Source organism: Henckelia pumila, chromosome 3 (assembly GCF_033568475.1).
Source record: "Henckelia pumila isolate YLH828 chromosome 3, ASM3356847v2, whole genome shotgun sequence".
NCBI classification, from domain to species: Eukaryota; Viridiplantae; Streptophyta; class Magnoliopsida; order Lamiales; family Gesneriaceae; genus Henckelia; species Henckelia pumila.
The window spans coordinates 20,303,892-20,375,980 of NC_133122.1; the positions used below are offsets into that span (position 1 = coordinate 20,303,892).

Genomic DNA, 72,089 nt, shown 5'->3' on the forward strand with positions numbered 1-72,089 from the left:
TATTGTGGAGATGCATCGTCCTGACCGGGTCTTGAGGCAGTTCAAAATGCGACAATCTATTCCTAGGCCTGCAGTTGACAACGATAACCTACACAATGTTAATAGAACAGGTCATCGCAACACTGATTGGAAAGAGTATCATAAAGATGCAATTATTCTTTGGAATGGAAAATTGAGTAATGTTGCCCGAGGCGAACGCCACGAAAGATCTAGGCAAGTCTATGATGATTACTTTCCATGGTTTGATCGCATTACTGTACGATTTATATCTCCTGCAGTAACTGGGCTTGGTTTTAGGCCATATCAATCGAATTTAGATATTGGCGGACACAATAATATTCCACAAAATTTTGGTGTGCCATCCCCTGATTCGCATCAGTCATCATCGGGGTTTGTTCCTCCTCGGCCATCTGGTGAGTTTTACAACGCGGGTCCATCTGGTGGGTTCTACAATGCGGGTCCATCTGGTGGGTTCTACAACGCAGGGCCATCTAGTGGGTTGTACAATACCGGACCATTCGGTGGATTTTACAGTGCAGGACCATCTGGTTCATATGTTGATGCCGATTATCATACTCCATTTTGTGAAAATATCCAAAGTTTTACAGATCTTCTTAATGCTGGTCAACACAATACTCTGGCTCCTGAAAGAAACGTTTCGTCACCTGTAATATTCCCTAGTTATTCAGATGAGCAACAAGAGAGGAGTGAAGAAATTGTTGATGCTCCTGCTGTGCGTAGAGGACAACGTAGACGTAGACCACCTGCTTGTGGTACCGGTGGTCATTTGTATAACTGCAATTGTCATGAACAATCATGATATATATTTTTTGTTTTATAGTAATTGATAATTAGTTATGCATGTGATTTTTGTTTTTTTTCTTTTCGTATGAGTTTTGTTTAATTACACCACAATTATTTTAAATACTTTATTAAGTTGATTCAAGCCAATATGAAGAAAAATGCTAGTAGTGTAATAGATAAATGCATTTAAACCAATATCAAATATGCTACAATTTTTCTTCACGCAATCTATTGTCCACGTTCATCTGATGCTCCTGAAATACAAAAAATAAACATATACAATTTAAAATATATTACACAATATATTTTTAGCAACAAATTAGATTTCCAAAGATTATACCTGTTCGTTCTTCGTTGTTGTCTCTCTCTTGCTACCGGCCTGTCCATCTCGTTTCTTAGTCGAGTCGTTGTATCCCTACCTGCTCTTCTTCTTTCACGTCTAACTGGGTTGTGTTGCAATTCAAAGGTAGAACGATCCCAATATCTTTCATATGCAAGAGGTTCAAATCTTCCTTCATACGTTGCGAGGTACTCCGATATATTGTACCATGGTTGCACAAGTGTCGTGGGATCTAACGAGTGCCATTTAGCGGTGCAAATAGCATGAGAACACGGGATGCCGAAAATTGTCCATTTACCACATGAACAATCTGTTGTTGATATTCTCACCACTTGCATGTGTTGGCCGCGACTTGGCCTTCCTCCGGTCGCAACCTGAGCAGTTTGTGATCGTACATCATATTTAACAACACGATGTTCACTAGATTTCTTCGCCCATTCCTCATACTTTCGCCGTGCATAATCCGACCACAGTTGATTTTCTTAAACCATACGTTGACCTTTCGTCACACGTTCAATGAAGTATTGAACACATCTCAGAAGGGTCAAGTGTACTATTGCAGATATAGGCAGTCTACGAGCTCCCTTCAACACACTGTTTAAGCACTCGGACATGTTGGTCGTCATCACTCCACGACGCCAACCTCCGTCATGGGCCATACTCCATTTTTCCTTTGATATTCCATCCAAATATCTGTGTGCCAAAATATTTTTGTTCTTAATTGCCTCCATTGTTGTATCAAATTTACAAATTTGATGTTGGCTCCCTGCTTCCCAGCATAAATCTTTCAAATGCACATCTTTGAACCTGGAATTAAAATTTGAGCACACGTGCCGCAAACAAAAACGATGCACACCTTGTGGAGGTTTGAAATAGGGTATATCTTCAACGGCTCGCACGATTCCCTTGTGCCTATCAGATATTAGACACACACCATTTTTGCCACATACAACATGCCGACCAACATTTTCCAAAAACCATTTTCAGGAATCAGACGTTTCTTCATCCACAATTGCAAAAGCCAATGGTAGAACTTGATTGTTAGCATCCAGAGTGACAGCGATCAACATTTTGTGTTTGTACTTTATGTACAAATGTGTACCGTCGACACTAATAATTTTTCGACAGTGTCGAAATCCATTAGTACACGGCTTGAACGCCCAAAAACAATAGTTCAATGTTTTTATTTCTTCATTGTTTCTGAGATGATTTCAGTCGACAATTGTTCCCAGATTGAATTTGCAAAGAGCACACATATATTTCGGTAGTAATTGAACAGAGCTCTCCCAAGTTCCATAAACAATTTCCACTGCACGTTTCAGACTCCGCCACGCTTTCGTATACGAGATTTGATATCCATATTTATCTTTCACACTCTCTATTATATATTTAATCTCGTTCGAAGGATCACATCGTACAATGCCCAATAGTGTATGTGCAACCATATCGCTATTTAAGTTGTGATGATCTATGCCGACGTTGGTTGATATACATGTATGAGACCCACCATATCTGGTTATTTTTCAATAACCTGTTTTCTCCTTGAAAGATGCGCGAAGACCCCAACGACATCTGACATTGGAAGAATCATTTTTGCATTGAATTTTCCACAAAATGCGTGTGCTCTCAACGACAAGATATTCACGCCTAAAAACTCTGACCGAATAATCCTTCACAGATGCAATCAGATCTTTTTTATCCTTGAAAACCATGTTTACACATAGTTCTCCTCTCTCCTCATTATAGTATCTTGTCCGCATGTCATGAGGTACGCCAATAGAATCAGGAATCTCTTCTCCAAAATATGTATTGAAGAAAGATGGCATATCAGAAGTGGTAGAAAAGAATGGAACATCTTGCCTCTGTAATTTCTGACGAGGTGGTGGACGAGATGATGTTCCCTCATCAGTATTTGCATGAATATTCACATGTACATCATCATTCACATCTTCAACATCGTCATCATCTTCTTCCTCAGACTCCCCGTATGACATCTCTGGCTCTGTATCGCTTCTCTGGATATCTTCGTTTTCACTCCTAGGATCATCAACACGTGGCACAAAATTTTGAATTTCTAAATTCCAATTTGCTTCACCAGAATTTTGTTCCCAAACACATGTACTTTTCGGCCAACTTGCAGGATCAGGTTCGCATGTGTCGGCGATATATTGATCCCACGATCCACTTTCAGGATAAAGATACATGTTGTCCATTCCTTCGGTGACGTGTAAAATATCTGATTCTTGGTCGACATGACCAACGTGATGGTTAATTTCGTTTGCCTCCACGTACAAATGTAATATACGTATATTGGGAGATTGCATCATAAACTCTAAAGCGTTGTCATCGACAAGATTGACTTGAATTTCATGCCAAGATGAATTTTCCATGAAAGAATATTTCGTTGACAATTTGAGAGTAAAAGTAGTTGGATCAATCATCGATATTTGATGCACAACTTCAACCAACTCGGACAAAGTAATGGAATGTAGAACTCGCATCGGTCTAGTATAAGGAATACTATACACAATCGATCCATTATCCACAATAATATGACCACCAAAATATAAAAATATATCGATGTTTTCCATTCTCGACATGATTTGTTGAAATAAAAATGAAAAACGAATAAAAGAAACGAGAGAATTTTAAAGAGATTGATATTTTTATGAGTGATATTCGAATAACATTTGTGAACATATATATAGTAATACAATAACGCGTAGAATTAATTGTTTACGCGTTAGACGATATATTTAATTTTATTTAATTGTTTACGCGTTAAATTATTTTACGCGCAAATACTATCCGTCAACACGTTTTTTTTAATTATTTACGGATTAAATAATTTAAAATAATATATTTGGCAGCGCCTCGTGGGAAAAGGACGCTGCGTCCTCTGCCACGAGGCGCGGACGCTGCCTACTGGGCAGCGTCCGCTCCTCGTGGCGGAGGACGCTGCCTACTGGGCAGCGTCCGCTCCTCATGGCAGAGGACACTGCTTACGTGTACACAGCGTCCGCTGTCAGATTTGGAGTATTACAGTATTTTTGAAATTTTTTTGATTTTACGGTATTTTTGAAATTTATTTTTTAATTTACATTAGAAATAAAAAAAACCCCAACATCAATGCAAAATTTGACCAACATTGAGACTGAATTGTTACAGCCCACTCATGCTTCAATTCTGAGTTGTAACATTCATTCATGGGGTATTATGGCATTGAAAAAGGGTTGTTACAACCTTAAAAACGTGGGTATTCAGATGTTCCTCAACCTTCCTATAAATATTGCTAGATGTTGAAGAGGAAGAGCTAGCACACCAAACATTACACAAATTCGAGTAGGCTAAGAGCAACAAGGGCTGAGTATTTCAAGTTTCAGCTGTTGAGTAGTAGTGTAATTCTGCTCCAGTTTTGATCCAAGGATGTATCATTCTAGCTAATAGCCGATCAGCTGAACGCTACCGAAGTGTTGCTCAAATTTGAGCAAGGTTCGGCCAAAACATCGCTGTACCAGTCCCCTGTTTTGTTTGATTCCAAGTAAGTGGGCTTATATATATGTGTTTTAAATGATCGTGTCCTGGTTTTCGAAAGTTCAATCGTACATTTTCTGGTTCATGTTCCCTTGATTTCGTACATGCTTACTCTACACGATCCTTTGTTAGTCACTGTTAGAATTCAACTTAAAAAATGGTAAGAAAATTCCGAAAACATGATATGATATAAGACCCTGATGCGGTGGGTTATAATAACCGTTTAAGGCCTCGTCCCCTTAGAGAAATAACAATTAGTGACTGATCAGTAGTCATGATTAACGAGATGAATAACATTGTTATATCTAAGTTTATGCTTCAGTTATGATATGTCTTAATGCTCAGTTTCGAGTTTGCCTCTTGTATTGATTTATGTTGCGACATGTGTTTGAACATGGTCCCTTTTGAACTCCTATCATGTATGTATATTCGATATTTGTTAGTACGATTGGGCCCCATTTGCTGAGTGTTTTCCAAAACACTCACCTCCTTACTTCCCTCCCGAGATACCGAAGAACAGTTGGAGGATGATGAACAACACGCATTCTGGGGTTGGTGATCAAGTCCAAGTTGTGGAAATGCTAGTAGTCTTTTTAGCATTATTATCTGTTATGTTTTCGCTTCCGCTATTTTCATTTTCTGTTATTGTAAAAAACTGGTTGAAGGCTATTTTTACACTATGTGGCTTGTTTTTTTACGATTTTAAATTGTTAAACAATGCCGATGACGTGTCTCGGTTCCGGGGGCATGACAAAAACAGGTCAAGAACCAGTTATACCGGTCAATAACCAGGAAATTGTTCAATCGATTGAACCAGTTTTTCGAATTTTTTTATTTTTTATTTTGCAAATTTAATTTTTTTTATTTTTAAAACTTTAAATTTAAGATTTTTTTATATATATACATGATTATTTAGAATTTGTACTTCATTAAAAAAATATTTTAATAATTATTGTTTTTTTTAAAATTAAATAATTCATCAGAAAATTATTTGATTATTTACTTCGGTCCATTGGGACAATTGGTTAACATTTACATATACTAGGAAACATTTTGAACAAGTTTATGTTGGGACCGAAGTGAAATTTCTTAAAACCGAGTGAGAAACAAGTAACACCTCGGATTAAGTTTTTAAATAAATTTTTCAGAAAATTGTTCATTGTTTGATCAATTTGAAAAACTTGGTTGATGAACTTGATATACCTCCAAACACTGGTACTTTTTTGGGTAAGACAAGAGCGTTATGTAAAAATTTGAGATTTTTTTGTCAAAATCTAATAATTTTTAAAATTGTTTTTATTTTTGCTCTGTTGTCTATTATTTTTGTTCTCAATTCTACTCTCTGTAACTAACAAATTTCACATATTTTATCTGATAAATAAATTTGTTTGTTGTGGTCCTTTTATAAGCAAAAATTCGGTTGAATCACGAATGAGTGATCTATGTCATAACAATTGTTTCAGCCCAAACTTGACAGGTATCATGCTGAAAAATTATTGTTGTTATTATTATTTTTGTAGTTGTAGTATTAGTGGTTGTTATTGCCATTATTATTGTTATTTAAAGCCGTTAATTAATTTTGACTAAATATCTCAAAATTTTGTGGTGTTATGAAAAAAATTTCTTGCAATTGCATTTTTTTTTAAAAAAATCAAACATTTTCTATTGCATCAAATGAGGGTACAAATCAATATCAATTCAATAGTAAAGTGTGAGTTATATTATAAAAATTATAACATGATAATTAAAGATCTTAGGAGAAATGATTTCTCCCCCCCCCCCCCCCCCCCCCCCCCCGAAAAATCAAGGTTGATAATGAATTATATGTATTGTTATTATTATTATTTATTAAAATTAAAATGTGCGGAGAACAATTTTGAAATTAGGAAAAAAAGTTTCCAAAAAAACTAGTAATTACTATCCGTAGCTCTTGCTTTATTAATCACTAGTCGTCATGAAAATGACGAAAATTTGATATTTAAAAATATTTATAAATTTAATTCAGAAATAATACAAAATGGAAATAAAAAAATTCAAAAATATATATTGTAAATAGTGGATAGGAAATTCGGAGGATGGAGGTTGTTGGAAGTAGTGAGAAGTGGGAAGAAAGTTGAGAGAGAGAGAGTGATAAGGGGTATAAAAGAAATAAATTGGTAAAAATTTACCATGACACAAAAATCAATTGGTATAGGGTGCTTAGACTTAATAATATAGTAAGAGATAATCATGTGATGAATGAGTGTAATTTTATATAATTAATTATTATAATTTATTAGACTTTGAATTTAAAGTTATTCATAAGAGATATTGAATATAATTAAATTTTTGTTATAACCTAACAGGGGAGAATTATGTTTATGGCCTCTTTATCAATTTTAAAATGAATTTGCAATTTGTGAAAAAACGCAAGGCGAAAGACTTGTCTTTAGGGGTGAACTTACTGCAATTGTTCTTGGTTGTCTCTTTTGTAAAGATTGTGAAATATCTAATATATATGGCGTTTTTCGACTCGTTGGAGCATGTCCGAGCATCGAAGTAATCTAGCGAGTTCTATGGTTCTGAATGTTCTCTGATTTTACAAATTCAACATTTGTTGGTGGAAGATGGTAGACTCGGTTTTTTTTGTATGCGTCGACATGCTAACCTAATCGCTCATTGTTTTGCGAAGTTTGTTTTTTCATCATCGTCTATAGTTATTTGGAAGTATGTTGGATTCTTTTATTAGTTACAAGGAAGTTGTATTATTCGATCTTTGGTGTTAATGAATTGACTTACTTAAAAAAACCTAATGATTGATTTGATACCATTTATAAATTTAAGAGAAGATATCTAGCCCCAAACTTTAACAATTTCAAATCGAACTATACAATTTACAAAAAATTGCTTTTTATATGAAACTATAACTAAATCGTAAAAATAAAATTGTGGTTTATAATTGATAAGCACCTCAAATTTATTATTTGTATTTTTTTTGAACCATATTATTTGTATTTTTAATGTACCCGCTGCGACTTTTTATTTATTTATTTATAAATATAAAAAAACTTAAAAGTAAAAGGAAAATAGAAACTTTGGGATTGTTCCACAAACACCTTGCCTATAAAAAGCAATAGTATTATAAGGATGTTTTTTTATTTTTTAGGAAAATATTATTTTAGGAAAACATAATTAATTTTTTCTTAAAGATATTTTCTAAGGAAACAATATCTTTTTTTAGTATAACCAATGGAGTATATAATACAAGAAAAATCAAAAGAATCATCCACCATTGAATACTTTTCCCCTGTCCATCTAACGGCTACGACTGTTACATGAGGCTTTTCGAACATTCTGGAACGCGATAATCAAAGCCAAAACGACATTGCATCTCCTCTATAAATATTCTCACACCACGCTGAGCAATTCATTGAAGTAACCCTAGATCTACGAACGGCGATTTTTGTCTAGTTTTTTTCTCAGTTTGTGAAATCGTTTTTTTGGTGAATTTAGATCTAGATCTAGAAAGGCTGCAATGGCAGGGAAAGGAGAGGGTCCGGCTATCGGAATCGATCTCGGAACGACGTATTCATGCGTCGGCGTTTGGCAACACGACCGCGTTGAAATCATCGCGAACGATCAGGGGAACCGGACGACGCCTTCTTATGTTGGATTCACCGACAGTGAGAGGCTCATCGGTGATGCTGCCAAGAACCAGGTTGCAATGAATCCGATCAATACTGTTTTCGGTAAGTTTTATTTTCAAAGCTGGTGATTCTTTTCTTGAAATTGTTCCGTGTTGGATATGCTTGTAGATCTGATTTCTCATGTTGTTAATTCTCGATATTAGTGTTTCTTTGTTGAATTTGCTAAGTCTCTTACTACGTGAGCCGTATTGGTTTTGTTTTAGCTTAGATTTGTATATGAAACTAGATTATGTGATCGGCTGCTTCTTTATATATATAGTTTTATTTGAGTTAAATTTTCATCGCTGAATTCAAATAGTTATGCTTAGCCTTCAGGATTTGTTGTAAGTTATATTTTGAGTAAAGTTCTTTCAGTAGTTCTTGGTATTCAAGAACCAACCTTGATGAAGTCCTTGTTTAACCTTGCTGAAACTGGATCCATAGTGTTCTAGGTTTGATCTAGCTCGTGCTGTATTAATTTGCCGATTTCATCTGAGTAATTTATGATTGAACCGATATGTTAAGAGCCATAATTGGGGGATTTTGAATGAGTTGTGCACATACGGTGATAATAGATGCATTATAAAATTTAGGTTTTAAGTGGTCGTTTTTATAACATTATCCTCATCAATCATTTACATCTGCCGATCAGGCTATGTTGTTTTTCGCACCAAACTCTTTGGCCTTCTCTGTTTTATTCCATTACTCCGTGGTTTGTATTTCCTGTGTCAATGTTGGTGCCATGAGCCTGCAAGATTTAGAAGAATGACTTTTTTTTATGTTTGTTTAAATGGGATGTTGTCATCGGTCTTTGTTGCTCTGGGTTGTGTCTAATTGCTCTACTATTTTCTATTGGTTAAGATATATCATATGCAGTTTCGTTTTGATGAAAGAAATGATTTTGCTTCTCTTTTACAGATGCAAAGAGGTTGATTGGCAGGAGATTTTCTGATGCTCCAGTGCAGAGTGACATCAAGTTGTGGCCCTTCAAGGTTGTTGCTGGACCAGGTGACAAGCCCATGATTGTTGTCAATTACAAGGGTGAAGAGAAACAATTTGCTGCTGAAGAGATCTCTTCCATGGTTTTGATTAAGATGAGGGAAATTGCTGAGGCATTCCTCGGTTCCACTGTTAAGAACGCTGTGGTAACTGTTCCAGCATACTTCAATGACTCTCAGCGTCAGGCAACAAAAGATGCTGGTGTAATTGCTGGTATCAATGTGTTGCGTATCATTAATGAGCCCACAGCTGCAGCCATTGCATATGGTCTTGACAAAAAGGCTACCAGTGTTGGCGAGAAGAATGTCTTGATTTTTGATCTTGGTGGTGGAACTTTTGATGTTTCTCTTCTTACCATTGAGGAGGGTATATTTGAGGTGAAAGCTACTGCTGGTGACACTCACCTTGGAGGTGAAGATTTTGACAACAGAATGGTGAATCACTTTGTCCAGGAATTCAAGAGGAAGAACAAGAAAGACATCAGCGGTAACCCACGAGCATTGAGAAGATTGAGAACTGCCTGTGAGAGAGCGAAGCGAACTCTCTCGTCCACTGCACAAACCACAATTGAGATAGATTCTCTCTATGAGGGTATTGATTTCTACACCACCATTACGCGAGCCAGATTTGAGGAGCTCAACATGGATTTGTTCAGGAAATGTATGGAACCGGTTGAAAAGTGTCTGAGGGATGCGAAGATGGACAAGAGCTCTATTCATGATGTTGTCCTCGTTGGTGGGTCAACTAGGATTCCTAAGGTTCAGCAGCTGCTACAAGACTTCTTCAACGGCAAAGAACTTTGCAAGAGTATTAACCCTGATGAGGCTGTTGCCTATGGTGCTGCCGTGCAAGCTGCCATCTTGAGCGGTGAGGGTAATGAAAAGGTGCAGGATCTTCTGCTTCTCGATGTCACCCCTCTCTCCCTCGGCCTGGAAACTGCTGGAGGTGTCATGACTGTGTTGATCCCTAGGAATACCACCATCCCCACTAAGAAGGAACAGGTCTTTTCCACCTACTCAGACAACCAGCCTGGAGTTCTGATCCAAGTTTTTGAAGGTGAGAGAACAAGAACGAGGGACAATAATTTACTTGGTAAATTTGAGCTCTCCGGAATCCCCCCTGCACCCAGAGGAGTCCCACAGATCACCGTGTGCTTCGACATTGATGCCAATGGGATCTTAAATGTATCAGCTGAGGACAAAACAACAGGTCAAAAGAATAAGATTACCATTACCAACGACAAGGGTAGACTTTCCAAGGAAGAAATTGAAAAGATGGTTCAAGAAGCTGAGAAGTACAAGTCTGAAGATGAGGAACACAAAAAGAAGGTAGAAGCAAAGAATGCTCTTGAGAACTATTCGTACAACATGAGGAACACCATTAAGGATGAGAAAATCGCCTCCAAGCTCCCTGCTGCTGATAAGAAGAAAATCGAAGATGCAATTGATTCAGCGATTCAGTGGCTGGAAAACAACCAACTTGCCGAAGCAGACGAGTTCGAGGACAAGATGAAGGAGCTGGAGAGCATCTGCAACCCTATAATTGCCAAGATGTACCAAGGTGCAGGTGGAGAGGCGCCCATGGATGATGATGAAGGTCCAGCACCTTCCGGCAGCAGCGGTCCAGGCCCTAAGATTGAGGAGGTCGACTAAATGTTCTTATTGATGGGCGAGCTTACATTATTAGAGCCCGGAGTTCTTAGACCGAGATGGTCAACATAACATTTTTATTCATGTGAAATTTTTATCCAGCATTATCGCGAGTAATTTTTGGTGGACTAATGTTATCTTTTTCATTTTTAATCTTTGTGCTTCGAGGGAGAGCATCTATCCATGGTGCTTTGTATCTGCCTCGATCTTTTGCTTATCAGTACCTTTGGGTTTGTCTCAAATTTTCAGCAAATGTGTAATTTTCTTCTTAGTTTTGGCACAATTCAAGTTGGAGATAATTTTTCGTACCTGAAACATACAAGTCTTTTTTAAGATTTGACGAATGGCACCACAAGTGTCTTAATTGGAGATTTTCCAATGTCAAAAGTTAAGATGCAAGTGGTAAACGCAGAGAATCTACCTGATCTAAATTTTCAAAAAGCAGAGTTGATTCAAAAGTTCAATAAAACGTGAAGCTACAAATTAAGATGCTTTTTGAGCAATTTCTTTGTACGAACTTCTCTATGACGACGACATAAGTAAGTATTTATAAAAAACAAAGTATTTATCAAAAACAATCTTTTTGTAACATTCCCCCCTTTTTTTTGGTTGGTGCAGGTGCTTTTCCTTGGACGATAAAGCTATTGACCGTATATGTTAAATACGAGTCGCTGTTGCGTTCCGGACCAGACAAGCCAACACAAGTGATGTTGATAAAAAATATATCTTCTAATAACCACACAATATTTATATAATCTAATCCACTAGAAGAATCAATACAACTTCACAAAGTTGTGACACGAAACACAGATGATAAAGATATTGAACCATGTTCTATGACGGTATGTTATATTTTGATTGAGACATAAAAAAAATATTCATGACTAGAAGAACTCTTATCAATTGTAGTTCCGTATATCATTTATTCATTTTGATGCTTTAAGTTTAAGGAGTTGCTCCTACAACTAGTTATCAATGTTTTCATCGGAATTATCTTCGATACTGTTCTCTCACCGTCCGGAGCTATAAATCTATCGATAATAGTAATACAACTTTATTTTTTACTCGTCAACTAATTGTCGTGCTCTTAAGTATAATAATGCGTCAAATCACAAAGCGTTGAATGAAGCACAAAAGTTGCAACTGACAAAGGCCGAAAAATCCACAAAAGAACAAGAACATTCGAGTCATCCTCCACAATTATTTGCATCAAAATTTGAAAGCTATTACAAATTTTGTTGCCCAGCCTATTGTTACAGTTGCTTCAACCAACTTCAATTATTAACCAAGTGTCGTGGAAACACTGGCCCTAAAAATATGGGCGTGATAAGTAGACCCCATTCCCCCCAAAGAAACAAAGGCCAACGTCTCCTCAACCATATGAACCAGCCCCATTTCATTTTTTTATTGCAAATTCTCAACCCTATATGTACAGATCATCAAAATTTTATGTTATTACACCTTATAAATGTCAAATATTATCAAATAGTAGTGGGGTTTCGTATGAAAAAAATCTCTTCTATTTACTTATCACCAAATGAGAAGAAATTTCATAAATACACGCAATCTTTGCTCTCTTTTGTGTGTGTGTGTGTGTGTGTGTTTTTTTTTTTTTTTAATATGGTGAACACATATCATGTGTACTTATGTGAGCACCGTTAATTGTTATGTTCTGTAAATCCAATAGGTGATATAGCATATCAGTCGGTGCTAATAAATGCACGGTGAATGAATGAGTTAGACATGAATTTTGATTGGTTAGCATCGACCATGTACATCTTTGTGATCATTAACTGAAGTGATCAGCCGATACTTATAAAAATGTCCATACTATATGTTCACCACATTAAACTCTTTCTATATATATAATTTATTTGCTTTTATTTTGGAGAACAAAAAATTAGTTGGAAGAAACTATAATCATATCCGGAAACTTGAATTTTCTAATTGCCGACAATTTATCATCAATAATTTGATAAAATATTATATGACCCGTTCTTGGTGAAAGGGGTGAGTGATAGATAAAGTTTCCCCAGTTGTAACTTCCTTGGTAATTATCATCAATAATTTGATAAAATACGTTATAATCCATCCATCCACCTACTTATCCGAGATGTGATTTTTTTTAATAATTGAAAATATAATCGTAAAACTTCACCACATGCCCTATACACAATTGGCCCCCCATATGCCAATTATGAAAATCAATAATTTATGATTAAAATAAAAGATCCAAAGTGACTACTATGACTAACAATATAACTTTATAATATTCAGGAACCCGAAAATATGAAATATATACCAAAAAAATTCGATAAAACATGAGACCCTTTGTGGAATTATTAATTGGAATTCACATGATCCAATAATATCATATGCGAAATAAATCACAAGTTCTTCTTCGTCAAAGATGATTTCATTGATAAATTATTCATAATTTCAATAGCAAAAGCAATTACATCAATATCTTATTACAGACATATCACCAACATAACATACATTACTTGAAAACGAAACACATAACATCAAATACATAATCTAGTGAACAAAGAAAAGCTATCCACCTTGAACTTCAAGAGGGAGAGAACTTTAGTTCAACATAAGACCATTAACCCCGTGGTGCGGACGGACACATACCCGGACTTCATGTTCCTCTGGTCCTTCTCGTGGTTTAGGTACCAGTATTTCAAGAATTGTGCCCGGACCATCATAATATGCTTCTATATTAGCATCTTCAGGGATTCGAGTCGAGAGTGGAATTTCTCGAACAAATTCTCCTTGAGGGCAATGGTCTGGCGATACATCCGTAAGCTTGAAAGTCCGGTTTTGTCTCTTGATAAATGGTGTGAGAGACGTACTCGTACAAGATAACTTGATGATCCCATGCGTGAGAGTGTTCCTCCAAGAAACTTTCACCCTTTGAAGGTCTACAAATGGCAAGCTTATTACAATCAAATAACCTTCTTCGTCTTCGTAAATTGTTTTCGCAGCTGTAACAGGTCCATTTGCGCTTCTCAAAACCCCACTAAATTCGTTTAGCCACCGCGGTTCATTTTGGTGAACCTCTAAATGAGGAACTCGACCGAGAGCATTCACTGGTAAATAGCAATCATCATTGTTCCCATTAGAGAAGAAATCTTTCTTCCTTTTGTTGCTAACAGGTGATAGATCCATCCCGTCCGCGCTGTTGTGGTTGGAGGGATGAGTCGACAGATTTAGCAAAGATCCATTCAGCAACTTCTTCGCCTGAGAATGGGTATCAAGCTCAGTACTTGGAAGATTTCTCCACGCGCTATAATCGCTAGCCTCGGATGGGATTTTTAAGTTGAGGCCCCTTCCAGTTAGTTCCATCCATCTTTTCCGATCATCTTCATCAAGACTTGACAGATTTGGGGATGGAACAACCTCGATGCCATGAATACACTGAGGATTAGAAAGCCCCCTATAATGCTTCCGTTGCATTTTGTGAGACCGAACGAAACCTTTGTCGACGCTGAATGGAAAGAGACGCTCTCCTTGGCGAGAGTGCCCATTCATATAACTCCGGAGCTGCATCTTCCCTAGAGCATTCTCAGGCCGTTCCTTGAAAACCCACATGTACATATTCTCCATATCATGTTGAACCATGAATACATCGAGCTGGATATCAGATTTATTGAAGCCAGAAACTCCATTACCATCAATTTTGATTTTCGATTTTGATTTCTCAATCAACACTGGCTTAAAGTAAAAGCTAAAGAAGAACCAAGCGCCCCAGATGCTATCGACCCTTTTTGCATATTTCTTACCAAGAACTTTGGGAACACTATCAGTCTCATAAACTTGAGTTCCGAGTCCAACATCAAGAATATCACAATGTTCAGGGCTTATCTCAGCTGAAAAGGGTATATTTATATCAGGTGGAAGGGTTGAGGCAACTTGGCGATTCATCTCGAGGTCTAGCTCTTCGTGTGAGGATGAGGCACTTGAATCCATGGACAAGAGGGTTGAAGGGTGATGATTCTCCATTGACAAAGCTGTCAAAAGAGTGTCTCCTAGCTCACAAACTATTCTTTTCTCAGCGGGCATCCTTTATTTAGGGGATTTGTATTTACCCCAACAACAACAATTTGGAAATCAAATCTTCATAAACACCTTAACCATTTCAATCCCAGTTACAAACTCCCACCCTCATCAAGATCCTAATTTTATTCATCCCAAGTTACAGAAACAGAATACTAATAATAATCCAAGAGCAAGAACTAAAAAAGAAAAACCACGAAAAAAACCAACAAAATCAAGATCTTAGTCTTCAAAATAAACTATGAAAAAACAAGAGAAATCTAGATAGAGACCACATCCAACCCTAAGCCAATAACCTTCTCGAACCCTCCACACGACGGTAGAAGACATTTCATCAAACAAATCATATCCATTACTCTAACCCTGAAAATCCCAGAAAGAAAAGATACGAAATCTGTTCCTCCCCCTTCCTACTTAAACTTATGCGTAAAATACTTGATTAATGCCGATCCTATATACTCACAGACTGTAATAAAATTACCAATCAATGAAGCCGAGCCCCAAGAAGAGCACCAAATCCGAGGGGATCTTGGACGAACACCTTTTGGGGTAAGCCTCCACAACCAAGAACCCACGCACACTCGGGCACTGCGAAGAATTCACGGAGCTCAAGATCCTCATCTTCAAATCAATTTCACTCTACGCTAATATAGATCACCCCTACAACACACCAAAAAGACTCGATTTTTTTAGCAACCCCTTGGAGAATTTTTGTCGTCAGAGACGTGGAAAGAGAGTGAAACAGATATCCTAAAGGCAAAATGCTGTATGTTGAGGAGTTTCGAAAACATAGCAATGTGGGACGCAAGAAGGGGTCTCTGATTTATAGGCGTGGTGACGATTCAGTGGAAAAAACAGCGGAAATTCTGTGTTTATGCTGTAATAATTCCTTCCCTTGCATTTCGTACTATTTAGGAGTCACTGATCCATTTTATCATTAAAATCAACGGTAAAGACTGATTTTATAACATGTATCTAGGTTGTCACCTACATGTAACAAGAGTAGACTCGATGTGCTTGGTTAGAGGTCAGATGTCATAGTTCGATTTCATAAATCAACATTATTTTGAATTGAATTGTTGTAGAGTTGTTTAGTTCAAGACGGTGTTTATTCATGAAATCAAACTCGCAGAGTTGTGTAGCATGATTTACTTGATTATCATGATTTACGAATGAACTATTGCATTAGTTCGATGATTTATTCAGTGTACATCGAAAGATAGTGACTATGAATTATCACGTCATAAAAAAGAAAAAAAGTAGACTCGATTCATATTATTTTTTCTCACATCAAAAATAATTATTTTTTATGTATCGAATAAAATAAGAAATTCATCTCACAAAATTACATCGTAATACCATTGCATGAGAGTTTTTGTGTTTTATAATATAGACATTTATGAATTAAAAAATTATATTTATTTCAGTATATTATAATATCTTACTTATACTTGTTATGTACACGAAAATTTGTAGTAAATTTTTTAAAGTTTTAATATGATCATCACACTCATAATGGAGAACATGAATTATATGAGAATCTAAATCTAGATTTAGGCTCTAAAATATTGATTTGATGAAATCAAACCTTTGTTATTTAATTCTTTTTTTTTTTTGGAATGACTTTTAGTTTGATGGTGTAGTAGTTCAAACTTCAATTAAAAATTTTTCTTGACTTAATTAAAAATTTTACTAGATAATTCAAATTTAAAATCAATGTTATTAAAACCGGACCGGACCGGCCGGTTCGACCGGGAACCGGTCGTCGGTCCGGTCCGGAACTTCACCGGCAACCGGAAAACCGGTCCAACCGGTCAGAACCGGTCAAAACCGGTCAAGAACCGGTTGGACCGGTCAATAACCGGAAAACCGATTGAACCGGTTGAACCGGTTTTTCAATTTTTTTTATTTTTTTTTGAAAATTTGAATTTTTTATTTTAAAAACTTTAAATTTAATATATTTTTATATATAAATGATTATTTGGAATTTGTACTTCATTAAAAAATTATTTTAATAATTATTGATTTTTTAAAAATTAAATAATTAATTATTTAAATAATTTAGAAGTATAATTGACATTTTGAATATATTTACATATTTATTTAGCTTTCAAACTATGACAAATATATATATATATAATTTTCTATTTATATATATTTTTGAGTTTTTAAAATTCAAAATATATTATTTATTAGATTATATTATATAAACGATTTTTCGGTTCGACCGTCCGGTTAAAACGGTCCGACCGGTTGGATCGTTTTTTTTAAATAGGCCGGTTCGATTACCAGTCCGGTTATAAAAACACTGTTTAAAATGTCTCTACTGCGTGTGTGCATATATATATAAAAGTGCACAAAATAATATAAAAACGGTAGGGGCATTTTGCTAGGAGACTTTCATAAATAAATACAATAATTCATTGAGTCCTATGAAAGAGAATTATTGGGGTTGGAGTTTAGTAAAAGTCGGGTACTTGTGTGAGTTGGCGTGTTGATTACAAACTATGCAAAACAAATTGGACAAATTTAATTATCTTAGAGATTATTCAAGAAATCTTGGAAGCTAACTTGACTCGATTCATTTCCTGTCACGTGACACCGAATAAACTGACATAAAAGTTATCATGAGATATATGATATGTCAATTTTGTGAGACGAATCTTTTATTTAATTCGATACATGAAAACATATTTTTTTAATGTCAAAATATTACTTTTAATAAGGACTGAGTCGATCCATAAATCCGTCTCACGAATCTCACGAAAAACCTACTCATAATTCCATGTTATCAATAACGTGGTCTCGAATATACCGTTTTTGGATACCAAACATGCCCTTGATGAAATCAAAAGTGGATTTTTTTATTGTGAATTTTAAACTAATAGGATGATTGATATTTGATGACAAGAGGAGCATCGTTTGATGGTATTACTTAGAAGTTCATGGGGCTTGGCCCACCAACAAAAGAAAAGAAAGCATAACAAAGTGAATTATTGATTGAGCAACATTAATTATAATATTTAAATCAATTAAAAATTGGGTGAAAGCAAAAAAGGGATCAAAAGAAATATCACACGGTTATTAGGAGGATCCTTTTAAGTTTGAAGTACATTTTGACATCAGTAGGATTTTCAAATCTTTCCAGTTTCCAACAACAATGAAATAATAGATGTTTAGGGTTTTTTTCCCCTTCTATTCTATGTGCTGATAAATTTCAGCCTATATAATATATATGGTAAAATAATAATTAGTGGATGTGGATCCTCCAAGTAAGGAGTGAGCCCCTCATAGAATATGAGGATTGATTATTGAACACGATCCAAATATTTAATTTTGACTAGAATAGAGGATCAAAAACTTTATAATTAGATGCAATATTGTATAATCCATAGTTAAATGTCTGACATTGTAATGCTCTTGTTTCACATGAAAGGCATCGAACGTTTAAATGAATTATAATGAATTATAATAAAATTGTACAGTAATTTGTGCGATCATTTTTATAAAGTGAAAACAAATGCAAAATAGTTATTGCAGTGGATTATTGAGCCTAGGCAATATTTCAATCAACATCTCGTAGATATAGACATATATATTATATCCCATTTTAGTATTAATCTGTAACATTAATTGCATATTTTATGATTCTAACGATATTAGACTCCTAGAGTATTGAAGGAAAAATTTATTTTATATTTTATAGAAAAATACTCACAAATAATGTCATTTTTCTTTAATTGAAAAGTGAAATGGCTTTTTATAGTGCTTATCGATTGGTGGATAGCCCCTTGGTGCTCTTGCGAAAAAATATATATCGTAGATTCATCTTTTCTTGACTTATTCGAGCACGAATTTAGAAAGGATATATAAACTTTAACACTTGTCAAAAAATAGTGTTTGCTTCAATTATCATTATATTTTATTTCCTAATATATAATTCATTCTTGTTCTCTATTCGATTAACCTCTTCCTCTAGTCAATGTGCAAACTCCCAAATTAATAAATGGAATTTATCACCTTTTTGTAATTCTCGCTTGTGCAATAACACAATATAATAAATAATTATTTTATATCGTTTGAGGACAAAAAGCTTTGTGCTTTTTGAAATGAGAATCCATTATATCTCTTGCATGAGTCCAACCGTTATTTCATACCCAATTATCATTAATTCATAGTATTAATCTAATACGAGGTTATTTGGTATAGCTTTAAAACATCTCCGTACAAAGTTTAGTACATAGTGTACTATTGTGGATCTATAGATTAATTCCGATATATATACTTTGAATTATATGTGATAAATTCAGCTAACACCATATACAGAATGTTAATTTGCCTTTCATGTATTAATTTCAAATTGATATTCTTGTCCCATTTTCTTCGAATAATTGCTTTTATATATCATGTCTCACGCGCTTCCAAATATTTTTGCTTATCGTCAATAATTAAATTATATTATCTCATCAATCATGTCAAACACAATTCCTTTTCTAGTTTATAATTTATAATTCCATAAATTAATTATTTTTTTAAAGGTCCATAAATTAATTTGCTAGTTGATATGAATAATTTTATGATTACCAAGTACGCAACATAAAAAAGAGAATAATCTTGGTCAAAATCCAATTTTTTTTTTTATTTTAAAAAATAACACTCTCAATTGTATTTGGGTGTATTCAAATTCACATATATACAAGGATCATATTTTTAAAAAATAGTTCACCAAAATTATTTTGCTAGTTGTTTTTATCACATAATCCAAAAGAATGTAGGGAAGGGAGAATATTGCAGGTCATAGATAATAATATATTTTTGAGTTTTGACACTCTTTTTGTAAATCCTAGAAAATAAATAAGTTAAAATAATTAATTAGTATGACGTTGACAAGTACACATGTGACAAAAAATGATAATTATTAAGGATGCAGTATTTCAAATGATTTTAAATAGTTCAATAATCCAAATATCGATCTTCTAAGATAGAGCCATAGAGGTACAATTAAGTATCACTTGGATTAATGATAATATCGTGGATATGATGATGAATTATATATTTAATAATAAGATAATGAATTAATGATGCATGACATTAATTTTTATAAAACTTGAGTCAAAATAAATATGATAATCAATCGATATCCGATCCTCAGTACTAAGCGGTGCCTTACTATATATTCACACACACACGTGTCGGCCAATAATGTGACAACAACTCAATGCTAGCTCATCAACATTATATTGATGTAAATGAATAACTAAATTTTTCGTGAGTTGAATGTTTCAGATAGTGTTGCTGTTGCACAAAATCCAAAACAAGAGTGAATTATAGCTCCAAATTTACGTTCCGCCCATAATATCCTTTTCATGCAAGTGAGTCCAAATATGCGTTCACAAAAAGAATTTTCCTTCATCGCTACAGGGACGTTCCCGTAACGCCACGCACACCATAATATCACACGCATTATAAATAATTATATCCTCATATATAACAAATGAACTGAAAAATACTAGCTACAATATTCCACAGCCATCTTTGAACTAATGAACCCATTGCTCGTGGGGCTTTTAGGGATCATGGCGGGTTCCGTAGCCGTGGCGATTTGCCATTGCTTTCTCGTGCTAAGCAATGGGACCCAAACTCTACGTTCGACTATTTCCACGAACCAAGGGGAAGATGATGATCTCGAGAATGGTCGAGAAAACGCGCAGGCCGCTAAAAATATGGACGAACTGACATTACAAGTGATTGTCACGTCCGAGTTCTCGGAAGAGTGCAAGGAGGATATGTGCGTGGTGTGTTTGGGCGAGTTCATGGAAGGCCAAGGGGTGCGAGTGTTGCCCGAATGCTCTCACGCGTTTCATTCGAGTTGTATCGATAGGTGGGTCGATAGCAACCCGAGTTGCCCTATCTGTCGCGCCGATTTGATCCCTTCACCATACATTCATGCATGCCCGAGTCAATGAATCTGGCGTTGTTTAGGTTATTTGGTTGAGGTTCTTGATTATTGATTGGTGAAACTTGTTTATGTTTTGGTGGATATATACAATATGATGTGAAAGCTTCATCTATTTTTTTTTTAACAAGTGGTATAAGTTCATTTTACTAGCTAGTTGTTAAGCCTAGAAGTAGCTAGTAGTGGATATATGTAGCTCTTCTTAAAAATTAAATTATATATAAAAAAATTTCTCAGAAATTTCGCAACCTAAAATACATTTAAAGTTGCATTTGGATTGATCCGATTTGGAACTAATTATGATTTCAAATATGTAACAAAAAATTCATCCCGCTTGTTTAGTTACGCTTAAATTCCTTGAATTTGAAATTCATCATTTTACGTTTTTACTTGTTTTTTAACTAATGCGATGGATTTCAAATTCCCCGTATAATAGATTCGTTTGAAATGCTTCCGATTCAATTATTAAAACTAGTATGACCGCACACAGCGCGCTGTGTGTGTATAAAATTATATATATTGTTTTTAGTATTATATGTTCTATATAAATATTTTTATTTTTTCAATAATTTTTAAAAGTATTTTTACATTTCTAAAATAATATAAAACAAAAATTAAAATTTATTTATCATTTTATCTTATATATAATGGTTAGTTGAGAAAAATATGTAAATATTTAAATAAAATCAATTTTACTTATTTATCTAGTGTAAAGGACAATTTTGGACAAAAAAAGTTGGTGTTCTCACTCTAAGATGCTCAACTTTTATATATATATATAGTATAGATATAACTGTATTTATCATGAGTTTGTGTGGAGTAATTAAGTTGACTCATTTTATTGAGCTGACTTAATTGAAGGGCTGAGATTATTTCCTGAGAGTAGACTACATCCATTAGACTACATCCAACGGCCTACGCTTAAATCTGATTAGTTTATGGTTATATATATTCTAATGGTAGTTAAGGGGGTTAACAACTTCTTCAAGTGTAGATAAAAGCAGCTCGATCTTCTCTGCTGAGTTCTTCATTCTTTCATATGAAATTCCAAGAAATCGAATGCTCTGTAAATTAGGGCTAAATCAGAGAATCTCTGATCTTGAAGATCTCGACGTATACAAACTCAAGGAATTACTGAAGTGAAGCTGTTCTTGCTTGCTCTTCTTATCTTTTCTGTTTATGAGTTGTGTGCATTGATTTGAAGTCTTGAGGAGGATTGTAACGATTGTAAATATCTTGGTGATTAGTAGATTCCATTGGAGAAATCCAAGAACCTTGGATGTAGGGTAATTCAAAACCCGAACCAAGTAAAATTCTTGTGTTCTTGATTATTCTTGTTTATTACTGCGATTGGTTTTAATTCTCAACAATTGGTACCAGAGCTTCGGTAATTATCTGGGCTTGAGAATCTGTGGTGCTGCTAGATTTGGAGTTGTATCAATCTCTTCCGCTGATTTCTATTAAATCTTCGTGTTGACTTCTTGAGAAAATGTCTACTGGCCAGAGACACTCTTTGACGATGCCTACATCAAGATTTGAAGTTGAAAAATTTGATGGTAAAAACGACTTCAATCTATGGCGAGAAAAGATGATTGCACATCTTGGAAATCTGGGATTGGATGAAGTACTACAAGGTGAATCCAAGATCTCTGACAAAGTGGAGAATAAATCCGAAATTCTAAAGAAAGCCAGAAATACCATTGTTCTAAGTTTGAGTGATCAAATCTTGAGAAAGGTAGTCAGGGAAAAGACTGCTGCCGAAATGTGGATAAAATTAGAACAATTGTATATGACTAAGGCTTTGCCAAATAGGATTTATCTGAAACAGAGATTCTATAGCTTCAAGAGGGATGAGAATAAGTCTATAGATGAGAATATTGATGAGTTTACCAAGTTGTTGTCTGATCTGGAAAATATGGAAGTAAAAATCGATGAGGAGGATCAAGAAATTTTCTTGTTAAACTATCTGCCAAAGGCCTATGATCAGCTAAGAGATACTCTGAAATATGGAAGAGAGACCTTGACTCTTGAAGAAGTGACAGGAGCTGCATACTCAAAAGAATTGGATCTAAAGGCCAATGGCAAGAACATTAAATTTGTTGGAGAGGGATTACATATTAGAGGTAGATCCATCGAAAGGAAGGAATGGAATAATAAAGGCAGGAGAGATTCCAGATCGAAATCAAGGCCAAAATTTACTTGCTGGACTTGTAAGAAAGAAGGCCACTTGAGAAGGAACTGTCCTCAAAGGAAGGTGAATAAAAAACAAGATTCAACTCTTACAGGTGATACAGCTAACATTCATGATGGATATGAAGCTGCAGAAGTATTGACCATATCCACAGATGATCCCAAGGAAGAATGGATATTGGATTCTGGTTGTACATACCATATGTCACCTAGAAAAGAATGGTTTCTGGATTATAAAGAAGTAGATCCAGGACAGGTTCTTTTAGGGAACAATGAATCCTGCAAAATTCATGGTGTTGGGACAGTGAAGTTGAAAATGTGGGATGGATCTGTCAAATTGCTTACTAAAGTAAGACATATACCTGATCTAAAGAGAAATCTAATCTCTTTAGGTACTCTTGATGAAAGAGGACTTTCATACAAAGTTCAAAATTGAATATTGAAAGTAGTGAAGGGATCCTTGGTTGTCATGAAAGGAACTTTGAAGTATGGCTTATATGTCCTGCTAGGAACAACCATAACCACTGATGTGAATATAGCCACTTCAGAGACTGATCAGACCCAGCTTTGGCACAAACGACTTGGGCATATGAGTTTTAAAGGACTACAAGAACTATGCAAACAAGGGCTGCTGGATTTTAAGCATATAAACAAGCTGGATTTATGTGAAAGTTGTGTCTTAGGAAAGACACACAGGCTGAGTTTCAAAACAGCAACACATATTACAAAATCAGCACTTGATTATATACACTCTGATCTATGGGGGTCATCTAAGGTACCATTCTCACTCTCTAAAGCTCAATACTTTGTTACATTCATTGATGATTACTCTAGAAAGGTATGAGTTTATTTCCTTAAAACAAAAGATGAAGCCTTCTGTAAATTTGTTGAATGGAAGACGTTAGTTGAAAACCAAATGGGGAATAAAATCAAGAAGTTAAGAACTGATAATGGTTTAGAATTCTGCAACCATGAGTTTGATAGCTACTGTGCCAAAAATGGACTAGCTAGGCATAGAACTTGCACATACACACCACAACAAAATGGTGTAGCAGAACAAATGAATAGAACCATTATGAATAAAGTAAGATGCATGTTAAGTGAAAGTGGATTACCAAGTAAGTTTTGGGCTGAAGCTGCATCTACTGCTTGTTATCTTATAAATCTGTCACCATCTTCTGCCATTGATTTCATGACACCTGAACACAAATGGTCAAATGTAAAACCAGCCTTTAAACATCTTAGAACTTTCGGGTGTATGGTGTATGTTCATGCAAATCAAGGAAAAATTAATCCAAGAGCTAAGAAAGGCATATTTCTTGGTTATCCTAATGGTGTAAAAGACTATAAAGTGTGGCTTCTTGATGATTTAAAATGTATAATCAGCAGGGATGTGATCTTTAATGAGAATGTTTTTTTATAAAACTAACATGCTCTCTTTAGATTTAGCCAGCTCTAAACAAGTTGAGCAGATGTTTCCATATTGTGGCAGGGAACAATTCACCAAAGAGAACACTGGTGGAGATTTAAATGCAGGTGGAGTTATTCCCATTCAATCTGAAGTTTTTTATGATGATGGTCAATTTTATCATGTTACTGATGGAAATAAGGATTCAAATCAAGATGGAAGTTCAGAAGATGTTGATAACAGTGAGCATTTGACTGACTATCTTCTTGCCAGAGACAGAGTTAGGAGACAAATAAAACCTCCATCAAGATTTGCATCCTCAGAGTTCATAGCTTTTGATCTTAATGTTGCTGATTTCCTAGATCTTCATGAACCTACAAGTTATTCTGAAGCACAACAGAGCAAAGATTGGCCTTACTGGAAAAAGGCTATGCAAGATGAATTTGATTCATTAGCCAAGAATAACACCTGGACTTTAATTGACAGACCTAAGAATAGAAAAATCATTGGATGTAAATGGGCATTCAAGAAGAAACCAGGTATACCAGGTATTGAGCCGCCTAGATTCAAAGCTAGACTTGTGGCAAAGGGCTTCTCTCAAGTTGAGGGTATTGACTATCATGAGGTGTTTTCTTATGTAGTTAAACACACATCAATACGAATTCTTCTTGCCATTACAGCAATGTATGACATGGAACTTGAGCAGTTAGATGTCAAGACTGCCTTCTTGCATGGAAACCTTGATGAAAAAATTCTGATGTCTCAACCAGAAGGTTTTATAAGGAAGTCACAAGCTGGAAAAGTTTGTCTTTTAAAAAAGTCTCTATATGGCTTAAAGCAGGCTCCTAGACAATGGTATAGGCGCTTTGATGACTTCATGGTGCAGCAAGGTTTTAAGAGATCAAAATTTGATAGTTGTGTGTATTTCAATGTACTCTCAAATGGTTCTTACATATATCTACTAATTTATGTTGATGATATGTTGATAGCCTGTAAAGATAAAAATGAAATACAGAGATTGAAACATCTATTGAGTATTGAATTTGAAATGAAGGATCTCGGGTCAGCAAAGCAAATTCTTGGAGTTGAAATCATAAGGGACAGAAAGGCAGGTACTTTAGCTTTATCTCAAGAAAGATATATACAACGTCTGATAAACATTTTTGATATGAAAGATGCTAAGACTGTAAATACACCTATTGGAGCTCATTTCAAGTTAGTGGCTGTCAAGGAAGAAGATGAAGAACTGGAGCTTACACACATGAAATCTGTTCCATACTCCAATGTAGTAGGTAGTATCATGTACTTGATGGTGTCTACTAGACCTGATATTTCATATGCATTAGGATTGCTTAGTCGATTTATGAGCAAACCAAGCAGAGATCATTGGCAAGCAGTTAAATGGCTATTCAGATATCTTAAAGGGACAGCACAACTGAAGTTAGTATACTCTAGAGCTGGAAATTCAATAAGCACAATAACTGGGTATTGTGATTCTGACTATGCGGCAGATCTTGATAGAAGAAGATCTATTTCAGGATATGTGTTTACATTTGGTGGTAATGTTGTAAGCTGGAAATCAAGCCTACAACATGTTGTAGCTCTATCTACAACTGAATCTGAATACATCTCACTTACAAAAGCGGTTAAGGAAGGAATGTGGCTTAGGGGCTTCATTGAAGAGATAAGATTTACTCAGAAGTTTGCAATTATCTTTTGTGATTCTCAAAGTGCCATTCATCTGTCTAAGAATGCTATGTTCCATGAGAGAACAAAGCACATAGATGTTCGGCTGCACTTTGTGAGAGATGTTATTTCTGGAGGTCAAATCAGTGTACAAAAGATTGATACAACTATTAATCCTGCAGATATGTTAACTAAGGTCATTTCTGTGGGCAAACTCAAAGATGCTTTGGGTGTGCTCAACATCATGGAGTAGATAGCTCTACTGTCATATTGTATATTCATTGGAATCTTTTATGTTATGATAAAATGAGTAAAAGGTGGAGATTTGTGGAGTAATTAAGTTGACTCATTTTATTGAGCTGACTTAATTGAAGGGCTGAGATTATTTCCTGAGAGAAGACTACATCCAACGGCCTACGCTTAAATCTGATTAGTTTATGGTTATATATATTCTAATGGCAGTTAAGGGGGTTAACAACTTCTTCAAGTGTAGATAAAAGCAGCTCGATCTTCTCTGCTGAGTTCTTCATTCTTTCATATGAAATTCTAAGAAATCGAATGCTCTGTAAATTAGGGCTAAATCAGAGAATCTCTGATCTTGAAGATCTCGACGTATACAAACTCAAGGAATTACTGAAGTGAAGATGTTCTTGCTTGCTCTTCTTATCTTTTTTGTTTATGAGTTGTGTGCATTAATTTGAAGTCTTGAGGAGGATTGTAACGATTGTAAATATCTTGGTGATTAGTAGATTCCATTGGAGAAATCCAAGAACCTTGGATGTAGGGTAATTCAAAACCCGAACCAAGTAAAATTCTTGTGTTCTTGATTATGCTTGTTTATTGCTGCGATTGGTTTTAATTCTCAATAGTTTGAAATATTCCTTGGTTCTAAATTCATCGATCCAAATCAGTCTTAGTTATTTTATCAATAAATAATTCCCATCTAAAACCTCTGAATTTGGTGAGATTGCATTGATATAAACCAATTAGCATTTGGGCCAAAGAAGGCCCGATTGTGGCCGGCAGAATTATATAGGCATTTTTGGGCCATTAATATGATATCCATTGGTATCACAAACGCGATTCACACAATCTAAAAAACGAGATTTCAAAAAATAAAATAAAATAAAAAATTCTTAAAAACAAAAAAAAATAATGACAAACAAAAATCAGAAGAGGAATTGGAAAAAAAATGATATTTATCTATCTAACAATTGTTTGATTACTAAATACTCAACTCGAACACTTAAAAGTTGTAAATGTATCATATTTCACATATGACAGAACCTAATGTATCCACATAAAAGTATATGTACGTAAACGTATATGTGGAAATATTGGTGGGTGGAATGCAGAGCACAAAAAAGAGCCCAAAAAAGTTTCATTCGGTTGGAAGTCAGGCACATATTTTTTAAAAAATTTAAATTCTAGTGAAGTTTTTTGGTGAATTATATATATATATATATATTTATATATTACACACAAAGATAGAATATAGACATGATCTATTGCTATATTTATATGTATAAACAAAAAAATGATAGAAGACCGCAACTTTTTCCATGCAATACTGCTAGCAGAACAGAAGCTTAAAGACTAAGTAATAAAGCTAAAAAAAAAAACATCACAGTACTCTCGAAACCCTAAAAAGCAATAAAACGAAAACTAGCTAGCAAGACATAGTGAAAACAATTTAGTGCTTCATGTTTGTGTGTGTGTGTGTGTACATATTATATGTATATATATATATACATGCATAAAGCTAGTTAGCCCTCTACTTTATTTTGGCTCCTATTATATTCTCATTGATCTTCTTTTTATATTCTTTCTCCTTTTTTATTTTGATTTTTTTAAAATTTTTCTCTCTGGCCTGGCCTCTAGTTGATGTGATTCTCCACTACCTCTCCCAAAAACCAAATAACCTTTACAAAAGAGAAAGAATTAAAGCTCAAGAACAATGGTTTTTTCTTCCATTCCTGCTTATCTTGATCCTTCCAACTGGCATCAGGTAGCTTATTAATTAGAGGGGTTTTTTTTTTCCCTTCTTTTTTAGCTTTATTTTTTCTGTGTGTATTATTTATTTTTATCATATATGCTTTTAATTTTGCAAAAGTAAAGGATTTTAAAGATAAATATTCCGAACCCCTTTTTGTTAATCTGTATGTTTTTTCATCTTATTATACCTTGTGGTCTCTTTAATTTCTTGATGAATATACCATCTTTTTATTGATTTTTTGTTTTTCAGCAACAAAGTAGTCAGCAGATAATTGGAAGCAGCGGTGCAAACCCTTGTCTGATTGCACCGCCGGTGACTCCTCCTCCTCCTCCTCCTCAGCCACATGGAGTGGGAGGAGCTGGTTCGAGTTCAATACGGCCCGGTTCCATGTCGGAAAGGGCTCGGCTCGCTAACATGCCGATGCCGGAAACAGCTCTCAAGTGCCCTCGTTGCGACTCTACAAACACAAAGTTTTGTTATTTCAACAACTACAGTCTCTCTCAGCCGCGTCACTTTTGCAAGACTTGCAGAAGGTACTGGACCAGAGGCGGCGCGCTGAGGAATGTTCCGGTCGGTGGCGGTTGCCGGAGGAACAAAAGAAGCAAATCAAACAGCTCGAAGTCTCCGGCTAGTGGCGACGTCAGGCAACCAACCGGCGGCAGTTCTACGAGCAATATGATCTCCACCATTAATGGTGTATCACAAAGCAACATGCTTGGCCTCACGCCTCAAATTCTTCCCTCGCTTCGATTCATGTCTCCTCTAAGTCAGTTCACCGATAACTTCAGCAACGAAATGGCGTTAAATTACAGCGGGATATCTTCGCCGATGGTTAGCACTGCAAGTCATGATCATCAGATGAACTTTCCCACGGGGGTTAGCAGCTTTCTTGGTGGTGGTGGTGGTGGTGGTGGGGTGGCTTCACTTTTCTCCGGTGGCGAGCCGTGGCGACTGCAGCAGTTCCCTTTCTTGGGCGGTGGTTTAGACCCGTCTCCGGCGGGGATGTACCAGTTTCAAGGCGGTGAAACGAGCCATATCGATGATCAGTTGAGACCCAAGATTTCTAGTTCAATGAATATTAGTCAAGTAATTTCGACATCTATGAAAATGGAAGGAAACCCTGAGCATAATTTATCGAGGCAATTCTTGGGAGAAAATATACAAGCATATAATGGTAATTGGAGCTGTAGTCCAGCTGCTCCTCCTCCGGCTGCCGCCGCCGCTGCATGGACCGATCTTTCGACTTTCAGCTCTTCTTCAACAAATAATACTACCTTGTGAATCTTTCAAGTATGTGTGAAGTTATTAGTTTCGTTCAAAGCTTTGATCCGGCTCGAGATACAATCTTGGTTCAAGAAAATTTGATTTAATTTTCTAGTGAAAGATATATCGATCGAGGATTGGAAAACCCTGGATTTGGTAGGTTAATTACTTTTCATTTTTATCTTAATTTGTGTGTTGTGTGTGTGATCTCTTGTAGCTTTTGTATGTTTAATTAGACATCGTTGAAATCTAATGTATTTTTTTTTTTCAAGAAATGTGATGCTAATTGGAATATATATCATCATATTCAATCCAGGTTCATATCTACAGAATAAATCCCTCTTAATAATTAATTACAAAACGGGATAATTTTCACATGAAAAAAAATAATTGAGATCGTGTAAATTTATTTTGCATGCATGCGATCAAGATTCAAGCTAGATGACGATCGTGGCAATAATAAAATTCAGCAGTACTATATTTTTTGATTCCTGGATTAATAGATAAAAATATATATTTTTTCCACTTTGAAGCCTTCGTAGGTAGATTACTTAGTGCTAGCTAGTTAATTACCAATATTCATTAATGTATGTTACCGATATGGCTCGATTCTCTATAATCTTCATACATGTCATATATAGCATTGTTTGTTTGGAGTTAGAGATCTTAAAATTTTCTATCAGAAGTTTGAAGGAAACTATATATGTACATGTGAAATATGGTTTTCTTTGTATAGCCAATTATTTCGTTAAAAACTATGGTAATAATGGGTAAAGATCTGAAAAATTATGGAATTAAACTAGAATCTCTAGTTACATATTCATGGTAGTAATTAATGGGTCAAGAGATCATTTCAAGGATAAATAGTACTTCATATATTTATGTGTAAATATTGTTGCAACGATCTCTATATTCATGATCATTCTTCAGTAGTTTTTGTAAACGTTTGAAAAAGTTATTATGAAGTACTTTTCATTTACAAGTTTTGCAAATTTATGAAGGATCGAAATTCCATATAATTTTTTATAAGGATTTACAAATATTAATACAGTCATGAAAGTTATCGTCCATGTCAAAATCAAATTTACATTGTCGGATTTCCTCGTCTCCTCACTCTTTTTCTGCTACACCAATCAAATATTAAATGCAAATTGAAGTAATTAATACTCGGGCATGCATTCCGTAATGACTCATGATTTTCATTTGGAATAATTCTGACATGATACTACACACACGGACAATAAGAATATCAAATTAAATTTAAAAAAAAATTATTTGAAGATAGACAAATAATATATAAACGGACCAACTTATATATGACTAATTTTAGAACATTTTCATATATATATGTAAAGATGAAAATTAAATGTTACACGTGTTTTAAAAACATACCAATACATCAAAGTTACACTAAGCTTATCAACTTTATAATGTAGTTTATAAATATGTATGTATATATGCCACCTATATATATATAAATATTGTTCAAAAAATAGAAGAAATGAATATTTCTCTCTAGATCGACCTTGGGTGCTTTGGATTCCCAAAAATTACCAAACGAAGCTAAGGTACATATATGCAACGCAATCGTAAAATCCAAACTATTCACTTTTGCACAATTCTTGAAAATGTTCAGAAAATCTACCTAGACTTGCGTACTTTAGTCGCAGGTCACTTTCCCAAGAAAATTTCACTAACTAATATGCTCTAATTTTTACAATGATTTGTCAATAATGCATGGGAATTATATTGTCTCTTGATTGTAATGATCATATATATATAGTTCGAATTTTTTTGACGTTATAACAAAAGTGGGTCTGGGGGGGGGGATTTGACAAGATTCTCAAAAGACACGAAAATTTTTCATCATGTCCCCACTCAAAATTAAAATTTGATCCCAAAACTCAACAATTCCCCAATTCCAAAACCCGAAAAAGTGTTTTGGAAATAAATCCCAGAAACCAATGTTTCTTTGGAAATGGGAGCCAAAGAGGTAATTTTCGATTTCTGTTCCCCATGAATCACGTAACGAATGCAGCACCAAGATTTAAAAATGAATCAGAAATTTCATAGGCATTTTGCTTTATAAAAATGATTAATCCAAGTTGCTATATAAATATATTATAATTTATTATAAACTCATTTTCAATCTTTAATTTTTTTCAAAGTGCGATATAGAATTCGTACTCGCAAGAGTGGGGCGGGATTAGTAAACAAGTACTGGGCTCAGTACAATCAGTGGAATTGCTCATCTTCAATCTTCATCGCCAGCAGGAATCTTTAGTAGTATTTCACTTTTGTTAAAATCAAGGCTGCGATTGCTATGCTTACCAACAACGAATAAAGTTACTTATTCTCCAAATAAAGCTACACACCCCAACCCCAACCCCCACCCCCACCCCCACCTCACCTCACCTCCTCATACATGCATGCATACATACATACATATATACATACATATATATATATATATATATATATATATATATATCTAGATACTAATAAAACATAAAAAGGAATGTTTGACTCAGAAATTCAAGGCCGATCGGTTACTACTAGTGTTGATACAGATTTCGAAAAATACCCAAAAAAACAAAACCATGCATGATTATTAATTTCTCTGAGCAGCTTTTGCTTTAGTTCTATTCATTAATATTTATCTTGTAATTATATAATCCCGTACGTAGAGAGAGCATATATAATTAATTTATAATATTAAAAATAAAAATAGTGTACGTATGTGAAGTGGAAAGGTCATTAGATTCCATGTAGGTCGTTGTCGCCCTCAATGTACACAATATAACATGTCACGTGTCCCCAGAATCTGATACTGTTTTTGCCTCTATTTTATCATATATATATATATATATATATATATATATATATAATTTTGATACGATGAACGACGGCCATTGTAGATATTTATGTAAGAATTAGCATGCAATTTGAGTAATGAGAAGTAAAGCCGATGTATATACATAGGATAACATTTAATTTTCATATTTCATATCCATAAATGATAATTTAAAACTCATAGGTTATAGGTACGTAGGCAGCGGGCATGAAAAGGTAAAAAGGAATTTGCACGGAAAGAGAGAGGGACCAACTTCCACGTTTCGAAATTTATCCAATACGTTTAATAATTTCCACTAAAAATGACTTGACCAAGATTTATGTTAAAGGACAGTTGTAGAAGTAGGGCCGGCTCCATATATGATTAAATTAACAAAATCTAATTTAGGAAAAATTAATTTTTTGGTTCACTTTCGATTTTTGTTCTGTTGCATTAAATTTTCAAATTTTGGTTTTGATATACTAACTTTCAATTATAAGTTAATTATTACTTTAGTTTAATTGCTGATGTAACACCGAAAAATTGTGATATAACCTAAGAAATGCTCATCTGCGTACGTAAGTAGCATCGAAAGTTACTGACTTGTCCGATATTGTCACGTGAGCAATTTGACTAAAATTGTCGAAGATTAAAAATTAATGTAACAAAAACCAGATTTTTAAAACTTAATGAACCAAAACAAAAAACTTGAACAAATTGGCTGAGGAAAAAAAAATATTTCCTAACTTTATGCACAAAATTAAACACGTTTAATTTATCGATCGATCAAGTTTAATCCAGACTTTTTCTTGCACTTCTCTAAGTTTGTTAGTGGTTGCTATGTCTGGTTAATTACTGAAGGATATTTTAAAAAAGCCTTTCTTAAACTATCATATTGAATTTTGGCCTTCAAGTAAGTTAATTTTAAAAATAGCCCTAAGTTCCAAAAATGACTTTTAAAATATATTTTGTATTAGTCTTCTTTTAAACCTTTTCTATATAAACACAAAAGACATTTAAATTCCAAAGGTACAAGTTCATAATAAAAATCTGAAAGTTTATAAAAATAAAATTTTAAAAATATAATAAATAACTTTCTACCAAAATTAATAGTTAAATAAAAGATAATTTAGCATTTTAACAAGAAATTAATAGTAAATTACAAACAATTATTATCTTGGATGAGATAGTTAACCGTTAATTAAAACTTTCGTTTTCTTTTGCCTTTTCTTCATTTTACATATTGCATAAATACAAAATAAATGTAAAAATAATATTTAATAAAAAATAATAAAAATAAAATGGTGAACAGTAACGATAGCTATTGTTGTTGTGGTGGTATAACGAATTTATTATTTTTGTATTAAATTAACTAAATATTACACTAAATTCTAAACATTTGTAATTTATAAATATAGTATTACTAACATAAATAGATATTTATAAAAAATAAATCAAATTTTAATTATAGAAAATTTACCATTTTTATGATTGGTAAAATAAATTTACACATCAAACACAAAAATAAATTAAGAGAGAGAAACGTGAAATATGGGTATTTTAAGATTTTTAAATAAATAAAGGCTATATCATAAATTTTTTTAGTAAACAAGGTTGTTTTTAAAAATAGAAGCCGTAAAAGGATCATTACAACTAATTTCTCTTAATTATTTGGCCTTGTATATGACTAATTTTCTAAAAGAAAAAATAATATTTAGCGGTGCAGCATGTCTCTTTTGATACAGGTCAATTCTAATATTTACAATAAAAATTAATATTTTTTACATAAAAAAGTAATTGATGACCCAATTAAGTCTCGCAAAATTTATCCACGAGATCGTTTCATAAAAAATTTTATTTAAGGGGCAACGGTCCCTTGATAAATCTTTCAACAAAGCTAGAGAAAATAATATTCTTGGAATTTGGAAACAATTAAAATAGAATAACACATTTTTTTATTATAAAACTGAATTGATAAATATAATATGGAAAGTGTATCTTTTTGGGAGTGCGTCGTCGTGTTTTCATGCATAAAAAATTATTTTTTCCAACTGATCATATCGAATAATTCACAGATAAAGAAAAAGGTAGTGTCGATACTATCTTTCGGGTAGCTACCTCAAGGGCCATTAAATGAACCAGATCAAATTATTTGGAGTGCAAATGTGATCTGGTTCATTCAATCAGCCTTGAGGGTAGCTACCTCAAGAGTAGCATGAACTCCACCGAAAAGGTGATCGAGTCCTTTAAATAAAAATAATTTTTTTTCTCTCCTGGAAATATGTATTTTGTTTTCTAAATAATCAACTAACACTAATTTGTTTGTTATTTTTTTTAGTCAAACTAATTTGTTTGTTAAAATTAAAAATATATGTGTGTGGGAATAATTAGTAATTAATTATTCTTCTTGACTCCTCGATGGATGCAAGTGCTAGTTTAAAAATCACGATAATGAGTTACACATCTATTCCTATTTATTATGTAAGAGGACCATAGTGTGGTCTTTTGGTATGATCATAAAAAAATCACAAAAAAACAATAAAAATTAAAAATAAAACCAAACTTAAGCGCAACATTTTTTGCCACAAATTTCGTTCTCAATTAGCTAGCTTGCAGAAAAACGTGGAGAAGAGGCATTAAGCGCCACAGTTATACCACCACCTTCCCTCTATCTCATTTTTCATATATTTGCACTCCAAATCAAAATTAAAACTATCCACTCACCTTAACATAATGTTATGTTATGACCAAATGTCAACTAAATTATGTTTCAAAATTCACTGCACATTAAAAATATATCATGTTTATTTATTATGTTATAAACGCAAAACGTGTGCGTGGTTGCTAGTTAATATTAACCGACGGTTATTGATGGATTATGATCCGATTAAATTATTTAAGTCACAAAATTAGGCACGATCTTTATAAAATTATTATTTATTGAGATTCTTTATGAAACCACTATTAATCCATAAATGCTAAAATTGTAAACTCTTCAAAAACTTATAAATAGATGACGATTCGCATTCTCAATGCACACTCTCTCTGTTATCAATCAAATGATCTACGTACTTCTTTGGGAATTTTGTTGCACAAACTATCTTCAATAATTGTGTTTGATATTCATAAGTCTTTGAAGCACAATATTTACCGACGTTGAACTGTTTTCTTTAGGTGCCCCTCATCACCACTTAGTTTGCTTTGTGGTGTAAATAATAACTCACGAAATCAACTCTTTCGAATTGTTCGAACATTAACCAAATTTCCACTGACTACAATTTTTTTTTTCTTCTAATATGATTGATGCGATTATCACAAAATGACTACCCGGGGATGAGGAAACTCCCGGGCGAAAAAGATGGGTGAATTATTGTTCTGCAGAGAGTGAGTCCTCTCTTGCTTTTATAATGGCGCCCTTGGGCTTTCAATGATTACTGGGTATGGGCTGACTGACGGATTTTAGGGTTATGAAACGGCCATCACGTGTGATTTAGACATCCGTAGTTCCAGGAAAAAACTCACTCCGTTATAGCATGATCCATAATGATTTGGTCGAGGATTTGCTCCTAGCACACTCTAAGCAAACGTGGCTGTTTCCTAGCCACCCGGACCTCCCGAGGTCTCCCGAGTGCTTATACTCCCCGAGTTATATCACCACACCCTAAAGATAGTCGGGCTAGGACCTACTTCGCTGTCCCGACCACCCGGCTTGCAGGGTACCACCCGGGGTTTTGGCCACCCGGGGTATCCTACTAGGATATCACCACACTTTCTAAAAATAGTCGGGCTAGGACCTGCTCCGCTGTCCCGACCACCCGGCTTGCAGGGTACCACCCGGGGTTTTGGCTACCCGGGGTATCCTACTAGGATATCATCACACTCCCTAAAGATAGTCGGGCTAGAACCTGCTCCGCTGTCCCGACCACCCGGCTTGCAGGGTACCACCCGGGGTTTTGGCCACCCGGGTATCCTACTAGGATATCACCACACTCCCAGGTGATCTAGCGATGACCCTATCCTTACGTCAGCCCTAAACGCTTCGTACTGCGTATGTCAGAGATTCTGTCAGAGGTCGTTTCAGCTTCTGGAGCACGCTACTATCATCCGTGCCGTTGAATTCAAAATAAACGACTCAGATTGCTTTGGCCCTCTCGAGTATTTAATCCGCATGACCCCCCATTATTTTACTCACCGTCTTTCTTCCTGCACGATCGTCTTTCGGATTTCCGCTCCTTTCTTCTGCTTCCCTCACCCGTTCCTTTGCCATTTCTTATTTGCTCTTTAAACAGTAAGTTCCTTCTTCTCTTATGTCTACCGGTACCTCCTCCACCTCTGGGGCGAATGCCAAAGGCTCGCCCAGAGATGAAGTGCCAAGCGGTAGTTCGAGCGATGCTCGCTCCGCCTCTGCTCTTCCTTCCCGGCCGCGTTTTTCTAGAAAAACCTCCCATTTTAAAACTTTCACGGCTTCATCTTCCCACATGAAGGGAAAAGGAAAGAAGAAAGTTAAGAACCCTACGCCCCTTTTCTCTGCCCCTCCAGCCCTAGGTTGGTATACTTATCTTCCCAACACTCTATCTCAAGGTGCTGCGGAGGAATTACGTGGTTCAGGGGAAATCCCCTTGTCGTATTCGCTATTCCGCCCGTTACCAGGGAGCACCCCCGACACCCCTCCGGCAGGCTGTTATACCTTCTTTCGAGACCAAATCCGTAGTGGTCTTCGATTTCCTATTCCTCCCTTCTACCTGGCAGTTGCCGATTTCTTCAGAGTTCCTGTCAACCAATTCCACCCCAACTCCTTCCGCATTATGGCCTCTACCTACATTCTTTTTAAAATGCATAATTTAGCTATCACCCATCTCGTGCTTCATTATTTTTTTACCTGCCGATATAACGAAGGGGCCTTTTCCCTAGCTGCCCGGCTAAACGCCCGTTTTCTTACTGATATTCCCTCTTCTTTGAAGGGATGGAAAAAATGGTATTTTTTCATCCGTCCCCCGGCGCCTTTTGTTTTTAGGACCGGGTTCCTGTCCAGTCTTCCCCCCACAACCTGAGCTCCCTGACCATTATAAAGTCGAGGAGCCTTATGTTCGCAGCCTGGCCTTAGTGGGCAATAAAAACTTTTCTTCTCCTGTCCTTTTAACAAACGAGAACATGATAGCCTACGGGTTGAGTACCTGGGTGGAAGATCCCCTTAACCAGGTGATCGATGCATATGGTGCCCCGGGAGCTCAACCTGGTAATTTGTGCTATCCTATTTTTGGTTCCCTTTTTCTTTTTTTTTCTTTTTTTTAAATATCTTGAATTGATATGCTTCTTTTGGTGTAGATTCGTCCGATATGACGAGGGAGGAGTTTGCTCGCCTGGCTGCAGAGAGGCAAGCCGCTAAAGCCAAAGCCCAGGCTTTGGCTGAGAAGAGGAAAAAAGCATGGGAAGAAGAAGAGAGCCGCTCTATCTTACCCGGCCCCCAGCGTCCGCCTGTCTCTGCGACTATTCTCCCGGCCCAGACTATCCTGCCCGGTGCTTCTCCCCTTCTTACGGTCTAGGGGGTCTCCGAATGCCGAGATATGGGATTGACTGCTCCCCAGTCGGAATCTCAGATGCAGCTGTCTTTGTTCGCCGAGGACTTGGAGGACGTGATACCCTTGTCTCAGCGTAAGAGAAAAGCTACCCGGGAACCAGATATGATCATTCTATCTGACGCGGAGGATGCTGTTAATCAAGACAGGCCCCTGGTGACGAGCTGGGGCATTCAACCATCCAGTATGGAGCACTTGGGTTGTGCTTGGGGAAACCGAGTAGAGCCTTCTACCTGGAACTCGCGGTTTCCCCTCTTCCTTACAGGGACTACCTCTTCTAAAGCTGTTGCGGTCCAAAGTTTGTTGTCTTCTGATGAACGGACTTCCCTGTCGGTGAGGGGTGTTACCTCTAAGTTCTCGGAAGGCATATCTCATGCCTATACGGTGCGTCTAGATCTCGTACTTTATTACCACCATTCTCTTTCTTCAGTTTTAATTCATATTCGTTTTACAGGGTTTATGCATGCTGGCCAACTCCCTGGAGGAGACGAACTCTACCCTTAACCGGGAAAGAGAAAAAAGTCATGTCTTTGAGGAGCACATGACCCAACTCCGGCTATGAGCCGCCAACATTCAAGAGATGCATGAAGCAGAGATGCGCTCTGCTATAGAGAGCTCTCGGGCGGAGGTTACTCAAGTGCAGAGGAGTCGCGGAAGAAGCTATCAGATGCCCAGGACCAGTACTCAAGGGAAATTGCATAACTTTGGTCCCAACTAGAGGAGATATCGGGAGACCTACGCCGGACCCAGGAATAAAATGGTGTAGCCAAGCAAAGGGCGAAAGGACTCCAACTCTCTGCAGAGAAAATGCAGGCTATGCTGACCGTGGTCCGTACCGAGGCAGATATGTATCATTCCGTGGCCTCGGACACTATACAAGCTTTGGAGGCACGGTCGAGTTCTGAGGCTGACTGGAAACAGTCTTTCCTGTCTTCTCAAGAGTTCGAAAAAATAGTAATAGATAGGTCCTTTGAATTTTTTACCCAAGGTTTTGATCTTTGTTCATCGCAATACGAGGAGGCCGGGCTAGTTCAGCAGGGGGTTCCTGATCTTAACCAGGCCATTGCTTCTCTGCCTTCCGGGTCAACGAGCAAGGGAGAAGAAACAGCCTTGCCCTAGATTTTAATCCATAGACTTTGATTTTTTTTTCAGTAGATACTTTTTGTAAGCTGCCTTTTGTAATCTTTCCTTTATTTGAATGACAGATTTTTCTTTATTCTAAAAAGCTTTTTATTCTTGCCTATCCCTTTGTTATGAGCTTGTAATGTTTAAAGAAAACCGTTTGTTTTCCATTGTCTAGTGGATAATGATTTACCGTGCTCTTGAATTACCACGGGCGTTTGAGTACCAGGGTGGTAGATCACCTGGGTTTACTGTGGTGCCAGGGTGGCGGATCACCTGGACTTACAGTGCTCGTGAATTACCACGGGCGTTTGAGTACCAGGGTGGTAGATCACCTGGGTTTACTGTGGTGCCAGGGTAGCGGATCACCTGGACTTACAGTGCACATGAATTACCACGGGCATTTGAGTGCCAGGGTGATAGATCACCTGGGTTTACTGTGGTGCCAGGGTTGCGGATCACCTGGACTTACAGTGCTCGTGAATTACCACGGGCGTTTGAGTATCAGGGTGGTAGATCACCTGTGTTTACTGTGGTGCCAGGGTGACGGATCACCTGGACTTACTGTGCTCGTGAATTATCACGGGCGTTTGAGTACCAGGGTGGTAGATCACCTGGGTTTACTGTGGTGCCAGGGTGGCGGATCACCTGGACTTATTGTGTTCGTGCTTATAATAAATACAAACATACTTTTTATATAACCGGCAGAAACATAATTTACAGGTGCGTTTTGCACTTTCAAGAGTAATAAGACTTAAGATGCACCGTGTTCCAGGGCCTTTGTAGGGCCTTGCCCCGGCCGTCTTCTAAGTACCAGGCGTTACTCCCTACCCTTCGAGTTATTTTGTAAGGTCCTTCCCATTTTGCTTCTAGTTTTCTCACCTCACCTGCTGGGTTAACCTTCTTTAAAACCAAGTCTCCTATCTGGAAATCTCGGGTTTGATCTTTTGATTGAACGCCTTGATTATTCTACTTCGATAAGCCTCAGTTCGGATATCGGCCCGCTCTCTTTTCTCCTCAACCAGGTCTAGCTCTTGCGTCCGATCCCCGGCTTCTCCCTCCTGGTAGGCTTTCACCCGTGGGGAGATCTGTCCAATTTCTACTGGGATCACGGCCTCAGATCCATATACCAGGCTGAAAGGTGTTTCCCTTGTGGCCGTCCGCGGGGTAGTGCGATAAGACCATAACACACCGGGGACCTCCTCCACCCAACTCTTACCCGCCCCAAAGAGCCGGGTCTGCAGGGATTGTATGATGGTCCTGTTAGTTACTTCCGTTTGTCCATTGCCCTGCGGATATGCTACGGAGGTGAATGCCTGCTTTATCTTCATCTCTGTGCACCAATCCTTCATTTTCTTTCCCTGGAACTGCCTCCCATTGTCCGAGACGAGCTTCCGGGGCAAGCCGAATCGACAGACAATGTTCTTCTAAATAAATCCCAACACCGCTTCTTCCGTGATTTTTGCCAAGGGTTCGGCCTCTACCCACTTAGAGAAATAATCCACCGCTACTAGTAAGAAATTCTTCTGCCCGGGGCCTGGAGGGAGCGGTCCCACAATGTCCATGCCCCACTGATCAAAAGGACACGAGGCCCACACTGTCTGTAACTCTGCCGCTGGTTTTCGAGAGAAGTTCCCAAACCTTTGACACCCTTCACATGTTTTAACTACCTGTCGGGCATCCTGTTGCAAGGTGGGCCACCAGTATCCTGCTAGCAAAGTAAGCCGGGCCAGGCTCAGTATCCCTCCGTGATCGCCACAGCAGCCTTCATGTATTTCCTGAAGCACATAACCCACTTCTTCCCTGGCTAGACACTTTAGCAAGGGACCCTGAAAGGACCGCCGATACAATTTTTCGTTAACCAGGGTAAATCGAGTTACCTGCCTCTTGAGCTTTCGGGCGTGTGCCTCATTCCCAGGAAGGACCCCATTTGCAGGTACTTGGTGAGGGGAGTCATCTAGTATTCTTCCACGGTCTCCTCTGCTTTTTCCTCTATGGTCATCACTGATCCGGACTGCTGTATCACCTCCCAGCTATCAATACTAGTCAGGGATGATGCCATCCGGGCTAGGACGTCCGCCTCAGCATTATGCTCCCTGGGAATTTGTTCAATGCTCAAGCTAGAAAATTCCTCTCCTTGCTGTTTGATGAGCCCCACGTACTCTTGTAATCTCTTCTCCCTGATGCTAAATGCCCCTTGATGTAACAAAACTGACCTTATCCTGATCCTCCCTAGCCAGGGGAATTTGATGGTATCCCTGGTACGCATCCATAAAGCAGAGCAGCTCATAACCAGAGGTAAAATCTACTAACTGATCAATCCGGGGCAGAGGATAGCAGTCCTTGGGGCAGGCTTTGTTTAAGTCTCGGAAATCCATACACATTCTCCACTTCCCTGTACTTTTGGGTACCAGCACTGAAACGTCCTAAAACTTCTACTGGATTTTTTTTTTTTTACTCTCTGATAATAAAATAATGAATATAAACATATATATTATCATACTTAAAAATAACTTTACTTAATTTAAAATACAAATACACAAAAGATACAATAAAAATACACGCATGCAATTAAATATTTAAAATTAATTACTAAATAATAATTTATAAGAATTCCATAATAAAATTCCTAAATAATATTTCTTTCACAAAAATTCAGAAAAACTTAGAAAATAAATACTTAAATCTAAAATTCATGCATATACTGAAAATCTATAATAATAAAACATATGCGGAAATAAATGTTCTAGTCTCAACATAAAATTCATCTTAGAGCAATGATCACGGGTTTTAGCCGCCTGGATACTCATACGCCCTCGCCGCCAGTCGGGAACACATTAACTTCATTAACATTCTGCTCACCTGCACCATTTAAATCTAGTGAGCCTAGAGGCTCAGCACGTTCTATTCTTACATAACAAAATGAAACCACACACAAGCACACATCATATAAAATACGTGAATATAAATATACGTGCATGATCTTAAAATTATATGCATATAAACATGAAATAAATATAATTATACTGATTTATCATAATGCTAAACATGTATCATCATACTTAATAAATCTCATAAAATAACTTACCATGATTTCTTAGTTCTCAACAGGTCGTATCCATGTCGGTGGCATCATACTATGCGATTGATCAATCTTAAACCAACGTACGTGGCGGAGGGATTTCCACCTCTGTGCTGTCACTTCACCAGCCCTCTCAGCTGGATCCATAAGCTCATCATACATAAACATCATTAGGAAGGTCACCGGACCCAGGTATCCCGGCCTCTAACCATATCACTTTTCACCTTCACTTCAACTTCCATAAAAATATATTTTTCTTAACATGCAATTAAACTTATCATAAAAATTCTTAATGATGCATGAACATAAAAATTCTCATTATTTATTTATTTTCATGAAAATTTGTCCATAAATATATATTTAATTTATTTTTTCAAAAATCATACTTATATATTTAATAAAAATGCATGCATGAATTAAATATATATTTACAGATGTTTATTTTTTCATGGACTTGTTCGAGCTGCTGACCACTAGACTTAAACTCAAAAATTCTTAGACTGGTCCAAAAACCCAAAATCCCAACCTGACCTGGCCCATTAAGCTTCATGGGCCTCCGGGTCCATGAAAAACTAATGGGCTCATTAAAACATAAATTAGGCTCATCAACTTATTAACTTAAAGTTGAATTAATAAAATTATTAACTAATCATTAACTTATAAATTAGACAGATAAAATTATTAAACCCGACACAGCTTGACCCAATAATTCTCATGGATCACACGGTCCATGACAAATTAGTGGGCTCACCTCAATAATTATTAAAGCCCATTAAATTAGTCTAATTAATTAATTTAATCGAGTACAACCCATAAATTACTAACTTAAACACTTAATTAATTAAAATAAAATATCCAAGCCTAATTATTAATAATCTAGACCCGGACTAAAATTAATTTGACCAATCAAGACGTGACCCGACCCGGACCCGGACCCAAGACCCAAGCCCGGCCCGCCTAAAAACCCATAAGCCGAAATAATTAATAAAATAAAAGAAAACAATTTCCCAACCCATAAACGTTTACTCTAAGCCATGTAGCAGCAGGCTTTATGGCCTGCTGCAAGCCAACTCCGGCCGCCGAATGGCCGGAACTCCACCGCCCAGACGTAGCCCACGTCTGGGCGGTTCCAACGAACCAAGTCTTGCCTTGAACCGATCCCTACACTGCCCTAGCGACACACTATTCGGGAATCCCAAAACCGCCGCGATTTGCTATACTATCAACCCTTAACCACATGCTGCTTGACTTACGCCCAGCCCCTTCTCCTGCCTTCTCCAAGACCGAGCCACCCTCTAGACCAGCTCCTAAGGACACTAACTCGAACCCTTAGCCCTCGGTCCATCCCTGGTCCGATCAAGGACCAGCATGTAGAACCCGATTCCAAGTTCTCCCAACCTGCTGCTGCGTGGCCTGCACATCCGAGGAGCCACGCCCAGCCATGGTTCCAGCCCTCTACAAGGTCGAAACCCCACACCAAACCAACCCTAAGGACTCTAGATAGGACTCCAAACCAGTAGGTAGCAGTCTCGAACAACCATGCAAGAAAATCAAGTCAAAAATCGTGTCATCTCACTCAAAAACGTGAATCATGCATGATTATGAAAAAATATGATTCAAATATGAATAATGTAGTGACCCTGCATGGAATCACCTACTAACTGGCAACTAATAGCATGCATTAAACTTAATACAGCAAAATACTTAACAGAGTAAAAACGTGCGGAAACATAATCCATAATGTACATATCAGCTTAGTAATATAATCCAGACTTAAATCTGTAGTGATACAACCAAATCGAAATCTTAACAGTAAACATTATACAGCTAATAAATCGTGCTGTATAAAAACTTTCAAAGCTCCTGCTCCCTAGTCCTGCCTTGAACTACCAGCTCCGTCCATCCTGCGACCTGCCCCATGGAATAGGGTGTCCAAGATAACAACTAGGACGTGAGCGCTACGCCCAGTACATAGATATGAGTAAACATATGTATATAATGCATGCAACATGATGACTGGTACAGGGTCATCTGAAAAGTCATGCTCAGTACCGGCGCCATATGAGTGCTGCCACCGCACGGATCAACCTCTGGGTGCAACCACACTCGTCTAGTACACCAGAGTAGACAGACATAAATGCCCCCGCCGTCGCGGTACTCTCAGTGACAGACTATCGAGTATAGAGCTGAGCGGCTCTATAGTCAGGTATAACAAGGTATAGGCTCAACGTGTATATGCACATGACATATGAGTATAGAAAACGGTAAATCATACATCATGCCATATAATAATGCCAAATAAATGCAACATATAAACATGTATACTCGCTGGAAATCTCAGTCAATGTGTACGTACCTCTAGGCTAGTTCAAGTATAATAGGATCCTAGGTTCCAAGCCTATATTCAAAAGTTCACCGTATCACTACATAAATTCTATACGCCTTAACTAAGCTAATAAGTACTCTCAAAACTTAAATAGATTCCCGGACCATACCTTCGTCCGTAGTTAGCCCTTTGGAGTCGCTAGTCCTGAATGACTATAACCTCACCGTGGTTATTTCAGAACCTCTATTATAACCGATAGGGCCCTCAAGTGTATATCTCACACTATATAACTGAAGAAGGAAATGCGGGAATTCGTATTTCAAAACTGAAGCAAATTAGCCCTATTTATAGCCAAAATCTCGGCAACGATCGGAACCACCGATCTCGGGATCGGAGCTTCCGATTCCAGCTCATTCTGTGCATGTCCGACACGTCGGGATCGGAACCACCGTTCCGGGATCGGAACTTCCGATCGAACCCCCGATCAACACTTGTCAAAACTCACGGCTAAGTCATCGAGCATTGCTGGCTGGCTGAGATCGGAACCTCCGTTCCTGATCGGAACGTCCGATCTCCGTGCATCCGATCTGCTTCCGAAGTGGTCAGGATCGGAGCTTCCGAACTGGGATCGGAGCTTCCGATCTGGCCCGAAGTCAAAAGCCCAAATTCCTCTTCCGAAGTCCAATAACACTCCGAAATAGATCAATTACCAACCCTTAATCATGTTTAACATATTATTATCTTAAAATGGGTTCCGGGTTACTACATTCTCCCCACCTTTAGATATTTCGTCCGCGAAATAACATCTAAAGATGGGGAGAATGTAGTAACCCGGAACCCATTTTAAGATAATAATATGTTAAACATGATTAAGGGTTGGTAATTGATCTATTTCGGAGTGTTATTGGACTTCGAAAGAGGAATTTGGGCTTTTGACTTCGGGCCAGATCGGAAGCTCCGATCCCAGTTCGGAAGCTCCGATCCTGACCACTTCGGAAGCAGATCGGATGCACGGAGATCGGACGTTCCGATCAGGAACGGAGGTTCCGATCTCAGCCAGCCAGCAATGCTCGATGACTCAGCCGTGAGTTTTGACAAGTGTTGATCGGGGGTTCGATCGGAAGTTCCGATCCCGGAACGGTGGTTCCGATCCCGACGTGTCGGACATGCACAGAATGAGCTGGAATCGGAAGCTCCGATCCCGAGATCGGTGGTTCCGATCGTTGCCGAGATTTTGGCTATAAATAGGGCTCATTTGCTTCAGTTTTGAAATACGAATTCCCTCATCTCTGACGGTTCCAGACGATAAGGTGCTCGGGATATAGGCGTAGTTCCTGGTACTAGATCAATACCAAATTCAACCTCTCGAACCGGAGGAAAACCAGGAATCTCATCAGGGAATACGTCAGGAAACTCGCTGACAACCGGTAGCTGATCAATACCCGTACTACTCATGGACATATCAACTGCATATATGAGGTAGCCCTCCCCACCTGACTCCAAGACATGACATGCCTTCAGAGCCGAAACAAGTGGCATCGGAGGTCGCGCACCCTCACCATAAAAGTACCAGCTATCACTGTAACACCCGGTATTTTTAATTACATAAATCCGCCTGCATAATTAGGATATTTAATTATTTAAATTTATGATTTATGGGTTAAATAATTATGTGAATTATTTATGCATGATTTAAGTTATTTTTAAGCATTTAACCCATAATTAGTGATTTTTATGATTTTTAGTATTTTTATTATTTAATCGCGTAGACGGGACCGTAGACGGACGAGATGACAACTTTCTAGCCAAATTATTTTATGAGTCTTTTTAGAGCCTTAAAATATTATTTTGAGTTTTATTATCTCAAAATTTTAGGTATTTAATTTTATTTAATTTTAGGGGTCATTTTTATCCAAAATTAGTCAAAATATTGACTTTTTAGTATTTTTAAAATTCCCCTAAATTATTATTTCGAGATTTTATTTAGGTGATCAGATTTTTAAATGTTTATTTAAGAGTTTAAGTTGTATATTATTTATTTAAATTTTTTTTTTATTTAATTAGTTAACCTATATTTTAATTAACCCTAAAATTAGACTTATTCTACCAAAAACCCTACCTTAGCCGATTGTTTTCTTTCTTCCCCTAGCATCAGCCGTCACCTCCATCTTCTTCCTCACCAAACCAACCTCCAAGAACACCATAGCCTCGGTTTTCAAGGTTCCAAGCAAGCCATCGTCGTCCCGGCGTCCCGAAGTCTGTCCTACGCGTGTTAAATCTATACCTACGGTGAAAGGCATGTTATTTTCTTATTTTTTTCGCTATATCAGTATATATATCATGTAAATTATAGTAGACATCTGAATCTTTTAAGCACTTTTCAGAAAATCGATTTTTATATGGTTGTTTGTGCCTTGTGCTTCGATTTCATGTGCATAACTCACGTTTTTCCTCTCCATGCTTGGTTCGGGGCTGAGGGTTCGGTCAGGTAAGATCCTAGGGTGCCTAAGGATCGAGCTATGGCATGGCTTGAGGCTGAGAAGGGCTCGGCCGAAGGGTTTTACGCTAGAGAGGTGCAGACAGGCGCAGGCTAGGGTTCGAGTAAGAGGCTTCGGGTTCCTGGTTTGGGCGTGCATGGGGGCTGGGGCCTGGACAGGTTAGGTCCGCCCGGACGTGGGCTACGTCCGGGCGGCGGCGCTCCGGCCAGGGGCGGCCGGAGCCGGCCGGCAGCAGGCCAAGAAGGCCTGCTGCTCTCGGCCGAGACCTAACGAGAGAGGGTGGTTTCGGGTCTAGGGTTTCTAATGGGTTCCGGGTCGGGTCTTGGGTCCGGGTCGGGTCTAAAATAATATGGGTTAAGTTAAGTGGGTCCGGGTCCGGGTTATTTTATTTGGGCTCGGGTATTTTTATTTTTAAGTATTTAAGTTAATTAGGAATTAAATGGGCTAATTAAATTCCCAAAAAAATTTAATTAGTACCATTTAATTTATTTTGGGTTAATTTAATTATTTTTGGGCTTTTAATAACTTTTATTTAAATTTTTAAGTTGGCTAGAAATTTTTATGGGCTTGGGAGCCCATGAAAGTTATTGGGCCTGTTAATGGGCTTTTGGGCCCATTGGGCCAGAGACGGTGTTATTGGGCCTAAGTTAGTCTTAATGGGCTTTGGTTGATTTATGGGCCAAGTCTTAAGTTAAGTTATTGGGTTTGAGTGTAGGGCCAGCAGTCCAGAACCATCCATGAGAAAATTGCATGTGTCCTGATTATATATTTAATTATTTTTATGCATTTAAGTTATTTTAATACTTATATGTTAGTAAGAAAATTAAATTAAATATATATGAAGGACACACAATTTATTTAAGTACATGCATTCATGAAATCAATTTTTATGCTATGATTTAATTTCTATGGTTGAGCAAATAAAATATTTTAGGTGGAAATTGAAGTAGTGTGGCCATTTATGTATGGGCAGTTTCTGCCATTTATGTATGGGCAGTTTTCTGCCATTTATGTATGGGTGGTTCGCCACCAGCCTCGTACGATGGTTTCTTAGACTGATCAGTCGCACTATGGGTCACACTTACGGATATGACCATTCGATGTTCAGAAAATAAATGCTCAACAACTTAAGTATGTATGATGTTATGTATATTATGTATGTTTATTTATGCAAGTTAAGTTATGAAATTTTCAAGCATGCTCATTCATGTATATGTATGTATTAGTATTAAATTGATTTAAATTATTTAAAACCCTTGTTAGTATGCATGTTGGGCCTCTAGGCTCACTACACTGATATGGTGCAGGTGAGTACGTAGAGGAGCAGGTTACTCCTACTGGTGGTGAGGATGTATGAGCCGTGCTGCAGTAGCCCCGTGACCGTGACAGCTTCTGAGTCACCGTGCTGATGTCTTATGACACATTTTAATTATTTTATTTATGCAGTATATTTTTAATTCTAGAGTTGACTCAGATGTTTAATTATTTTTAAAGAATGCATTTTATTTAAGTACTTAAATTGTTTATTTATTTAGTCATGAATTTATTTTTAGTATTTTATTTGGTGCATATATGTATGGGCATATATGTACATATATTTATTTAGTAGTATAAAAAAAAAAAATTTCCGCATATTTATTTATTAGAGAGTTAGGGTCGTTTCAGTTGGTATCAGAGCACGGTCCTTGGAGGGGTCACTACTGCTATGCTAGCTCAGAAATCCACGCTACCGGTCTGTAAGTTTTAAATGTTTATAGTATGATTTAAAATTCTAGAATTTAAGTTAGCCTTAATTTTAAACACTTAGTTATGCATGGCGATTTACGTAAATAAATATGTGGTGGTGCAGAATGCCTCCCAGACAGGTGAATCGACGTGGGAGACCTCCACATCCACCTCCACCTCCACCGCCACCTCAGCAGCACCCCATGACAGCACTGGAGCAGGCCAGTGCCACGATGATGGCGGGTATTACTGCCTTGCTGGAGCAGCAGGCAGCCCGTCCCAGACTGTCCCACGAGGAGGACGTCGCAGAGAGGTTCCAGAAGAAGGGGCCTAAGGAGTTTTTGGGGACCACCGATCCGTTGGTGGCTGAGGGATGGATTCGCTCTCTTGAGTCCATCTTCGACTATATGGGGATCACAGACGCCGACAGGGTGAGCTGTGCTACATACATGATGCGAGGCGATGCAGCCCTATGGTGGGAGGGTGCAGTTCGAGGAGTCCATCTACCTACCCTGACGTGGGTTGAGTTCAGGCGTATCTTCTACGCCAAATATTTCACTGAGGATGTGCGCAGCCGCATGATCCGTGAGTTCATGAGTCTCCGTCAGGGGGACAGGTCTGTGGTGGAGTATGTGAGCCAGTTTGAGAGGGGCTGTCGTTTTGTGCCCATGATTGCTGAGAGCCCGCAGGAGAAGCTGCGTCAGTTTGTTGAGGGCCTGAAGGCTGAGATCAGGCACGACGTGCGTATGGCAGACGTCTTTACATATGAGTCTGCAGTCAGCAGGGCCTTGCGTTCCGAGGAGGGACGGAGGGAGATACAGAGAGAGCAGCAGGGTAAGAGGCAGTTTTTGCAGACAGGGTATCAGCGGCCATCTTCGCAGCCACCTGCGAAGAAGCAGTCTACAGGGCCATCTAAGGGCCCGAATCAGCAGAGGCCTCAGGGGAAGCCACAGCAGCAGACTAGGGGCGGGGCCCCTACTCCAGGGAGATATCCAGTGTGTCCGAAGTGCCAGAAGATGCATTCCGGGCAGTGTCTTTTGGGAGCAGGAGTCTGCTATCGCTGCAAGGAGCCAGGGCATCAGATTGCCAACTGCCCGCAGAGGCAGAATGTCAGTGGGCGAGTTTACGTGATGCAGGCTGAGGAGGCAGATCCAGATACCTCCTTGATCACCGGTATATCTAACCCCTAGAACTTTTTCAATTCTTTGCTTATGTTTAATTGCGATCATATCTGAATGCCTGTTTCATGAGTTTAATTATCAGCATGCTAGAATAAGAATTTTGTTTCTTTGTGATTAGAATTAAGGATTGTAGTGTTTTAACCTTGGGAGCGTAGTGGGATGAATTGTTGGGAATTTCTGCGTGCAGGGAGAATTCTAGTTGGAGGCAACTCCACGTTTGCGTTGCTAGATTCAAGAGCCACGCATTCGTTTATCTCCCGGGATTTTATCAGACGGATAGGCATTACACCAGAGGTTGTAGACAGTGGTTACGATGTTACCATGCCATCCGGACAGATTATCACTACCACTAGTGTCATCAGGGATCTGGCATTGGAGCTGCAGAGACACTCCATTCGAGCAGATCTAGTGGTTCTTCCATTGACTGGGTTTGACTTGATTTTGGGTATGGACTGGCTATCAGTTAATGGAGCTTCGATTGATTTCCGACGTAGGACAGTATCAGTGAAGCCAGCAGGAGGTGAGATGTTTACTTTCTTTGCATCTCAGTCTAGCAGTATTCCTCAGATGATATCACTTGTTCGTGCGAGGAAACTGTTGCGCAGTGGATGTCAGGGTTTTCTGGCTAGTGTGGTCACTACCTCAGATGTTTCTAGCAGATCTTTATCAGATATAGAGGTGGTACGTGACTATCCAGATGTTTTTCCTGACGATGTTGCAGGAGTTCCACCAGTGAGGGAGGTGGAGTTCAGTATTGAGTTGTTGCCGGATACTGTGCCTATCTCTAAGGCACCGTATCGACTTGCTCCTACAGAGATGAGAGAGTTGAAGGAGCAGATTCAGGAGTTGTTGGAGAAGGGCTTTGTTCGCCCTAGCTTTTCTCCATGGGGAGCTCCAGTGTTGTTTGTGAAGAAGAAGGACGGCAGCATGAGATTGTGCATTGACTACCGAGAGCTCAACAGAGTCACAGTGAAGAATAAGTATCCACTACCGAGGATAGAGGATTTATTCGATCAGTTGCAGGGAGCTTAGGTATTCTCCAAGATCGATCTGCGATCTGGTTACCATCAGTTGAGAGTCAGAGATTCAGACGTGTCTAAGACTGCCTTTAGGACACGATATGGACACTATGAGTTCTTGGTGATGCCCTTTGGGTTGACCAATGCTCCAGCAGTTTTTATGGATCTCATGCATCGTGTTTTCCAGCCGTATCTAGATCAGTTTGTCATTGTATTCATTGATGACATATTGATCTACTCGAGGAGCATTGAGGAGCATACACAGCATTTGCATACAGCCTTGCGGACTTTGAGGGAGCATCGACTGTTTGCAAAGTTCAGTAAGTGTGAGTTTTGGTTGGAGCAGGTGGCGTTTCTAGGCCACATTATTTTTAGAGATGGGATTGCAGTGGATCAGTCCAAGGTGCAGGCAGTGAGGGATTGGGGGATTCCAAAGAATGCTTCGGAGATTCGTAGCTTCTTGGGTTTAGCAGGATACTATAGGAAGTTCATCAAGGGTTTTTCCTCTATTGCAGTACCCTTGACTTCCTTGACCAAGAAGAACGCGAAGTATAGTTGGAGTCCAGATTGTCAGAGGAGTTTTGATCAGCTGAAGGATGCACTTACTTCAGCACCTGTGTTAGCTATGACAGTGCCACATGAGGAGTTAGTGGTGTACACCGACGCGTCCAAGCTTGGTTTGGGCGCAGTACTTATGCAGAGTGGCAGAGTTATCGCATATGCATCGCGACAGTTGAAGATTCATGAGCAGAACTATCCGACGCATGATTTGGAGCTTGCAGCAGTGGTATTTGCGTTGAAAATCTGGAGGCACTATCTTTACGGCGAGAAGTGCAAGATTTTCACCGACCACAAGAGCCTCAAGTACTTCTTCACCCAGAAGGAGTTGAACATGAGGCAGCGCAGATGGCTTGAGCTTGTTAAGGACTACGACTGTGACATTAGCTATCATCCGGGTAAGGCTAATGTAGTGGCAGATTCTTTGAGTCGAAAGTCGTCAGTGGTATCATGTTTGACTGCACAGTTATCACTACGGACCGAGATTCAGAGGTTTGGGTTGGAGTGCTATCCGAGCGGCCATGCACCGAGCTTGTCAGTGTTGACGGTGCAGCCAGTTTTGAGAGATCGGATTAGAGAGGGACAGTCCACTGATGAGGAGCTACAGCGATGGAGACAGAGAGATGAGGCCAGAGGTAATCTCTTGTATACAGTGGAGGACGGCATCGTTCAGTACCGTGGGAGGATGTGGGTATCGAACGTTGATCAGTTGAGAGCCGAGATTCTAGCAGAGGCTCATGCATCTCCGTACTCCATTCACCCCGGAAGTACGAAGATGTACCGAGACTTACAGTTATTGTATTGGTGGCCCGGGATGAAGAGTGACATCGGGAGAGTGGTGTCAGAGTGCTTGACTTGTCAGCAAGTCAAAGCAGAGCATCAGCGTCCAGCAGGACTTCTTAGACCTCTCCCTATTCCGGAATGGAAGTGGGAGAATATTACGATGGACTTTGTAGTTGGCTTACCGAGGAGTACCAGAGGGTGTACAGCGATTTGGGTGATTGTGGATAGACTCACCAAGTCAGCTCATTTCTTGCCGGTGAAGACTACTTATACTTTGACACAGTATGCAGAGCTTTACATCAGAGAGATTGTTAGACTGCATGGCATACCAGTGTCTATTGTGTCAGACAGAGATCCGAGATTCACATCTGCGTTTTGGAAGAGTCTGCACACAGCTTTGGGGACGAGGCTTTTGTTCAGTACAGCATTTCATCCCCAGACAGATGGTCAGTCTGAGAGAGTGATCCAGGTTCTCGAGGATCTTCTGAGAGCTTGTGTCATCGATTTTCGAGGATCTTGGGAGACTAGACTGCCATTAGTGGAGTTTACCTATAACAACAGCTTTCAGTCGTCTATAGGTATGGCTCCATATGCAGCACTGTATGGGAGGAGATGCAGATCTCCGTTGCATTGGGATGAGGTTGGTGAGCGGATTTTGTTGGGTCCGGAGATTGTGCAGCAGACAGCTGACATTGTGATGCAGATTCGAGACAGGATGAGGACAGCACAGAGTCGGCAGAAAAGTTATGCAGATGCCAGACGACGCGATTTGGAGTTCGCGGTAGGTGATCACGTATTCTTGAAGGTGTCACCTATGAAGGGAGTAGCGCGTTTTGGGCGGAGAGGCAAGCTTAATCCGAGATATATAGGGCCATTCGAGATCTTGGAGCGAGTTGGCACGTTGGCCTATCGTTTAGCTCTACCTCCAGGGCTAGCGGCAGTGCACAACGTTTTCCATGTATCCATGCTTCGGAGATATGTCTCCAATCCGTCGCATGTATTGGATTTCGAGCCCTTACAGTTGCCACCAGATCTGGTGTATGAGGAGAGACCAGTGCGGATCTTGGCTAGAGAGGAGCGGAGGCTTAGGACGCGGATCATACCGATGGTCAGAGTCCAGTGGCTGAATCACTCGGAGGAGGAAGCTACTTGGGAGACCGAGGAGGATATGAGGACTCGCTACCCGGAGATGTTCGGGTAAGTACTTTAATTTCGAGGACGAAATTCAATTTAAGGGGGGGGGAGAATTGTAACACCCGGTATTTTTAATTACATAAATCCGCCTGCATAATTAGGATATTTAATTATTTAAATTTATGATTTATGGGTTAAATAATTATGTGAATTATTTATGCATGATTTAAGTTATTTTTAAGCATTTAACCCATAATTAGTGATTTTTATGATTTTTAGTATTTTTATTATTTAATCGCGTAGACGGGACCGTGGACGGACGAGATGACAACTTTCTAGCCAAATTATTTTATGAGTCTTTTTAGAGCCTTAAAATATTATTTTGAGTTTTATTATCTCAAAATTTTAGGTATTTAATTTTATTTAATTTTAGGGGTCATTTTTATCCAAAATTAGTCAAAATATTGACTTTTTAGTATTTTTAAAATTCCCCTAAATTATTATTTCGAGATTTTATTTAGGTGATCAGATTTTTAAATGTTTATTTAAGAGTTTAAGTTGTATATTATTTATTTAAATTTTTTTTTTATTTAATTAGTTAACCTATATTTTAATTAACCCTAAAATTAGACTTATTCTACCAAAAACCCTACCTTAGCCGATTGTTTTCTTTCTTCCCCTAGCATCAGCCGTCACCTCCATCTTCTTCCTCACCAAACCAACCTCCAAGAACACCATAGCCTCGGTTTTCAAGGTTCCAAGCAAGCCATCGTCGTCCCGGCGTCCCGAAGTCCGTCCTACGCGTGTTAAATCTATACCTACGGTGAAAGGCATGTTCTTTTCTTATTTTTTTCGCTATATCAGTATATATATCATGTAAATTATAGTAGACATCTGAATCTTTTAAGCACTTTTCAGAAAATCGATTTTTATATGGTTGTTTGTGCCTTGTGCTTCGATTTCATGTGCATAACTCACGTTTTTCCTCTCCATGCTTGGTTCGGGGCTGAGGGTTCGGTCAGGTAAGATCCTAGGGTGCCTAAGGATCGAGCTATGGCATGGCTTGAGGCTGAGAAGGGCTCGGCCAAAGGGTTTTACGCTAGAGAGGTGCAGACAGGCGCAGGCTAGGGTTCGAGTAAGAGGCTTCGGGTTCCTGGTTTGGGCGTGCATGGGGGCTGGGGCCTGGACAGGTTAGGTCCGCCCGGACGTGGGCTACGTCCGGGCGGCGGCGCTCCGGCCAGGGGCGGCCGGAGCCGGCCGGCAGCAGGCCAAGAAGGCCTGCTGCTCTCGGCCGAGACCTAACGAGAGAGGGTGGTTTCGGGTCTAGGGTTTCTAATGGGTTCCGGGTCGGGTCTTGGGTCCGGGTCGGGTCTAAAATAATATGGGTTAAGTTAAGTGGGTCCGGGTCCGGGTTATTTTATTTGGGCTCGGGTATTTTTATTTTTAAGTATTTAAGTTAATTAGGAATTAAATGGGCTAATTAAATTCCCAAAAAAATTTAATTAGTACCATTTAATTTATTTTGGGTTAATTTAATTATTTTTGGGCTTTTAATAACTTTTATTTAAATTTTTAAGTTGGCTAGAAATTTTTATGGGCTTGGGAGCCCATGAAAGTTATTGGGCCTGTTAATGGGCTTTTGGGCCCATTGGGCCAGGGACGGTGTTATTGGGCCTAAGTTAGTCTTAATGGGCTTTGGTTGATTTATGGGCCAAGTCTTAAGTTAAGTTATTGGGTTTGAGTGTAGGGCCAGCAGTCCAGAACCATCCATGAGAAAATTGCATGTGTCCTGATTATATATTTAATTATTTTTATGCATTTAAGTTATTTTAATACTTATATGTTAGTAAGAAAATTAAATTAAATATATATGAAGGACACACAATTTATTTAAGTACATGCATTCATGAAATCAATTTTTATGCTATGATTTAATTTCTATGGTTGAGCAAATAAAATATTTTAGGTGGAAATTGAAGTAGTGTGGCCATTTATGTATGGGCAGTTTCTGCCATTTATGTATGGGCAGTTTTCTGCCCTTTATGTATGGGTGGTTCGCCACCAGCCTCGTACGATGGTTTCTTAGACTGATCAGTCGCACTATGGGTCACACTTACGGATATGACCATTCGATGTTCAGAAAATAAATGCTCAACAACTTAAGTATGTATGATGTTATGTATATTATGTATGTTTATTTATGCAAGTTAAGTTATGAAATTTTCAAGCATGCTCATTCATGTATATGTATGTATTAGTATTAAATTGATTTAAATTATTTAAAACCCTTGTTAGTATGCATGTTGGGCCTCTAGGCTCACTACACTGATATGGTGCAGGTGAGTACGTAGAGGAGCAGGTTACTCCTACTGGTGGTGAGGATGTATGAGCCGTGCTGCAGTAGCCCCGTGACCGTGACAGCTTCTGAGTCACCGTGCTGATGTCTTATGACACATTTTAATTATTTTATTTATGCAGTATATTTTTAATTCTAGAGTTGACTCAGATGTTTAATTATTTTTAAAGAATGCATTTTATTTAAGTACTTAAATTGTTTATTTATTTAGTCATGAATTTATTTTTAGTATTTTATTTGGTGCATATATGTATGGGCATATATGTACATATATTTATTTAGTAGTATAAAAAAAAAAAATTTCCGCATATTTATTTATTAGAGAGTTAGGGTAGTTTCAATCACCCTCAACGGGATGAAACTGTACCAGACGCTGATAACAATCCACAGTAGCGTGATACAAAGTCAGCATATCTATTCCCAAGATACAATCAAAATCCGTCATCGCTAATATCATCAAATTAGCCGATAACACATTACCCTCAAACTCCAGAAGGCAACCCATCACTAGACGCTTAGTTACTATCTCTTGCTCCAACGGAGTAGATACAACTAAATCCATATCCAATGATACATAAGGTAATCTATGTCTCTTAACGAAGCGACTAGAAATAAAGGAATGCGATGCTCCAGTATCAATTAATACAAGTGCAGGAATACCACATAACAAGAAGTTACCTGCCAACATGCGATCGCTTCCCTCCGTAGCCTGCTCCTGAGACAGAGCAAACACCTGCCCTTGAGTCTGGGGACGATAACCAGAAGAACTCTGTGGTGCTGGCTGCTGACGTGGAAAAATAGAAGCTTGAGATCCAACCTGGGATCCCGATCCACTAGCAGAACCCATGCGCTGAGGACAATCTCTCCGCAGATGTCCCTGCTGACCACAAATATAACACGCCCCAGTAGCTCTCCGACATGAAGCTGCAGGATGCTTCCCACCACAGTGGCTACAAAACTCCTCCTTCTTCTTCTTCTTACCAAAGCGGAAAGTACCTCGTGAACCACGAGAACCAGACGAAGTAGTAGGAGTAGAAGAAGACGTAGGTACAGATGGCACAACAGATTGAGCTCGAGGCTCAATAAATCCACTAGGCTGTGCTGGCATCATCAACTGTCCACGCCTGTTGCTGGTCTCCACAAGACGGCAACGGTTCACCAAAGTCTCATAAGATACCGGGTCATCACAGACGACAACCTGAGAGTAGATATCTTGGTTCAGTCCTTGCAAAAAGATATCATATTTCGACGCATCACTCTCATTGATATGAGGACTGAAAGGGAGCAGATCAAGAAATCGCTGTTGATACTGATCAATAGTCATTGATCCTTGCCTCAAAGTAAGCAACTCCATAGATCGTGCTTGGCGAACAGCCGGAGGAAAATATAATTTCTGAAACTCCCGACAGAAATCCCCCCAAGTCACCTGTCCTATCTCAGTACGTGCCTGAGCAACCTTGGCATCCCACCAAAAACGTGCTCTATCATCTAGAACGAATTCTAGAACTTCCAGTTTCTGCTCCTCAGTACACTCAAAAGCTCGGAACGTGCTCTCAAGTTTAGACATCCAGCTTCTAGCTTGTTCAGGATTCTCGCCTCCCACTAAGGGTTTTGGTCCTACCTGCATAAACTTATTAATAGTATAGCGACGTCGACCCTCATGAGGACGATGTTGATCATCCTGATGATGATGGCGACGATGATGATGACCACTTCCCTGGCCAACACTACCGTGACTCTCGTCAGCCATATCCTGAAAAGAATTGCACATTAAAATCCCAAATGCGCAAGAATTACTCAAGACTAAACTAAATCCCAAGTACTAATCCCAAAATCTATGCATGCTCTGATACCAAAAATGTAGTGACCCTGCATGGAATCACCTACTAACTGGCAACTAATAGCATGCATTAAACTTAATACAGCAAAATACTTAACAGAGTAAAAACGTGCGGAAACATAATCCATAATGTACATATCAGCTTAGTAATATAATCCAGACTTAAATCTGTAGTGATACAACCAAATCGAAATCTTAACAGTAAACATTATACAGCTAATAAATCGTGCTGTATAAAAACTTTCAAAGCTCCTGCTCCCTAGTCCTGCCTTGAACTACCAGCTCCGTCCATCCTGCGACCTGCCCCATGGAATAGGGTGTCCAAGATAACAACTAGGACGTGAGCGCTACGCCCAGTACATAGATATGAGTAAACATATGTATATAATGCATGCAACATGATGACTGGTACAGGGTCATCTGAAAAGTCATGCTCAGTACCGGCGCCATATGAGTGCTGCCACCGCACGGATCAACCTCTGGGTGCAACCACACTCGTCTAGTACACCAGAGTAGACAGACATAAATGCCCCCGCCGTCGCGGTACTCTCAGTGACAGACTATCGAGTATAGAGCTGAGCGGCTCTATAGTCAGGTATAACAAGGTATAGGCTCAACGTGTATATGCACATGACATATGAGTATAGAAAACGGTAAATCATACATCATGCCATATAATAATGCCAAATAAATGCAACATATAAACATGTATACTCGCTGGAAATCTCAGTCAATGTGTACGTACCTCTAGGCTAGTTCAAGTATAATAGGATCCTAGGTTCCAAGCCTATATTCAAAAGTTCACCGTATCACTACATAAATTCTATACGCCTTAACTAAGCTAATAAGTACTCTCAAAACTTAAATAGATTCCCGGACCATACCTTCGTCCGTAGTTAGCCCTTTGGAGTCGCTAGTCCTGAATGACTATAACCTCACCGTGGTTATTTCAGAACCTCTATTATAACCGATAGGGCCCTCAAGTGTATATCTCACACTATATAACTGAAGAAGGAAATGCGGGAATTCGTATTTCAAAACTGAAGCAAATGAGCCCTATTTATAGCCAAAATCTCGGCAACGATCGGAACCACCGATCTCGGGATCGGAGCTTCCGATTCCAGCTCATTCTGTGCATGTCCGACACGTCGGGATCGGAACCACCGTTCCGGGATCGGAACTTCCGATCGAACCCCCGATCAACACTTGTCAAAACTCACGGCTAAGTCATCGAGCATTGCTGGCTGGCTGAGATCGGAACCTCCGTTCCTGATCGGAACGTCCGATCTCCGTGCATCCGATCTGCTTCCGAAGTGGTCAGGATCGGAGCTTCCGAACTGGGATCGGAGCTTCCGATCTGGCCCGAAGTCAAAAGCCCAAATTCCTCTTCCGAAGTCCAATAACACTCCGAAATAGATCAATTACCAACCCTTAATCATGTTTAACATATTATTATCTTAAAATGGGTTCCGGGTTACTACAAATAACACATACATTAACAGATCAATCATGCTTATAACAGTGTATATGATTTAAACGGTGACCAAGAATGGATTCGAAGCGTGCCTTGTTGAAGATTTGGACAAAACGAAGAAATTAACGCGTATCAGACTCGCCGGGACGAACGGCTTGAAAATCCTTGCCGAAAAACTTCAAGAAAATTGTGTGTGATGCATTCTTGATGATGGAAAATTTTCTGAAGATTTATGGAGGCGGCTAAGAGAGTTTTGGCGTGAGATAGGGATAGAGTTTTAGGGAGAATAATTTAGGTTAAAATAAATTAAATTAAACTAATTAAGCTAAGTAGATAATTATACCATAAAATATATTTAAAACTCATAAATAAAAAATATAGATTAGGTAACATAATGAAAATCCCGTAATAATAATTAAATGTAATTTTAAAAGTTATTAAAAGTCATTAAAATGACTTATTTTGGATAAAAATGGACACATAAATATACATATATATAAATACCATAATTTTCTTAAAATCTAACCTTAAAATAATATTTTAAGGCTCTTAAAAATCTCATAAAACATTTTGGGTGAAAACAACATCTCGTCCGTCCACGGTCCCGCCTACGCGATCATAAAATAAATTTTCTCAAATAAATTCATAAATCACATCATACAGATTTAAATGCCGAAACAATATTTAAAACATGCAAATAAATCAATCAATTTAAATAATCACTCATAAAAACAATTTAACACATTTTCACATTATTTTAAAATTATTAAATCTCCTAGTTATGCATGCGAATTTACGTGACGAATTTCTGGGCGTTACAATTCTCTCCCCCTTAAATGGAATTTCGTCCTCGAAATTGAAACGAACTCTAGGCAAGAACAAGTTTCCTCGTGTAGTTCTGAATCAAGCCCTCCAAATGTGACAAATTTAATGCGTTAAATATAATTACCCGTGATGCGCAAAGTATCCGGTACTGCTTCCTCCGCCTGCATCACATAAACTCATCCCGCAGCATTCTTCTTGGGACAGTGCAGCATAATGTGTCCCGGTTCCTTGCAATGGTAGCACATGCCTGATCCCTTCATGCACGGCCCTGGATGGGGCTTCTGGCATTTCTGGCAGAGAGGTAGTGTTTCTGCACGAGGAACGATAGCTCCTTGCTGTCTCAGTGGATTTGGGCCCTTCGACGGCCCAGTGGCCTGCTTCTTTGCATCCTGCTATGGATACGACTCGTGGTATGATGGTTGAAACTGCCTCTTCCTCTGCTGCTCCCTCAAGATCTCCTTCCTACCATCCTCGGATCGTAGTGCCCTACTCACCGCTGCCTCATAAGTGGTGACGTCCATCATGCGTATATCATGCTTGATGTCCGCCCTAAGTCCATCGACGAACTGTCTCATCTTCTCCTGCGCACTATCAGCAATCAGGGGCACAAAATGACACCCCCTCTCGAACTGCTTGACATACTCAACCACCGTCTTGTCCCCCTGCCGGAGACTCATGAACTCCCGAATCATTCGACTGAGCACATCCTCAATAAAATATTTGGCAAAGAACATCCGCTTGAACTCCTCCCACGTCAAAGTCTGTGGGTTCACACCTCGAACTGCGCCCTCCCACCAAAGGGTTGCATCGTCTTTCATCATGTATACCGCGCACTTTACTTTATCGGCATCAGTGAGTCCCATATAAGCAAATATGGTCTCCAAGGAACGGATCCACCCCTCAGCCACGAGTGGATCAGCGGAACCAAAAAACTCCTTCGATCCCTTTTTCTGGAACCGTTCCGCAACATCTTCGTCGTGTGAAAGTCGGGGTCGTGCTGCCTGTTGCTTCAGCAATGCAGTGATTCCTGTCATCATATTAGCATTGGCCTGCTCCAGTGCTGTGAGCGGGTTCTGCGGAGGTGGAGGATTCCCGCGTCGGTTCATCTGTTTAGGAGGCATACTGCACCACCACATATTTTCCCACGTAAATCGCAATGCATAGCTAATATTTTTGACTTTAAGACTATCTTAACTCTAAATTCTCATTTTCACAAATCATTAAAAACATAACTCTTGTGTCCCGTGCATAAATCATAATTTAAAACACTTAAAACTTACAGACTGGCAGTGCGGTTTTTGAGCTCCGAGCAGCAAGCCAGTCACCCTCCAAGGACCATGGCTCTGATACCAAATGAAACGTCCTAGAACTTATACTGGATTTTTTTTTTTACTCTCTGATAATAAAATAATGAATATAAACATATATATTATCATACTTAAAAATAACTTTACTTAATTTAAAATACAAATACATAAAAGATACAATAAAAGTACACGCATGCAATTAAATACTTAAAATTAATTACTAAATAATAATTTATAAGAATGCCATAATAAAATTCTTAAATAATATTTCTTTCACAAAAATTCAGAAAAACTTAGAAAATAAATACTTAAATCTAAAATTCATGCATATACTGAAAATCTATAATAATAAAACATATGCGGAAATAAATGTTCTAGTTTCAACATAAAATTCATCTTAGAGCAATGGTCACGGGTTCTAGCTGCCTAGATACTCATACGCCCTCGCCGCCAGTCGGGAACACATTAAATTCAATAACATTCTGCTCACCTGCACCATTTAAATCTAGTGAGCCTAGAGGCTCAGCACGTTCTATCCTTACATAACAAAATGAAACCACACACAAGCACTCATCATATAAAATACGTGAATATAAATATACGTGCATGATCTTAAAATTATATGCATATAAACATGAAATAAATATAATTATACTGATTTATCATAATGCTAAACATGTATCATCATACATAATAAATCTCATAAAATAACTTATCATGATTTCTTAGTTCTCAACAGGTCGTATCCATGTCGGTGACATCATATTAAGCAATTCATCAATCTTAAACCAACGTACGTGACGGTGGGATTTCCACCTCTGTGCTGCCACTTCACCAGCCCTCTCAACTGGATCCATAAGCTCATCATACATAAACATCATTAGGAAGGTCACCGGGCCCAGGTATCCCGGCCTCCAACCACATCACTTTCCACCTTCACTTCAACTTTCATAAAAATATATTTTTCTTAACATGCAATTAAACTTATCATAAAAATTCTTAATGATGCATGAACATAAAAATTCTCATTATTTCTTTATTTTCATGAAAATTTGTCCATAAATATATATTTAATTTATTTTTTTAAAAATCATACTTATATATTTAATAAAAATGCATGCATGAATTAAATATATAATTACGGATGTTTATTTTTTCATGAACTTGTTCGAGCTGCTGACCACTAGACTTAAACTCAAAAATTCTTAGACTGGTCCAAAAACCCAAAAGCCCAACCTGACCTGGCCCATTAAGCTTCATGGGCCTCCGGGCCCATGAAAAACTAATGGGCTCATTAAAACATAAATTAGGCTCATCAACTTATTAACTTAAAGTTGAATTAATAAAATTATTAACTAATCATTAACTTATAAATTAGACCGATAAAATTATTAAACCCGACACAGCTTGACCCAATAATTCTCATGGATCACACGGTTCATGACAAATTAGTGGGCTCACCTCAATAATTATTAAAGCCCATTAAATTAGTCTAATTAATTAATTTAATCGAGTACAACCCATAAATTACTAACTTAAACACTTAATTAATTAAAATAAAATATCCAAGCCTAATTATTAATAATCTAGACCCGGACTAAAATTAATTTGACCAATCAAGACGTGACCCGACCCGGACCCGGACCCGGACCCAAGCCCGGCCCGCATAAAAACCCATAACCCGAAATAATTAATAAAAGAAAAGAAAACAATTTCCCAACCCATAAACGTACGTACAGACTCCCCCCCCCCCCCATGTTCTTTACTCTAAGCCATGTAGCAGCAGGCTTTATGGCCTGCTGCCAGCCAGCTCCGGCCGCCAAATGGCCGGAACTCCACTGCCCAGACGTAGCCCACGTCTGGGCGGTTCCAAAGAACCAAGTCTTGCCTTGAACCGATCCCTACACCGCCCTAGCGACACACTATTCGGGAATCCCGAAACCACCGCGATTTGCTATACTATCAACCCTTAACTACATGCTGCTTGACTCACGCCCAGCCCCTTCTCCTGCCTTCTCCAAGACCGAGCCACCCTCTAGACCAGCCCCTAAGACCCTAACTCAAACCCTTAGCCCTCGGTCCATCCCTGGTCCGATCAAGGACCAGCATGTAGAACCCGATTCCAAGTTCTCTCAACCTGCTGCTGAGTGGCCTGCACATCCGAGGAGCCATGCCCAGCCATGGTTCCAGCCCTCTACAAGGTCGAAACCCCACACCAAACCAACCCTAAGGACTCTAGATAGGACTCCAAACCAGTAGGTAGCAGTCTCGAACAACCATGCAAGAAAATCAAGTCAAAAATCGTGCCATCTCACTAAAAAACGTGAATCATGCATGACTATGAAAAAATATGATTCAAATGTGAATAACACATACATTAACAGATCAATGATGCTTAAAACAGTGTATATGATTTAAACGGTGACCAAGAATGGATTCAAAGCGTGCCTTGTTGAAGATTTGGACAAAACGAAGAAATTGACGCGTATCGGGATCGCCGGGACGAACGACTTGAAAATCCTTGCCGAAAAACTTCAAGAAAATTGTGTGTGATGCGTTCTTGACGATGGAAAATTTTCTGAAGATTTATGGAGGCGGCTAAGAGAGTTTTGGCGTGAGATAGGGATAGAGTTTTAGGGAGAATCCGTCCACGTTTCCGCCTACGCAATCATAAAATAAATTTTCTCAAATAAATTCATAAATCACATCATACAGATTTAAATCCCGAAACAATATTTAAAACATGCAAATAAATCTAATTTAAATAATCACTCATAAAAACAATTTAACATATTTTCACATTATTTTAAAATTATTAAATCTCCTAATTATGCATGCGAATTTACGTGACGAATTTCTGGGCGTTACAATTCTCTCCCCCTTAAATGGAATTTCGTCCTTGAAATTGAAACAAACTCTAGGCAAGAACAATTTTCCTCGTGTAGTTCTGAATCAAGCCCTCCAAATGTGACAAATTTAATGCGTTAAATATAATTACCTGTGATGCGCAAAGTATCCGGTACTGCTTCCTCCGCCTGCATCACATAGACTCGTCCCGCAGCATTCTTCTTGGGACAGTGCAGCATAATGTGTCCCGGTTTCTTGCAATGGTAGCACATGCCTGATCCCTTCATGCACGGCCCTGGATGGGGCTTCTGGCATTTCTGGCAGAGAGGTAGTGTTTCTGCACGAGGAACGATAGCTCCTTGCTGTCTCAGTGGATTTGGGCCCTTCGACGGCCCAGTGGCCTGCTTCTTTGCATCCTGCTGTGGATACGACTCGTGGTACGATGGTTGGAACTGCCTCTTCCTCTGCTGCTCCCTCAATATCTCCTTCCTACCATCCTCGGATCGTAGTGCCCTACTCACCGCTGCCTCATAAGTGGTGACGTCCATCATGCGTACATCATGTTTGATGTCCGCCCTAAGTCCATCGACGAACTGTCTCATCTTCTCCTGCGCACTATCAGCAATCAGGGCACAAAATGACACCCCCTCTCGAACTGCTTGATATACTCAACCACCGTCTTGTCCCCCAGCCGGAGACTCATGAACTCCCGAATCATTCGGCTGCTCACATCCTCAGTAAAATATTTGGCGAAGAACATCCGCTTGAACTCCTCCCACGTCAAAGTCTGTGGGTTCACACCTCGAACTGCGCCCTCCCACCAGAGGGCTGCATCGTCTTTCATCATGTATACCGCGCACGTTACTTTATCGGCATCAGTGAGTCCCATATAAGCAAATATGGTCTCCAAGAAACGGATCCACCCCTCAGCCACGAGTGGATCAGTGGCACCAGAAAACTCCTTTGGTCCCTTCTTCTGGAACCGTTCCACAACGTCTTCGTCGTGTGAAAGTCGGGGTCGTGCTGCCTGTTGCTCCAGCAATGCAGTGATTCCTGTCATCATATTAGCATTGCCCTGCTCCAGTGCTGTGAGCGGGTTCTGCATAGGTGGAGGATTCCCGCGTCGGTTCATCTGTCTAGGAGGCATACTGCACCACCACATATTTTCCCACGTAAATCGCAATGCATAGCTAATATTTTTGACTTTAAGACTATCGTAACTCTAAATTTTCATTTTCACAAATCATTAAAAACATAACTCTTGTGTCCCGTGCATAAATCATAATTTAAAACACTTAAAACTTACAGACTGCCAGTGCGGTTTCTGAGCTTCGAGCAGCAAGCTAATCACCCTCCAAGGACCTTGGCTCTGATACCAAATGAAACGTCCTAGAACTTCTACTGGATTTTTTTTTTTTGCTCTCTGATAATAAAATAATGAATATAAACATATATATTATCATACTTAAAAAAAAGTTTACTTAATTTAAAATACAAATACACAAAAGATACAATAAAAGTACACGCATGCAATTAAATACTTAAAATTAATTATTAAATAATAATTTATAAGAATGCCATAATAAAATTCCTAAATAATATTTCTTTCACAAAAATTCAGAAAAACTTAGAAAATAAATACTTAAATCTAAAATTCATGCATATACTGAAAATCTATAATAATAAAACATATGCGGAAATAAATGTTCTAGTCTCAACATAAAATTCATCTTAGAGCAATGGTCACGGGTTTTAGTCGCCTAGATACTCATACGCCCTCGCCTCCAGTCGGGAACACATTAACTTCATTAACATTCTGCTCACCTGCACCATTTAAATCTAGTGAGCCTAGAGGCTCAGCACGTTCTATTCTTACATAACAAAATGAAACCACACACAAGCACACATCATATAAAATACGTGAATATAAATATACGTGCATGATCTTAAAATTATATGCATATAAACATGAAATAAATATAATTATACTGATTTATCATAATGCTAAACATGTATCATCATACTTAATAAATCTCATAAAATAACTTATCATGATTTCTTAGTTCTCAACAGGTCGTATTCATGTCGGTGGCATCATACTAAGCGATTGATCAATCTTAAACCAACGTACGTGGCGGTGGGATTTCCACCTCTGTGCTGTCGCTTCACCAGCCCTCTCAGCTGGATCCATAAGCTCATCATACATAAACATCATTAGGAAGGTCACCGGGCCCAGGTATCCCGGCCTCTAACCACATCACTTTCCACCTTCACTTCAACTTCCATAAAAATATATTTTTCTTAACATGCAATTAAACTTATCATAAAAATTCTTAATGATGCATGAACATAAAAATTCTCATTATTTATTTATTTTCATGAAAATTTGTCCATAAATATATATTTAATTTATTTTTTTAAAAATCATACTTATATATTTAATAAAAATGCATGCATGAATTAAATATATATTTACGGATGTTTATTTTTTCATGGACTTGTTCGAGCTGCTGACCACTAGACTTAAACTCAAAAATTCTTAGACTGGTCCAAAAACCCAAAATCCCAACCTGACCTGGCCCATTAAGCTTCATGGGCCTCCGGGCCCATGAAAAACTAATGGGCTCATTAAAACATAAATTAGGCTCATCAACTTATTAACTTAAAGTTGAATTAATAAAATTATTAACTAATCATTAACTTATAAATTAGACAGATAAAATTATTAAACCCGACACAGCTTGACCCAATAATTCTCATGGATCACACGGTCCATGACAAATTAGTGGGCTCATCTCAATAATTATTAAAGCCCATTAAATTAGTCTAATTAATTAATTTAATCGAGTCCAACCCATAAATTACTAACTTAAACACTTAATTAATTAAAATAAAATATCCAAGCCTAATTATTAATAATCTAGACCCGGACTAAAATTAATTTGACCAATCAAAACGTGACCCGACCCGAACCCGAACCCAAGACCCAAGCCCGGCCCGCCTAAAAACCCATAACCCGAAATAATTAATAAAAGAAAAGAAAACAATTTCCCAACCCATAAACGTACGTACAGACTCCCCCCCCCCCCCCCATGTTCTTTACTCTAAGCCATGTAGCAGCAGGCTTTATGGCCTGCTGCCAGCCAGCTCCGGCCGCCGAATAGCCGGAACTCCACCGCCTACGTCTGGGCGGTTCCAACGAACCAAGTCTCGCCTTGAACCGATCCTTACACCGCCCTAGCGACACACTATTCGGAAATCCCGAAACTGCCGCGATTTGCTATACTATCAACCCTTAACCGCATGCTGCTTCACTCACGCCCAGCCCCTTCTCCTGCCTTCTCCAAGACCGAGCCACCCTCTAGACCAGCCCCTAAGGACCCTAACTCTAACCCTTAGCCCTCGGTCCATCCCTGGTCCGATCAAGGACCAGCATGTAGAACCCGATTCCAAGTTCTCCCAACCTGCTGCTGCGTGGCCTGCACATCCGAGGAGCCACGCCCAGCCATGGTTCCAGCCCTCTACAAGGTCAAAACCCCACACCAAACCAACCCTAAGGACTATAGATAGGACTCCAAACCAGTAGGTAGCAGTCTCGAACAACCATGCAAGAAAATCAAGTCAAAAATCGTGTCATCTCACTCAAAAACGTGAATCATGCATGACTATGAAAAAATATGATTCAAATGTGAATACGACATACATTAACAGATCACTCATGCTTAAAACAGTGTATATGATTTAAACGGTGGCCAAGAATGGATTCGAAGCGTGCCTTGTTGAAGATTTGGACAAAACAAAGAAATTGACGCGTGTCGGGCTCGCCGGAACGAACGGCTTGAAAATCCTTGCCGAAAAACTTCAAGAAAATTGTGTGTGAGGCGTTCTTGACGATGGAAAATTTTCTGAAGATTTATGGAGGCGGCTAAGAGAGTTTTGGCGTGAGATAGGGATAGAGTTTTAGGGAGAATAATTTAGGTTAAAATAAATTAAATTACACTAATTAAGCTAAGTAGATAATTATACCATAAAATATATTTAAATCTCATAAATAAAAAATATAGATTAGGTAACATAATAAAAATCCCCTAATAATAATTAAATGTAATTTTAAAAGTTATTAAAAGTCATTAAAATGACTTATTTTGGATAAAAATGTACACATAAATATACATATATATAAATACCATAATTTTCTTAAAATCTAACCTTAAAATAATATTTTAAGGCTCTTAAAAATCTCATAAAACATTTTGGGTGAAAACAACATCTTGTCCGTCCACGTTTCCGCCTACGCAATCATAAAATGAATTTTCTCAAATAAATTCATAAATCACATCATACAAATTTAAATGCCGAAACAATATTTAAAACATGCAAATAAATCAATTAATTTAAATAATCACTCATAAAAACAATTTAACATATTTTCACATTATTTTAAAATTATTAAATCTCCTAATTATGAATGCGAATTTACGTGACGAATTTCTGGGCGTTACAATTCTCTCCCCCTTAAATGGAATTTCGTCCTCGAAATTGAAACGAACTCTAGGCAAGAACAAGTTTCCTCGTGTAGTTCTGAATCAAGCCCTCCAAATGTGACAAATTTAATGCGTTAAATATAATTACCCGTGATGCGCAAAGTATCCGGTACTGCTTCCTCCGCCTGCATCACATAGACTCGTCCCGCAGCATTCTTCTTGGGACAGTGCAGCATAATGTGTCCCGGTTTCTTGCAATGTTAGCACATGCCTGATCCCTTCATGCACGGCCCTGGATGGCGCTTCTGGCATTTCTGGTAGAGAGGTAGTGTTTCTGCACGAGGAACGATAGCTCCTTGCTGTCTCAGTGGATTTGGGCCCTTCGACGGCCCAGTGGTCTGCTTCTTTGCATCCTGCTGTGGATACGACTCGTAGTACGATGGTTGGAACTGCCTCTTCCTCTGCTGCTCCCTCAATATCTCCTTCCTACCATCCTCGGATCGTAGTGCCCTACTCACCGCTGCCTCATAAGTGGTGACGTCCATCATGCGTACATCATGTTTGATGTCCGCCCTAAGTCCATCGACGAACTGTCTCATCTTCTCCTGCGCACTATCAGCAATCAGGGGCACAAAATGACACCCCCTCTCGAACTGCTTGATATACTCAACCACCGTCTTGTCCCCCTGCCGGAGACTCATGAACTCCCGAATCATTCGGCTGCTCACATCCTCAGTAAAATATTTGGCGAAGAACATCCGCTTGAAATCCTCCCACGTCAAAGTCTGTGGGTTCACACCTCGAACTGCGCCCTCCCACCAAAGGGCTGCATCGTCTTTCATCATGTACACCGCGCACTTTACTTTATTGGCATCATTCAGTCCCATATAAGCAAATATGGTCTCCAAGAAACGGATCCACCCCTCAGCCACGAGTGGATCAGTGGCACCAGAAAACTCCTTTGGTCCCTTCTTCTGGAACCGTTCCACAACGTCTTCGTCGTGTGAAAGTCGGGGTCGTGCTGCCTGTTGCTCCAGCAATGCAGTGATTCCTGTCATCATATTAGCATTGGCCTGCTCCAGTGCTGTGAGCGGGTTCTGCAGAGGTGGAGGATTCCCGCGTCGGTTCATCTGTCTAGGAGGCATACTGCACCACCACATATTTTTCCTGGTAAATCGCAATGCATAGCTAATATTTTTGACTTTAAGACTTTCGTAACTCTAAATTCTCATTTTCACAAATCATTAAAAACATAACTCTTGTGTCCCGTGCATAAATCATAATTTAAAACACTTAAAACTTACAGACTGGCAGTGCGGTTTCTGAGCTCCGAGCAGCAAGCTAGTTACCCTCCAAGGACCATGGCTCTGATACCAAACGAAACGTCCTAGAACTTCTACTGGATTTTTTTTTTTTTACTCTTTGATAATAAAATAATGAATATAAACATATATATTATCATACTTAAAAATAACTTTACTTAATTTAAAATACAAATACACAAAAGATACAATAAAAGTACACGCATGCAATTAAATACTTAAAATTAATTACTAAATAATAATTTATAAGAATGCCATAATAAAATTCCTAAATAATATTTCTTTCACAAAAATTCAGAAAAACTTAGAAAATAAATACTTAAATCTAAAATTCATGCATATACTGAAAATCTATAATAATAAAACATATGCGGAAATAAATGTTCTAGTCTCAACATAAAATTCATCTTAGAGCAATGGTCACGGGTTCTAGCTGCCTAGATACTCATACGCCCTCGCCGCCAGTCGGGAACACATTAACTTCAATAACATTCTGCTCACCTGCACCATTTAAATCTAGTGAGCCTAGAGGCTCAGCACGTTCTATCCTTACATAACAAAATGAAACCACACACAAGCACTCATCATATAAAATACGTGAATATAAATATACGTGCATGATCTTAAAATTATATGCATATAAACATGAAATAAATATAATTATACTGATTTATCATAATGCTAAACATGTATCATCATACTTAATAAATCTCATAAAATAACTTATCATGATTTCTTAGTTCTCAACAGGTCGTATCCATGTCGGTGACATCATACTAAGCGATTGATCAATCTTAAACCAACGTACGTGGCGGTGGGATTTCCACCTCTGTGCTGCCACTTCACCAGCCCTCTCAGCTGGATCCATAAGCTCATCATACATAAACATCATTAGGATGGTCACCGGGCCCAGGTATCCTAGCCTCCAACCACATCACTTTTCACCTTCACTTTAACTTTCATAAAAATATATTTTTCTTAACATGCAATTAAACTTATCATAAAAATTCTTAATGATGCATGAACATAAAAATTCTCATTATTTCTTTATTTTCATGAAAATTTGTCCATAAATATATATTTAATTTATTTTCTTAAAAATTATACTTATATATTTAATAAAAATGCATGCATGAATTAAATATATATTTACGGATGTTTATTTTTTCATGGACTTGTTCGAGCTGCTGACCACTAGACTTAAACTCAAAAATTCTTAGACTGGTCCAAAAACCCAAAATCCCAACCTGACCTGGCCCATTAAGCTTCATGGGCCTCCGGGCCCATGAAAAACTAATGGGCTCATTAAAACATAAATTAGGCTCATCAACTTATTAACTTAAAGTTGAATTAATAAAATTATTAACTAATCATTAACTTATAAATTAGACCGATAAAATTATTAAACCGACACAGCTTGACCCAATAATTCTCATGGATCACACGGTCCATGAAAAATTAGTGGGCTCATCTCAATAATTATTAAAGCCCATTAAATTAGTTTAATTAATTAATTTAATCGAGTCCAACCCATAAATTACTAACTTATACACTTAATTAATTAAAATAAAATATCTAAGCCTAATTATTAATAATCTAGACCAGGACTAAAATTAATTTGACCAATCAAGACGTGACCCGACCCGACCCGAACCCGAACCCGGACCCAAGACCCAAGCCCGGCCCGCCTAAAAACCCATAACCCGAAATAATTAATAAAAGAAAAGAAAACAATTTCCCAACCCATAAACGTACGTATGTTCTTTACTTTAAGCCATGTAGCAGCAGGCTTTATGGCCTGCTGCCAGCCAGCTCCGGCCGCCGAATGGCCGGAACTCCACCGCCCAGACGTAGCCCACGTCTGGGCGGTTCCAAGAAACCAAGTCTCGCCTTGAACCGATTCCTACACCGCCCTAGCGACACACTATTCGGAAATCCCGAAACCGCCGCGATTTGCTATACTATCAACCCTTAACCACATGCTGCTTGACTCACGCCCAGCCCCTTCTCCTGCCTTCTCCAAGACCAAGCCACCCTCTAGACCAGCCCCTAAGGACCCTAACTCGAACCCTTAGCCCTAGTTCCATCCCTGGTCCGATCAAGGACCAGCATGTAGAACCCGATTCCAAGTTCTCCCAACCTGCTGCTGCGTGGCCTGCACATCCGAGGAGCCACGCCCAGCCATGGTTCCAGCCCTCTACAAGGTCGAAACCCCACACCAAACCAACCCTAAGGACTTTAGATA

General features: G+C 38.4%; 4 protein-coding genes across 5 annotated transcripts; 3 read left to right on the plus strand and 1 right to left on the minus strand.

The window, feature by feature from the left end:
• The first annotated feature begins 8,080 nt into the window (after nt 1-8,080).
• Nucleotides 8,081-11,262, plus strand: LOC140887987 (heat shock cognate 70 kDa protein 2-like). Its single transcript, XM_073295644.1, has 2 exons — nt 8,081-8,406; nt 9,262-11,262. The coding sequence occupies exons 1-2, from the start codon at nt 8,193-8,195 to the stop codon at nt 10,992-10,994; spliced, it is 1,947 nt and encodes a 648-aa protein (XP_073151745.1). The 5' UTR covers nt 8,081-8,192; the 3' UTR covers nt 10,995-11,262.
• Nucleotides 11,263-13,396: 2,134 nt separating this feature from the next.
• LOC140888756 (uncharacterized) lies at nt 13,397-15,964 on the minus strand. Its single transcript, XM_073296455.1, has one exon. It carries the CDS (start codon nt 15,057-15,059, stop codon nt 13,581-13,583), a length of 1,479 nt encoding a protein of 492 aa, XP_073152556.1. The 5' UTR covers nt 15,060-15,964; the 3' UTR covers nt 13,397-13,580.
• Nucleotides 15,965-20,596: 4,632 nt separating this feature from the next.
• On the plus strand, nt 20,597-21,019 carry LOC140888210 (RING-H2 finger protein ATL73-like). Its single transcript, XM_073295901.1, has one exon. The coding sequence runs from the start codon at nt 20,597-20,599 to the stop codon at nt 21,017-21,019; it is 423 nt and encodes a 140-aa protein (XP_073152002.1).
• A 7,144-nt stretch (nt 21,020-28,163) lies between these two features.
• LOC140891514 (dof zinc finger protein DOF5.1-like) lies at nt 28,164-29,807 on the plus strand. Of its 2 annotated transcripts, none has more exons than XM_073300036.1 (2): nt 28,164-28,301; nt 28,539-29,807. In XM_073300036.1, the coding sequence occupies exons 1-2, from the start codon at nt 28,251-28,253 to the stop codon at nt 29,568-29,570; spliced, it is 1,083 nt and encodes a 360-aa protein (XP_073156137.1). In that variant the 5' UTR covers nt 28,164-28,250; the 3' UTR covers nt 29,571-29,807. The 2 variants fall into 2 exon arrangements, with proteins under 2 accessions (XP_073156137.1, XP_073156138.1); XM_073300037.1 differs by having other exon boundaries at nt 28,190-28,301; nt 28,550-29,805.
• Nucleotides 29,808-72,089: the final 42,282 nt, after the last annotated feature.

Excerpts from the sequence above, each read along its gene's own strand:
- LOC140887987 (XM_073295644.1), top strand. The coding sequence starts at position 8,193 with ATGGCAGGGAAAGGAGAGGGTCCGGCTATCGGAATCGATCTCGGAACG. Across the intron at positions 8,407-9,261 it reads TCCGATCAATACTGTTTTCG|ATGCAAAGAGGTTGATTGGC; the intron begins GTAAGTTTTATT and ends TCTCTTTTACAG.
- LOC140888756 (XM_073296455.1), bottom strand. The coding sequence starts at position 15,059 with ATGCCCGCTGAGAAAAGAATAGTTTGTGAGCTAGGAGACACTCTTTTG.
- LOC140888210 (XM_073295901.1), top strand. The coding sequence starts at position 20,597 with ATGAACCCATTGCTCGTGGGGCTTTTAGGGATCATGGCGGGTTCCGTA.
- LOC140891514 (XM_073300036.1), top strand. The coding sequence starts at position 28,251 with ATGGTTTTTTCTTCCATTCCTGCTTATCTTGATCCTTCCAACTGGCAT. Across the intron at positions 28,302-28,538 it reads ATCCTTCCAACTGGCATCAG|CAACAAAGTAGTCAGCAGAT; the intron begins GTAGCTTATTAA and ends TTTGTTTTTCAG.